This window comes from Phyllobates terribilis, unplaced genomic scaffold (genome assembly GCF_046119375.1).
Source record: "Phyllobates terribilis strain yellow unplaced genomic scaffold, ASM4611937v1 Scaffold_1096__1_contigs__length_421685, whole genome shotgun sequence".
Classification (NCBI taxonomy): domain Eukaryota; kingdom Metazoa; phylum Chordata; class Amphibia; order Anura; family Dendrobatidae; genus Phyllobates; species Phyllobates terribilis.
This window is the reverse complement of record NW_027363856.1, coordinates 216997-289085: the sequence shown is the minus strand read 5'-3', so window position 1 is coordinate 289085 and position 72089 is coordinate 216997. Positions and strand designations below refer to the sequence as shown.

Below are 72089 nucleotides of genomic sequence, written 5' to 3'. Positions count from 1 at the left end.
CTCAGTGTGTGTCACTGCCTCATACATTGTCCTTTTTTGCCAATTCATAATTTTTCCTCATTTCTCCTATTAGTGTGGTGGTTCCATCCGTATTCAGCTAAATTGGTTCCAAACACACTTTATAGGAGTAGTTAGAGGAGCCTCTCTGCAGCATTGGGCCCTGCAGCCCCAGCCAGATTAGTATTAGCCTATTTTTTGCAGCCTCATCTATTGCATTGTAGGTTACCTTCCTACATTGTAATAGCTACAAAAAGTTTGTGATACTATCGTTATTACATCTTTAGGCACATACAGTGTCTTTTTGTGACAAAAAAACCTAAATAAAGTTCACCAAACACTCCACTTTACAGTTGTGTAGGCCACATTAGCTCATATTAAAGTCTAGTCCACACTTTATAAAATTAGTGTTTCTTATACCTGTTAGCAGCTGTTCAGGAATAAGCACACTAAGCCCTTAGTACTTTTCTGCCTATCTTTATCAGTCTACCAAGATGAAGAAGGCAGGGAGTAAGGCATGTGGTCGTGGGCGTGGGCGTGGGCGTGGAGTTTCTGCAGGGAGAGGACGTGAGGATTCTGTGCCTGCAGGGAGAGGACGTGGGGATTCTGTGCCTGCTGCCGGCACCAGTGACTCAGCATCCCCCAGTTTTACCAGGGAACAGTCCTTTATGTGCAGCTTTGTGGGAGCTAGCCGTACCCCACTGCTGCGCGAGGACCAAATTGAAGCCGTTGTCGGATTAGTTCCAGATCCTCTCAGGTCCTGAGCACTGAAGAGCACCCATCTGTCTCTTCACCACCTGCCAAATTGCCCAGGCAGTCAGAGAGCCCTGGACAGGAGCCATCTCTACTTCTGTTCTCTGAATCTCTTGGCTTGGAAAGAGGGGGCCAGCCAAGCAGAATTCGAGAATTTGAAGAAGAGGTAGTATGCAGTGATGCGCAACCGTTTTGTCTCTCTGAATCTGAAGAGGCGGGTGGGCCAGTGCCTATGGTCAGCAGCACACCTCAGTACGCATCTGATGATGAGACTCAGGTGCCACTTTCTGGTGTGTACTGTGCTGTCGAGACTACTCAGGAGAAGCAGTTGTTTGAAGAGGGTGGTGTAGATGATGAGGTCCTTGACCCATCATGGCGTGAGGGACAGGAAGGTGGTGGGAGCAGCTCTGAGGAAGAGATTCCCCGAACAGCCCAAAAAGGAGGGAGAGGGAGGGGGCAGACTTGGTTGCCTGTAGCCTCCACTTCGGCACCCATTAGGAGCATGGCTCTTCCAAAATCCAAAGCGGGCGCTCCCAAGACTTGCAGTGCCTGGTCCTTTTTTGACACAGTTGCAGATGACATTTGCTTTGTCAAATGCAAGCTGTGTAATCTGAAGGTGAAAAGAGGGAAAAGTGTCAGCAACCTCAATACCACAAATATGTGGAAACATGTGCGGACCAAGCACATGGTGGAGTTACAAAAACACACTGAAGACCTAGGCCAACCTACAGCGCCACCTACCACCTCTTCAACTCGTGTTGTAGCCTCTTCCTCCAGCTCACACACAGCTGGTTCGGCTTCCTCACAGGATCGCCATGGAAGAATCTCTGGCACTGTTGTACAGAGACACAGTGTAATTCCACCCACAGCACCACTTTCCCAGTCATCCTCACACTCCCAGGCCAGTCTGCAGCCATCGTTAGCACAGGCATGGGAGAAAAGGCGCCCATACTCGGCAAACCACCCCCGAGCACAGGCTCTGAATGCTGGCATTGCTAAACTACTGGCCCTTGAAATGCTATCATTCAGGCTGGTGGAGACCGACACATTCCGTAACTTTATGGCATTGGCAGTCCCACAATACAACGTGCCCAGCCGATTTTATTTCAGCAGGCAAGCAGTCCCTGCCTTGCAACATCATGTGGAGGGAAAAATTAAACATGCGCTACAAAACGCCGTCAGTAGCAAGGTCCACCTGACCACCGATGCGTGGACCAGTAAGCATGGACAGAGACGATACCTTTCCCTCACTGCCCATTGGGTAAATGTTGTGGAGCCAGGTACAGATCTTGAGTGTGGCGCTGTACGTGTTCTGCCAACTCCAAGGATTACAGGAATCCAGTCTGTACACATTGACTCCTCCTCATACTCCAGTTCCTCTGAATCAGCGCTGCAGGAGCCGTCACGGTCTACCTCCACATCGACCCGTGAACGGTTATCTGTTATGGTGACCAATATGAGCACAGCCGTGGCCAAACGTCAACAGGCCGTATTAAAATTAATTTCTTTGGGGAATCGAAGCCACACAGCGCAGGAGCTCTGGAATGCCATCAAGCAGCAGAGCGACGTGTGGTTTGTGCCAGCGAATCTCCAGCCAGGCATGGTAGTGTGTGACAATGGCCGAAATCTGGTGGCAGCTCTGGGCCTAGGCAACCTCACTCACATCCCATGTCTGGCACATATGCTCAACTTGGTCGTGCAGAGTTTTTTGAGGGACTATCCGGATCTTGATGCACTGCTTCACAAGGTCCGCATAGAGTGCGCTCACTTGCGGCGTTCCAGCAATGCAAGATCACGCATTGCAGCTCTGCAGCGCCGATTACGTCTTCCGGAACATCGCATCATATGTGACCTACCCACCAGGTGGAATTCAACGTTACATATGTTGGAGAGGTTGTGTGAGCAGCAGGCAGCAGTAATGGAGTACCAGCTGCAGCAGGCGCAAACAAGTCGCAGTGCGCGCCGTTCACACTTCACCACCACTGAGTGGGCCTCTATGAAGGACATTTGCCACGTTTTGCATGCCTTCGATTATTCCACGCGGATGGTGAGTGCAGATGATGCACTAGTCAGCATGACTATCCCCCATATCTGCCTGCTTGAAAAAACACTGCAAGCACTAAGGGACGAGGTTTTGGAAGAGGTGGAGGATGAGGAGTCACAAATGCCATCTGCTTCTCTACAGTTTGCGCAACGTGGTTCCTCACAAAGGCCTAGGCAGGGGACACTCTGTGAGGAGGATGAGGAGGAGTCAATGGATGAGGAAGACATCTGTCCAGAGGAGGGAGGTACACAATGCTCTAGTAGTCAGTATCTAGAGCGAGGGTGGGGTGATGCAGAGCAGGCAGAGATCACGCCTCAAGCAGGGGACAGCGTTTCTTGGCCAGTTGGCAGTCTGCAGCACTGTCACGCTGTCTCTGTATACTGGAGGTAGGGGGCCTAAGCTGACCCTAAGCTGGGGCCCTGACTAATCCCTCAACCTGGAGGTACTGTTAAAGGTACAGAGGTCCAGGCCGCCAACGTAACCCCTACCTCCTGAGGATCCCTGCACCTAAGTAATCTAGTCCTGAGAAGGACCCCGATCACAACAAAAGGGGACAAGTAATAATATGCCCACACACAGTACTTAGACGAACGAGACAGTACAAGGGAAAAACCAAAACCACCTTGCATACAAAAACTACACAACTACAACAGAGGGAACACCAACGGGAAAGGAGATAAATGATAAAGCGAGGAAGGGAAAAAACACTCCAAATACACTTATCTCTGAAACTCCAAAAACCACGATCCGCTCTGTTAGTCTGCATGAAATGCTTTCACCGACACTTCCCTAACAGACCAGCAGGCATTTGAAGGAGTCTCACTACAGCAGCATTGATTGCAGCTGGGCGAGGCTGGACCTCGTCTAGCACAGAGAGAGAGAGAATTAACTCCCTCACTGCCGAAAAACACAAAGCACCAAAAAGTCAGCTGCGAGAAGTCAGGCTGTGTAATCGTGACGATCTTCGTGACGACACACCCGTGACAGTACCCCCCCTTCTACGAGGGGCCTCCGGACCCTCAGGGCCAGGTTTATCCGGGTGAGTCGTGTGGAAGGCCCGAACTAATCGGTCTGCGTTAATATCCGATGCAGGAACCCACATCCTCTCCTCAGGACCATACCCTTTCCAATGAACCAGGTACTGAAGGGACCGGCGATTAAAGCGTGAATCGATGACCCTCGATACCTGGAACTCCAAGTTACCCTTGACCACCACTGGAGGGGGAGGTAAAGGTGACGGTACCACCGGCGCCACATACCTCTTAAGCAACGATCTGTGGAACACGTTGTGAATTTTAAACGTAGGGGGGAGGTCAAGACGGAATGCCACCGGATTAATAATAGAACTGATTCTGTACAGCCCGATGGACCTGGGACCCAGTTTCCAGGAGGGAACCTTAAGTTTTATATTCCTGGTAGACAACCATACCCGATCGTTCACACTTAGGTCCGGACCAGACACTCTCCTCCTATCAGCCATACGTTTGTATCGGTTCCCCATAGTATTCAGATTCTTCAGCACCCCTCTCCATACTGAAGCGAGTGATGAGGAAAATCGTTCCTCCTCAGGAACCCCCGAAGAGCCCCCCCTACTGAAAGAACAAAACTGGGGGTGAAAACCATATGCCCCAAAAAACGGGGACTTACCAGTGGACTCGCTCCGCCTATTATTAAGAGCAAACTCTGCCAGAGGTAAGAAAGAAGCCCAGTCCTCCTGGTTCTCTGACACAAAACACCGGAGATATGTCTCCAAGCTCTGGTTCATACGTTCCGTCTGACCATTGGTCTGAGGATGAAAAGCCGCTGAGAACGACAAATGCATCCCCCGCCGTGCACAAAACGCCTTCCAGAACTTGGACACAAACTGAGACCCCCGATCAGACACCACATCAGAGGGTACCCCGTGAAGCCTCACAATCTCCCCAATGAACACCTGCGCAAGAGTTTTAGCATTAGGGAGAGCCGGAAGAGCGATAAAATGTGCCATCTTGCTGAACCTGTCCACTACAACGAGTATGACCGTTTTACCCGAAGATGGAGGGAGGTCCGTAATAAAGTCCATAGACAGATGAGTCCAAGGACGCTCCGGGATCTTCAAAGGTAAGAGGGCCCCAGACGGACGGGTATGTGAGGTCTTAGAGCGCGCACAAACCCCACAGGACGCGACAAAAGTTACCACCTCCTTATGTAAGTTAGGCCACCAAAACCGACGCGAGAGGAGATCCACAGTTGCTCTACTCCCCGAGTGTCCTGCAAAAACTGAGTTATGGTGTGCCTCGATCACCTTTTGTCGCAACTGATCTGGAACAAACAGTCTCCCCGGAGGTCCAACAGGGGCGTCCCCCTGAGCCTCCAATACCTCCTCCTCCAGCTCAGAGCATACTGCCGAAACCACCACCCCCTCCTGAAGGATAGGAACCGGGTCGTCCGTATTCCCGGCCCCAGGGAAACTACGAGATAAGGCATCCGCCTTTACATTTTTTGACCCAGGACGATATGTAACGACAAAATTAAACCTGGTAAAAAACAATGACCACCTAGCTTGTCTGGGATTCAGACGTTTCGCGGACTCCAGATATAGCAGGTTCTTGTGATCGGTGATGACGGTGACCGGATGGACTGCCCCCTCCAAAAAATGGCGCCACTCCTCAAAAGCTAACTTAATGGCCAAGAGTTCCCTATTGCCGACATCGTAATTCCTCTCAGCGGACGACAATTTTTTAGAGAAAAAGGCGCATGGATGCCACTTACCAGGGGACGAACCTTGTGACAATACTGCTCCCACCCCTACCTCGGAAGCGTCTACCTCTACAATGAATGGCTGTGACGCATCAGGTTGAATGAGTATGGGTGCCGAGGCAAAACATTTTTTCAAGGAGGAGAATGCTTGACAAGTCTTGTCAGACCACCTAGAAAAATCCGTCCCCTTTTTAGTCATGTCTGTGAGAGGCTTAACTATGGACGAGAAATTACGAATGAACTTCCGGTAATAATTAGCAAACCCCAAGAAACGTTGTAGTGCCTTAAGATTCTCTGGCCGATCCCACTCAAGAACTGCCCGCACTTTCCCAGGGTCCATACGAAAACCGGACGCTGAAACCAGGAAGCCTAAAAACTGGAGTTCCTGTACGGCGAACACACACTTTTCCCATTTGGCATACAATTTATTATCCCGCAAGATCTGTAACACCTGCCTAACGTGCTCCTGATGAGACACCAGATCCGGCGAGTAAATTAAGATATCATCCAGATATATGACAACAAACTGTCCCACCAGGCGGCGAAAAATGTCATTAACAAAGTGTTGGAACACCGCCGGGGCATTAGTCAGACCGAATGGCATGACAAGGTTCTCATAATGCCCCTCCGGAGTGTTAAACGCCGTCTTCCACTCATCCCCCTCCTTCATCCTAATCAGATTGTACGCCCCCCTGAGATCCAACTTAGAGAACCATTTGGCGCCCACGATCTGATTAAAGAGATCGGGAATAAGTGGGAGCGGATACGGATCTCGGACCGCAATCCGATTAAGTTCACGGAAATCCAGGCAAGGGCGTAGGCCTCCATCTTTCTTCTTAACAAAGAAGAACCCCGCAGCCACCGGTGAAGATGAAGGTCTAATATGCCCCTTAGCCAGACTTTCTGAAATATAATCCTTCATGGCCTGCCTCTCAGGACCAGAAAGGTTATACAACCTAGCTTTAGGTAACTTGGCCTCAGGGAGCAGTTTTACAGAACAGTCATACTCGCGATGAGGAGGTAGTTCCTGACACCCTTTCTCAGAGAATACATCCTCAAAGTCCGCCAGAAATGGAGGTAAGACCCAAGGAGTAACCGCACCGATGACCGTGTTCATGCAGTTTTTATTACAGAATTTACTCCATTGGCTTATCTCTCTGGTTTGCCAATTAATAACCGGGTTATGCTTAGTTAACCAAGGAAGGCCCAACACTATAGGAGTGGGAAGACCCTCCAACACGTAGCAAGACAACAGTTCTTTATGTATCGCCCCCACTTGAAGTTTTATGTCATGCACAGCTTGCAAAAAACTTCCCTGACCGAGAGGCTTGGCATCGATCGAGAATATGGGGATGGGTTTAGCCAACTCACTCAATCGCATACCTTGAACCCGGGCAAACCGAGCATCAACCAGATTAGCCCCGGCCCCACTATCCAGAAGAACAGATATCCTCTCAGTTCTCGTACCCACCACCACCTCCGCCGGTACGAGAAACTGAGACGAACCTAGGGACGAAATACCTACTCCCAGATTGCCGTCCACCACACAACCTGGGATCAACAGTTTTCCGACGACTCTTCACTCTGCAAGGGACGGGATGGACACCCACCAATAAAATGTCCCTTTCTCCCGCAGAAGAAACACCTTCCTGTCTTATGGCGCACCACCGGTCCCCTCCCCCGAAATGATGTCCCTCCTAATTGCATAGGCTCCTCTGGACTGACCAGGGGAACCACCATATGAGGGGACCTTGTAGGAGGTGGAGTCATCACAGGGGGTAGAGTTATCCCGCACCTCTCCCGAAGCCGTCTGTCAACGCGAATAGCAAGGGCCATAACGGCTTCCAGTGACGCGGGAGAGTCATACTGTGCCAACACATCCTGTAATTTGTCAGATAAACCTTGACAAAACTGGCTCCTAAGAGCCGGGTCATTCCACTGGGTGTCCGTGGCCCACCTACGGAACTCCGAACAGAATTCCTCCGCCGGACGATCTCCCTGCTGGATCCTACGTAACTTAGACTCAGCAAGGGAGATCCGATCTGGGTCATCATATACGAGTCCCAGAGCAGCGAAAAACCTATCCACTGACTGGAGAGTCGGGGAGCCCGGGGGAAGAGAGAACGCCCAAGATTGTGGGTCCCCTTGTAGGAGCGAGATGACAATTCCCACCCTTTGTTCTTCACTCCCCAATGACCGAGGCCGCAGCCGAAAGTACAACTTGCATGCCTCCCGGAAAACATAAAACTTGTCCCGCCCCCCAGTGAACCTGTCAGGGAGAGCTACTTTAGGTTCTGGTCCGGCTTGCTCCTGAGGATACAAAACCTTGGACCTAACGTCCGCCAGCTCCATGGACAAACTCTGCAACTGCCGAGCTAGACCGGCTACTGGATCCATGGTAGCTGGAGAAAAACTAAGGGGTCGGTGAAAATGTCACGCTGTCTCTGTATACTGGAGGTAGGGGGCCTAAGCTGACCCTAAGCTGGGGCCCTGACTAATCCCTCAACCTGGAGGTACTGTTAAAGGTACAGAGGTCCAGGCCGCCAACGTAACCCCTACCTCCTGAGGATCCCTGCACCTAAGTAATCTAGTCCTGAGAAGGACCCCGATCACAACAAAAGGGGACAAGTAATAATATGCCCACACACAGTACTTAGACGAACGAGACAGTACAAGGGAAAAACCAAAACCACCTTGCATACAAAAACTACACAACTACAACAGAGGGAACACCAACGGGAAAGGAGATAAATGATAAAGCGAGGAAGGGAAAAAACACTCCAAATACACTTATCTCTGAAACTCCAAAAACCACGATCCGCTCAGTTAGTCTGCATGAAATGCTTTCACCGACACTTCCCTAACAGACCAGCAGGCATTTGAAGGAGTCTCACTACAGCAGCATTGATTGCAGCTGGGCGAGGCTGGACCTCGTCTAGCACAGAGAGAGAGAGAATTAACTCCCTCACTGCCGAAAAACACAAAGCACCAAAAAGTCAGCTGCGAGAAGTCAGGCTGTGTAATCGTGACGATCTTCGTGGCGACACACCCGTGACAAGCACATGGTTGATTTCATGCTGCAGTGCCTGAGAAACGACCGCCGCATCGCCCACATTCTCAACACGGCTGATTATTGGGTGTCCACCCTCCTAGATCCTCGCTACCGGGACAACTTACAAAGCCTCATAACACCGTTGAACCAGGAGCGTAAAATGCGGGAGTACCAAGTCGCACTGGTGCATTCCATCATGTTCTCCATTCCAACCGAGAGCAGTGCTGCTAGTGCTTTACAAAGCAGCTCAGTGCGTCGAGGCAGTGGAGGAAGCTCTGCACAAAGAGGGAGCAGAAGCAGCGCCTCAGCACAAGGCAAGACCAGTAAGGCCGAAATGTGGCAAAGTTTTGTGTCCCCGCCGCCACAAATGTCTACACCATCACAGACGGCTCCAGTCAGCAGGAGGCAACGTTTCCGTCAGATGGTGACAGACTACATGTCTTGCCCTCTTTGTGTACTCCCAGACGGCTCTTCTCCCTTCAAGTTTTGGGTCTGTAAGCTGGATACATGGCCAGAGCTTAGTCAGTATGCATTGGAGGTACTAGCTTGCCCTGCTGCTAGTGTATTATCGGAACGCGTCTTTAGTGCCGCAGGTGGTGTACTAACAGACCGTCGCATGCGACTATCCTCCGATAACGTTGACCGGCTTACTTTTCTCAAAATGAACAAGGCCTGGATCTCTCATGAATTTGCCAGTCCTCTTCCAGAATAAATAATTAGTTGGCAACAGTATCCAGGTCTCCTGTTCTGTTCATGTTTCTACCACCTGAACTGTAATCCCTGAGCTCCAACACCGCCAGTTGGCGCTTGGAAGTGCCGTCTGCACAGTCAACACTTGCTGCCGTGTTATTGGGGTTCAGTAACGTCAGCTGTTCCCCTGCTGTGCGGACGGCAATTTCTCCTGCTCTGTCCACATCCACTGTACTACTGATTTAAAACCTCCTCCAAATACACCTCTGGCTCCTCTGTTTTCAGTATTATCCCTGAGCTCCAACACCGCCAGTTGGCGCTCGGAAGTGCCGTCTGAACAGTCAACACTTGCTGCCATGTTATAGGGGTTCAGTAACGTCAGCTGTTCCCCTGCTGTGCGGACGGCAATTTCTCCTGCTCTGTCCACATTCTCACTACTACAAATTTTAAAGTTGCTCCAATTACACCTCTGGCTCCTCTGTTTTCAGTATTATCCCTGAGCTCCAACACCGCCAGTTGGCGCTTGGAAGTGCCGTCTGCACAGTCAACACTTGCTGCCATGTTATAGGGGTTCAGTAACGTCAGCTGTTCCCCTGCTGTGCGGACGGCAATTTCTCCTGCTCTGTCCACATTCTCACTACTACAGATTTTAAAGTTGCTCCAATTACACCTCTGGCTCCTCTGTTTTCAGTATTATCCCTGAGCTCCAACACCGCCAGTTGGCGCTCGGAAGTGCCGTCTGCACAGTCAACACTTGCTGCCGTGTTATTGGGGTTCAGTAACGTCAGCTGTTCCCCTGCTGTGCGGACGGCAATTTCTCCTGCTCTGTCCACATTCTCACTACTACAGATTTTAAAGTTGCTCCAATTACACCTCTGGCTCCTCTGTTTTCAGTATTATCCCTGAGCTCCAACACCGCCAGTTGGCGCTCGGAAGTGCCGTCTGCACAGTCAACACTTGCTGCCGTGTCATTGGGGTTCAGTAACGTCAGCTGTTCCCCTGCTGTGCGGACGGCAATTTCTCCTGCTCTGTCCACATTCTCACTACTACAGATTTTAAAGTTGCTCCAATTACACCTCTGGCTCCTCTGTTTTCAGTATTATCCCTGAGCTCCAACACCGCCAGTTGGCGCTCGGAAGTGCCGTCTGCACAGTCAACACTTGCTGCCGTGTTATTGAGGTTCAGTAACGTCAGCTGTTCCCCTGCTGTGCGGACGGCAATTTCTCCTGCTCTGTCCACATTCTCACTACTACAGATTTTAAAGTTGCTCCAATTACACCTCTGGCTCCTCTGTTTTTAGTATTTACCCTGGGCTCCAATACCGCTAGTTGCTGCTCAGAAGTGCCGTCTGCACAGTCAACGCTTGCTCCAGTGTTATTGGGGTTCAGTAACGTCAGCTGTTCCCCTGCTGTGTGTCCGGCAAATTCTCCTGCTTTGTCCACATCCACTTTACTACTGATTTAAAACTTGCTCCAATTACACCTCTGGCTCCACTCTGTTTTTAGTATTTACCCTGGGTTCCAGCACCGCCAGCTGGTTCTCGGCAGTGCCTTTGGATTAGGTGCCTCCTTCTCGGTATCCAAGTTCCACCAACGTCTGCTGGTCCTTGGTAGTGCTTTCTGGCACAGGTACCTCCTGCTTAGTAACCGAGTTCCAGTACCGTCAGCTGGTCTTCGGCAGTTCCATTGGCTCTTGTACCTTCTGCTACCCATCCGGGTTCCAGTACCGTCAGCTGGTCCTCGGTAGTTCCATTTGCTCTTGTACCTTCTACTACCCATCCGGGTTCCAGTACCGTCAGCTGGTTCTCGGCAGTGCCTTTGGATTAGGTGCCTCCTTCTCGGTATCCAAGTTCCACCAACGTCTGCTGGTCCTTGGTAGTGCTTTCTGGCACAGGTACCTCCTGCTTAGTAACCGAGTTCCAGTACCGTCAGCTGGTCTTCGGCAGTTCCATTGGCTCTTGTACCTTCTGCTACCCATCCGGGTTCCAGTACCGTCAGCTGGTCCTCGGTAGTTCCATTTGCTCTTGTACCTTCTACTACCCATCCGGGTTCCAGTACCGTCAGCTGGTTCTCGGCAGTGCCTTTGGATTAGGTGCCTCCTTCTCGGTATCCAAGTTCCACCAACGTCTGCTGGTCCTTGGTAGTGCTTTCTGGCACAGGTACCTCCTGCTTAGTAACCGAGTTCCAGTACCGTCAGCTGGTCTTCGGCAGTTCCATTGGCTCTTGTACCTTCTGCTACCCATCCGGGTTCCAGTACCGTCAGCTGGTCCTCGGTAGTTCCATTTGCTCTTGTACCTTCTACTACCCATCCGGGTTCCAGTACCGTCAGCTGGTTCTCGGCAGTGACTTTGGCATGGGTACTCCCTCCTGCCCAGCCTGGTTCCAGCACGCCAGCTGTTTCCGGGTAGTGTCAACGTCACTTTGCCTCCAATGCGTTGTCCTGTCGTATTGCGGTCGGGTTAGCCGACTCTATGGTGCCTGCAGTTTAGGTGACTCCTATGTGGGCTGCGGGATCTGGCAATGAAGGCTGGTTCCATAGTGCCAATAGGACAAGCACCCCCTGTAGGACTGTGGGTTTTGGTAACTGCGGCCGGCTCGCGGCCTTGAACTTTTTTTTACATGGGTACCTTCTGCTACCCATCCGGGTTCCAGTACCGTCAGCTGGTTCTCGGCAGTGCCTTTGGATTAGGTGCCTCCTTCTCGGTATCCAAGTTCCATCAACGTCTGCTGGTCCTTGGTAGTGCTTTCTGGCACAGGTACCTCCTGCTTAGTAACCGAGTTCCAGTACCGTCAGCTGGTCTTCGGCAGTTCCATTGGCTCTTGTACCTTCTGCTACCCATCCGGGTTCCAGTACCGTCAGCTGGTTATCGGCAGTGACTTTGGCATGGGTACTCCCTCCTGCCCAGCCTGGTTCCAGCACGCCAGCTGTTTCCGGGTAGTGTCAACGTCACTTTGCCTCCAATGCGTTGTCCTGTCGTGTTGCGGTCGGGTTAGCCGACTCTATGGTGCCTGCAGTTTAGGTGACTCCTATGTGGGCTGCGGGATCTGGCAATGAAGGCTGGTTCCATAGTGCCAATAGGACAAGCACCCCCTGTAGGACTGTGGGTTGTGGTAACTGCGGCCGGTTCGCGGCTTTGAATTTTTTTTTACATGGGTACCTTCTGCTACCCATCAGGGTTCCAGTACCGTCAGCTGGTTCTCGGCAGTGCCTTTGGATTAGGTGCCTCCTTCTCGGTATCCAAGTTCCACCAATGTCTGCTGGTCCTTGGTAGTGCTTTCTGGCACAGGTACCTCCTGCTTAGTAACCGAGTTCCAGTACCGTCAGCTGGTCTTCGGCAGTTCCATTGGCTCTTGTACCTTCTGCTACCCATCCGGGTTCCAGTACCGTCAGCTGGTCCTCGGTAGTTCCATTTGCTCTTGTACCTTCTACTACCCATCCGGGTTCCAGTACCGTCAACTGGTTCTCGACAGTGCCTTTGGATTAGGTGCCTCCTTCTCTGTATCCAAGTTCCACCAACGTCTGCTGGTCCTTGGTAGTGCTTTCTGGCACAGGTACCTCCTGCTTAGTAACCGAGTTCCAGTACCGTCAGCTGGTCTTCGGCAGTTCCATTGGCTCTTGTACCTTCTGCTACCCATCCGGGTTCCAGTACCGTCAGCTGGTCCTCGGTAGTTCCATTTGCTCTTGTACCTTCTACTACCCATCCGGGTTCCAGTACCGTCAGCTGGTTCTCGGCAGTGACTTTGGCATGGGTACTCCCTCCTGCCCAGCCTGGTTCCAGCACGCCAGCTGTTTCCGGGTAGTGTCAACGTCACTTTGCCTCCAATGCGTTGTCCTGTCGTATTGCGGTCGGGTTAGCCGACTCTATGGTGCCTGCAGTTTAGGTGACTCCTATGTGGGCTGCGGGATCTGGCAATGAAGGCTGGTTCCATAGTGCCAATAGGACAAGCACCCCCTGTAGGACTGTGGGTTTTGGTAACTGCGGCCGGCTCGCGGCCTTGAACTTTTTTTTACATGGGTACCTTCTGCTACCCATCCGGGTTCCAGTACCGTCAGCTGGTTCTCGGCAGTGCCTTTGGATTAGGTGCCTCCTTCTCGGTATCCAAGTTCCATCAACGTCTGCTGGTCCTTGGTAGTGCTTTCTGGCACAGGTACCTCCTGCTTAGTAACCGAGTTCCAGTACCGTCAGCTGGTCTTCGGCAGTTCCATTGGCTCTTGTACCTTCTGCTACCCATCCGGGTTCCAGTACCGTCAGCTGGTTATCGGCAGTGACTTTGGCATGGGTACTCCCTCCTGCCCAGCCTGGTTCCAGCACGCCAGCTGTTTCCGGGTAGTGTCAACGTCACTTTGCCTCCAATGCGTTGTCCTGTCGTGTTGCGGTCGGGTTAGCCGACTCTATGGTGCCTGCAGTTTAGGTGACTCCTATGTGGGCTGCGGGATCTGGCAATGAAGGCTGGTTCCATAGTGCCAATAGGACAAGCACCCCCTGTAGGACTGTGGGTTGTGGTAACTGCGGCCGGTTCGCGGCCTTGAATTTTTTTTTACATGGGTACCTTCTGCTACCCATCCGGGTTCCAGTACCGTCAGCTGGTTCTCGGCAGTGCCTTTGGATTAGGTGCCTCCTTCTCGGTATCCAAGTTCCACCAATGTCTGCTGGTCCTTGGTAGTGCTTTCTGGCACAGGTACCTCCTGCTTAGTAACCGAGTTCCAGTACCGTCAGCTGGTCTTCGGCAGTTCCATTGGCTCTTGTACCTTCTGCTACCCATCCGGGTTCCAGTACCGTCAGCTGGTCCTCGGTAGTTCCATTTGCTCTTGTACCTTCTACTACCCATCCGGGTTCCAGTACCGTCAACTGGTTCTCGACAGTGCCTTTGGATTAGGTGCCTCCTTCTCGGTATCCAAGTTCCACCAACGTCTGCTGGTCCTTGGTAGTGCTTTCTGGCACAGGTACCTCCTGCTTAGTAACCGAGTTCCAGTACCGTCAGCTGGTCTTCGGCAGTTTCATTGGCTCTTGTACCTTCTGCTACCCATCCGGGTTCCAGTACCGTCAGCTGGTCCTCGGTAGTTCCTCAGCTTTCTTGTACCTTCTGCTACATTTCCAAGTTCAAGCTTTTTGAAATGGTTCTTGGTAATCACTCTAGATCTCCCTGACGAGGACCCTGAAGACGAGGACCCTGAAGACCAACCCTAAGAAGACGAGGACCCCGAAGACGACGACCCTGAAGACGAGGACCCTGAAGACCACCCCGAAGAAGACGAGGGCCCTGAAGACCACCCCGAAGAAGACGAGGTCCCTGAAGACCACCCCGAAGAAGACGAGGACCCCGAAGATGAGGACCCAGAAGACCAACCCGAAGAAGACGAGGACCCCGAAGACGAGGACCCCCGAAGACGACGACCCTGAAGACCACCCCGAAGAAGACCAAGAAGATGACCCTGAAGAAGTTGACCAAGAGGACAAAGAAGAGAAGACAAGCACCAAGATACAGAAGAACAAGAGACAGAAAACCAAGAAGCAGAAATACAAGAAGCTGCAGAACAAAAAGCGGAAGAACATTAAGCATAAGACTAAAAATCAGAGCAAAAGATAATATCTAAATTATAAGCAGAAGATGACTAAGCAGTGTATGGGGGTGAGTCCGTTCCTCCTCGTGATGCCCCTGGAAAAGACCTGCTGCTGCAGGCCAAACTGAACGCGGACAAATCCTGTTGTAAATCTTTTGTGACGGGCAGAACGAAAGGTGTAATGTCCAACCTTTTATAGATAACAACTAGAGGAATGCCTGCCACAAATAAGAATATGATGAAGAAGGAGAAGATGAAGAAGATGAAAAAGTAGAATATGATGAATGTAAAAAAAAAGAATAATACGAAGAAGGTGAAGAAGAAGAAGATGAAGAAGGTGAAGAAGAAGTGGATGAAAAAGATGCTGAGGATGATGAAGGAGAAAGTGTGGGAGAAGTAAAAAAGAAGGTGAAGAGCATGGAAGTAGTGAAACATAAATATCTGACAAAATATAAAAATACTTAACATAGTCAATATTTCCGTAACTCAGAACGTCTTAAAAAAAAAAATTAATTCCTGCTATTCCATTTGATAGGGCTAAACCTCTATGCCTTTATTGTCTCCCCCACCTCCCCCAATACATTCTACATTATTCTTAGTTGTTTTCCTTCATGTAGAATTAACCTACAAGGAAAGAAAGGGTTTATTTTCATTCCGATATTTCTGTCCCATTGACTTGCATTGGTTTCCGGTATCGGAATCGGCGATATCCGATACTTTTTCGGTATCGGTCCGATCCAATCCGATCCGATATTTCCCGATATCGGAAGGTATCGCTCAACACTAGCCAAGAATAAAGCTGCTCAAAGAAAAAGGAAGGATATAAATAACCTACGCGTTACGCCAAGTGATTATGGCTTCATCAGGGGTATGAACATCAACTCAGACATGAACTTGCTTTCTTGTAATTTCCTTCTGTGTTCTTTTCCCAATAGGCTTAAGCAGGTGGCGCCCAAACTACAAGTGAAGAACATAGGAAAAGTTAGAACCAGATATACATTCATATATACACTGGGAAAATCGTGAAGGATCAGTCAACGATTCAATTAGTTAAAACACTTCTACCCAATAAGGGTATGTGCCCACGATGCAGAAATGAAGCAGAAAATTTCTGCAGCGTTTCTGCATCTCCCTTGCCAGAAAAAATGCATGCAGATCGTGCATTTGACTCGCCCCCTGGGCCGAGGGACACCCGGAACCGGGCTTCTGGGGGTTGTAGTCTCCGTGGCGGTGACCCGGGCCCGTGGCTCAGTGTGGTCAGGCCAATGGCGGTCTTTTGTGGGGGCTTTTATGGGATAATGTCCGACTACGCCACCCGTGGATTGCGGTCAGTGCGAACCGCCGCTGCAAGGCAGACCGCTGGGGCTGATGGTGTATGCAGCTGAGGTAGTGTGACTCCCGACGGGAAGAGTGAAGCCCCAGGGCAGTGTAGTAGACGGTGGGGGTTATGGTGCACGGGCGTCCCAGTACCAGTAGTGCTGCATACGGTGAGAAAGCACAGAGACAAGGCGTTGCAGTTCAAGCTTTTTACTCACAGTTCTCATCCAGTTCACTTGTGCACAGGTAGGACCGCCCGAGCCGTGCTGCTTCCACCAGGCAGGGGGCTCGGTCAACCCCCAGGTAATTCCAGAGTGTGGCACAGGACTCCCTTCTATCCTTTCGTCAGCCGTGCCCCACCAATGACACTACTTTTGTCCAGCTGCCTCTGATCTTCTCCTGGGAGGGCTGGGTACCCACTTCCCTGACCCTATGTGGTGTGCCTTTCTAGTAGGTGTAGTAAGGGGTCGCACCACTAAATGATTGCGACCACCGGTTCTTGGTTAAGGATTAGTCGCCTCCACCAACTTGGGATCCGGTACCCTGTTCTGCCAACCCGTCACCTGTAATCTCCTGGGTCCTTAGGTTTCCTTCTGCCTTCGTGTCTCTGGGCCTCTCTTGGTGTTCTGTTCCTTCTTACTTTCCTTTCTGTTCCTTTCTGTTTCTGTCCTTTCTTCTGGCTCTGGCCTTCACTCTAGGCCTGCCTCGTGGAGCTGGGCCCAGACTGAGCCACAGCTCCCTGTCAGCCCTCCTGGTTGAACTCCTTTTCTCTTCTCCTCCTGACTGAACTGACTCTACTCGACTAAGATGAAGACACCTTATATACCTCCCTCTCTGTGTATGAGCCCAGGTGACTTCCAACCAATGGGCTCCTACCTATGCCCAGAAACCATCCCCCCCTGCTCCTACATCACTGGGTGTGCTTCCCCCTCCCCACTCCAGCCAGGGACATGATTTGTCGTGCCTGCATTACTGTACTAATGGGAGCACCGTTGAGCTGTCCCTCGGAAATGGGGTGTGTGTGATGCATGCAGCTAACCGAGCCCCGATAGCATCACTTGGAAAGTGCTTGACAACTAGGTCACACTATATAAATCCATGCAAACAGCATGGATTTATATAGTGTGACTGTAAAAAATAAAGCTATACTTACCGATCCCCTGCCGCATGTGCTGCCGCGTGTGTTGTCGCGGTCCTTCCGGGTTGCCGGCATATCGCGAGACAGCCTGCGGTCACATGATCGCGACGTCATCTCAGGTCCTGGAAGATAAGCGCTGCCGGCCGGCCCGCGAGAAGGTAAATATAAACTTTATTTATTATTTTATTCTTTTTTTCACAGGTACAATGGTACCCAGGTCTGGATGAGAGTCTTCTCTCCTCCAGAACTGGGTACCATCCGCACATAGAAACGCATATAATCCACATGTACAAACGTATAGACACGGATTATATGCGTCTCAATGCAAGTCAATGGCGGCAATTCCGCTGCGCTTCCGCAAAATTAATGAACATGCTGCGGATTTTTGAGCGCCGCAGAAACGCTGCGGAATAATCCGCAGCATGTGCATTGACATTGCGGAATGCCATTGAGGACCATGTGGTGCAGATTACCAAGCGTTTTTAATGAGTTTCCACTGCGGAAATTCCGCAGTGGAAACGCATGAAAAACGCATCGTGGGCACGCAGCCGAAAGGTCTAGATTTTAGAGTATGTGGGTTGCCTTAAAAGGGTTATATAGCATCTATAAGAACTATGTTTTTTTTACTATGTAGTATCAACAGTGTAAAAAATTGGTTTCGATGACGAATGCTTCAGCAAAGGCACATGCTTGACAGCTGCTCCATTCATTCCCTAGGTAGCTGCTCGGCTTTTTCCGGTAGACTCCCAGCGGTCATGCATCTGACCTGCGGCACATATTTTGTAACAGGGATAAAAGTTCTCCATTGGGGATAAAAATTCCCCGTTCTGCCAATTGGTGCATGTTGCATCTTTGTGGACTTAAAGATATATTTTGTGCATTTTGGTTTCATTAAATATATTGCACCATTTGGCTTTTACAGACTATTTGTTTCCCTGCACATTCAACTTTGATGTGGTCAGTGGTCTTAAACCAGCTGAGATGATGTCAGAAAAAGACATAAAAAAAGGTACTCTCCTTCTCTTGTTATAACAGTTCTCTCCTATTGAACTGTTATAATAAGCTCACTGATGGATTCTTAGACAGTGCAAGATAGAGACTACAAAAGGCAAACGGTGCAAAATTTTTAATCAAATCCAATTCCAAAAAATTATTTTTAGCTAAAAATGCATGCATTTAAGTATTTAAAAAAATTGTCTTTATTGATGGACAACCCCTATAGAGCAATTAGGGTCTATATCTGTAGCTAGTGCCGCCAACATTAGGAACCATATTTCAAATAAATGGGGTTGTCCGTGCTTTTATACTTTCTTATCACTGGTCAGTAATAGACCATGTTATACAGTCAAGGACCATGTTATACAGTTGACTTAGTCTTATGGCCACGTCACACGATAGATAATTGCTGCCAAGTATATAATGTTAAAAGGGGTTATCTAGGACTATTACATTTTTTTAACTATTGACCTAAGAACTAACAGGTAGGTAGTTGCTAACTACCAGTCTGTTGTGCCCTGCACAGATCTCTGCTGACACAGAGCGGTCACAGCAATTCAGCGGCTTCTGCTAATATCATGTCTACAGAGCAGCGGCTTCTCTTCTGCTCTGGTCTCTTGATGGATCGTGACTGCTGACGTCATGCTGATTGGCAGCCGACTCACAAGTTGCCTAACGTCGGTAGCCACGCCCCATCAACAGAGCAGCCTGGAAGAAGAAGAGCTGCTCTGTTGACTTGGAGCAGCTGAATCGCCGGCGACAGTGGTCGGTGACCTCTCCGAGCCGGCACCGGATACAACAGGCAGGTAGTTGCCACTGTTAGTAACAACCTGCCTGTTAGTTTTTAGGCTTATAGTAAAAAGATAAAATAGTCCTGGATAAACCGTTTAAAGATCCAGCAACAAACCTTCCATTCACGATCTTTCATAAGCCTGATTTTTGGTTGGTCAGTCATGTAAGATTTACAAACAGTACCATTGGGGCTTCAGGACTGGAGAACGGAGACTCCTCATGAGATCTATTTTCTTTATTGACAGCGTCATCACCATTTCTGTGCGCAAACTTCTGCTTCAAGGCTTTGGCTATAATGGCTGCAGGGTCTGTGGGATCATTAAGTGAACATCTCTTCTTGTCTTTCCTGGTTGAGGGTTTCCCACCAGGGGATCTAAAGTGAAAAAGCAGTGAAAATAAACATCACTGCCATTCTGTAACAGACGGGCTGACAGGCTATAACTTAGCTCTTCATACAAACCACTTTTCGTTCATTGCTGCTATGTCTAATAAGATTTTTTTTTACAGACTTTTTCTAAAAAAATGAATCAATCACCTGCTATCCATTTTCTGAAAAGACTTGTCTAAGATCCTATTAGTGGGGCTAATACAGCATATTTATGATTAGGGACAGACTACTCTGAAATGTTAAACCTAATATAATTATTGAAATCATGTTTGCATAAGTTAATTTTAACTTTGCAAGTTATCACCTATCTGTGAAGCCCAGCTGTGCTTGGTATCACAGACCCAGGAGGGTGTATTGAAGGATTCCTCCACAAGAGGCCCCCATAACCATTCACACATCTCCACCTTCCACCTCAGACCACCAGAGGGAGCTCCTTAGGGAGATATATAAGGGAAGGTGGAGCCAGGCAGCAGTTAGTCTAGACTGGAGACGACAGAAAGCAAACCTGTTGTGAGAGTTCCTGCAGTGCAAAAGCCTGAGAGAGGTCAGTCTGCAGTGGAGCACGTTCTAGACTCACGTGTAGCTCAGTGAGGTGAGCTTTAGGTGTGCCGGCGCCATAAGATCGGTGAAACGCGGCACGCTGCCGTTAGTGTGAGTAGCCTATTGAGGGTCCGAGTAGGCCGAAGGCGAAGAGTAGAGAGTTAGTTCATAGGGGGCAGAGGAGCTTAACTAGCTCACCCCGAAGAAGAAGTAGTTACCGGACACCGGGTCCGAAGCTTGCCAGGATCTCCACGACCCAGTAAGATAAACTGGAATCCCTGGAGAACTACAGGTCCCAGGAGCGCTAAAGTGCTGATATGTACCAGAGCCAGGAGACACATAGGCCCCGTAGGTTGGGAGCGTGCACTCCAAGAGAAGGCCCTACCACAAGGTCAGCCAGCGCAGGACAGAGACAAAGTTAGGCCTAGCTCCAGGCAGGTCAGAAACTTACTACGCAGAAGCCAGAACCAGGAGGCCCAAAACCTGCTCATTGGGGAGGATCCGGACATACACCCTTCACCCTACAGTGCTCCGGGGAGTGCCTGAAATTCCACCAGTAAAAGGTACTGAAGTGACTATTGTGTCCGTCCCTGTTCTTGATCTGGCCCGGCGGAGTCTCTTTGTCCTGCATCCCCGTTCCTATACTGCCCTGAGGCCCAGCTCTACCTGTGGGGAGCTATACCATCAAGCTGCCTTATCACCAGCCTCAGTGGACTGCGCAGCGCTGGTGATCCTCACCAGAAGCCACAGGTGGCGTCACGAACTCTTTCTTTTACAAGACCAACCCTTTTAAAAGAGAGGCTCAGAGTACGGGCCCGGGAGCCGACCACCGCGACATCCCTAAAGGCCCGGGTACCGAGTCATCCCCATTCCCCTGGGCTAGTCATCTCTTTCCTGGCGTCGCAAACAGGATCACGTGCCCACTGCAACGACACCGTGTTTTGCCCGTTGCCACCGGGTACTGTGCGCCTTTATTTTGAACTGTGTACGAAAAGTTGTGGTGAAGATAGCCGCCATTGTTGGGCCGTTGAGCGAGAAGAAGGGCGTAACCGCGGGAAAATAAGGGGCGTACCTGCAAAAGAGCATGAAGTCCCGGACACACCCCACGCCTTGATGTCAAATCAGGAAGCGCCAGGTCCTGTACGGAGCGTCGCTGAACGCTCTGACGTAGGATGCAAGCGACGCAAGGTCCTGAAGACAACCGTCACCTGCGGAGCTGCGGCCTACCGGAAGAAAAACCAGAAGGTAGGCCACGGTTAACTAGGGGGGCGCTAAGATGTCCGTCGAACAGCAGAACGCCGACCTACCGGTCAACGTCCCCGATAATGGGCAGGCCGAAGCCGCCGCTCCACCAGCAGCGCCTGTAACACCTGTTATTCCTATGACTTTACCGTACATTCCTGGAGAAAAGTGGCTCCGCCAGTACAACGGCAAACCAGATACCCTGTCTGGATTTAAGCGGAAGATATGTGGTATTTTGGACATGTACTCTATGACCGGCAAACAAAGAGCTGCCGTTGTATTAGGACAGCTGACCGGTGCTGCGGAGCGGGAAGTGGAAACATGGTCGGCCGCAGACCGGGGATAGTGTCCGCAATATTCCAAAAACTACATACTGTCTTTGAGGACCTTACTGAGGCGGACCTCCGGATGAGGTTCTACAGCTGCTCCCAACAACCAGAGGACTATGTTCGTGACTACGCCTGGCATCTTCAAGGGGCCCTGCGGGCTCTGAACCAGGTTAGTCCGACCAGCTTTGAGAATGAGAACAAAATGCTGAAGGAACAGTTTGTCCGGGGACTGAAGTCTCCAGAGGAGAGCAGGACTGTGCGTTGGTGGTCCCTGGATCATCCAGATGCCACCTTTGACAATCTAAAGGACATGGCTATAAAAGGACTACAGCCCCTGGAGACAAATGCCATCCAATGTTACCAGGGTGGGGCAACCCCAGAGCCTGCAACGCCCACCTTTTCTCCAGTGACTGCTGAAGCTAAGGTTCCAACAACGTCCCCTAAAGACCTGGACAGTCTGCGCTCAGAGGTGCGTCAGTTGAGTAAAACCCTGACCACCGTGCTGAGTGCCCTGCAGCTGCGGACGGAGCCTGAGGGAGGAGGGAAGATCCTGCTAGCTGATAGCCCTGAGGATGTCCCCTGGATGCGGAGGAGGAGGAGGCCAACACCACCCTCGCCGAGGACCAGTGACCAACGCCGTCCACCAAGGGAACCGATCTGTTACCGATGCCATAAGACAGGACACATCGCCCTGAATTGTCCCTTAAACGAGAAAACCCTGGGTCCGAAGGCCGCCACCCAGGAGTAGACTCACCAGGTCCATCAGACTGGTACAACAGGTTCGTCGGAGGAAGACCTTTCCTGTCCATTGTATTGGACGGGATCCCGATGCATGCCCTGCTGGACACAGGATCTCAGGTAACCATCATACCTGAAGTCCTCTACAAGAGGTACTGGTCCATGGACGATCTGCGTCCGCCAGCTCCAAATTTGTCTGTATATGCATCAAATGGACTCCCCCTTAACCTACTCGGGGTTAAGAATGTGACTGTAAGGTGGGGAGAGTGGAGCTGAAGGACCAGGGACTTATTGTAGTGGAGACTAACCCTGATGACAGCAACCCATATATGGTACTAGGCACTAATGTTGTTGGTAACTGTTTGGGAGAGGTTGTGTTCTTGCTCCAAGAGATCGCTGACACTGCCAGACCGAGACAGAGGAGGGCGCTGCAGAGAGAAATCCGCGTCTTGATGTATCAACAGCAAGTACAATTAACAGATGGTGAAATCGGTAACGTGAGGGTAACAGACCCTATACCCATTGTTGTTCCCCCAATGAGTGAAATGCTCATCTGGTGTAGAGCTGCCATAGGTCTTAGAGGACAGAGCTACCAGGCGGTAGTAGAACCCCTTTGCTCTGAGCACAGACCCACGCTCTTAACCGCCAGGGGGGTGGTAGATGTACGTAATGGGAGGGTGCCTGTCCGTCTTCTTAACCTAGGGGAAGATGAGGTCAAACTGCCACGTTATGCCACTGTTGCTAAACTACATGCTGTCAACAACAACTGTATCCATGTGGCGGAGTCCTTAACTTCACCAGAAGAAGTGGAAGATAATGACCCTGCAACCCAGGTGGAGGATTGGTGTCAACAGCTCCATGTTGGGACAGACACCACTCCTGCCCATCAAAAACAGGGTGTACACCGGGTGGTTCAAGAATACTCGCAGGTGTTCAGTAAACATCCACTTGACTTTGGGAGGGTTAAGGGGGTTCAACATCATATCTCCACAGGCAACCATTCCCCAATTAAAGAACGTTATAGGCCTATACCCCCAGCTCACTACCAGAAGGCAAAAGAAATGCTGCATGACATGAGGAAGGCGGGAGTAATTAGGGATAGTTGTAGTCCCTGGGCGGCTCCCCTAGTGCTGGTTAGGAAAAAGGATGGGAGCATGAGAATGTGTGTAGATTACCGTCAAGTAAATCGCATTACACATAAAGATGCATACCCTTTACCACGCATAGAAGAGTCCCTAGCTGCCTTAAAGTCTGCAAATTACTTTTCTACCCTTGACCTCACTAGTGGTTACTGGCAGGTCGCTGTGGCTGAGGAGAATCGGGAGAAGACGGCCTTCACCACCCCGATGGGACTCTGCGAGTTCAACAGCATGCCGTTTTGACTCTAAAATGCCCCCGGAACGTTCCAGAGACTGATGGAGTGCTGCCTGGGACACCGCATCTTCGAGACTGTGTTACTTTACCTGGATGACGTAATTGTGTACTCCAGAACGTACGAGGACCACCTGAAACACCTGGCAGAGGTATTTGAGTCACTGTCCCGGTACGGGATGAAGTTGAAGCCCTCAAAGTGCCACCTGCTCAAGAGAAAGGTACAGTACCTGGGGCACATTGTCAGTCCGGAAGGGGTAGCACCAGACCCGGAGAAAGTTACTGCCATCCAGAAGTGGCCGGAGCCGAAGAACCTCAAGGAGGTGCGTCAGTTCTTGGGACTAGTCGGATACTACCGGAGGTTTGTAAAGGACTACACTAAGAAGGCAGCTCCTCTGCAAGACCTCCTGGTAGGGCAGTCCCCCAAAAGCAAAAACCCTCCATTCCACTGGGGTAAAGAACAGGCTGAATCATTTCAAGAGATGAAGGAGATCCTGACAGGTGATGAGATCCTAGCCTACGCTGACTACAGCCAAACATTCCTGCTGTATACAGATGCCAGCAATGAAGGCCTGGGCACTGTCTTAAGTCAGAAGCAGAATGGCCAGGAGAAAGTCATCGCGTATGCAAGCAGGAAGCTCCGCCCGACCGAGAGGAACCCAGAGAACTATAGCAGCTTCAAGTTGGAGTTCCTGGCCTTGGTCTGGGCCATCACAGAAAAGTTCAAGCACTACCTAGCCTCCAGCAAGTTTACTGCCTACACTGACAATACCCCCTTAACTCATCTTCAAACAGCCAAGCTGGGAGCCATGGAATAGCGATGGATGGCTCGGCTGTCAAACTACCAATTCACCATAAAGTACCGGGCGGGCCGCAAGAACGCCAACGCCGATGCCCTGTCCAGGATGCCTCACCAGTCAGACACAGAAGAAGAAGTGGATGACCTGGAAGAGGTTGAACTACCTGCCTTCCACCGGAATGGGATGGCCCACGAGCTACGAGCCTCCAGGAAGCAACGCGGTAAGACGTTAAACCCTTTGCCTCACCACAGCTGGAAAGAGACCCAGGACAGCGACCCGGTTGTCAGCCGTATCAAGGAGCTGATAACCCAAGAAGGTTCCTCCCTGGAGAAGGATGCGGCTCTCCAAGCAAAGCAGCTGTGGAATGAGAGAAGCCGGCTGTTTATCTACCGTGAGAAGTTGTGCCGGAGGTACGTCAATCCCAAAACCCTCGAGATGGTGTGGCAGATAGTGGTCCCCAAGACGGACATCCAGATGGTGTTGGAGACCTACCACGATCAGGCGGGGCACTTTGGCTAGAAAAAGCTAGAGACCCTGTTGAAGTGTCGATTCTACTGGGTGGGGATGCGCAGCTTCATTGAGAGGTGGTGCAGAGACTGTGGACCCTGTAGCCTCAGAAGAAAAGACTACAGCAGCCAGAAGGCACCCCTGCAACCCATCAAGACGACTCGCCCTCTGGAGATCGTGGCCCTGGACCATGTCAAGTTGTCACCCAGTCGGTCAGGATACTCCTATGCCCTGACCATGGTGGATCACTACTCCAGGGTCCTGGTGGTCTCCCCTATCAAAGACCTGACAGCAGAGACAGCAGCTAAGACGTTCCAAGCGTACTTCTGCAGGTCCCATGGATAGCCTGGACAGGTACTGACTGACCAAGGCACGGCCTTTGAGGCTGAATTGTTCAAAGAGTTCTGCCATCTGTACGGGTATAAAAAGATCAGGACTACACCGTACCACCCCCAAACTAACGGTCTCTGTGAAAAGATGAATAACATCATCATCGATCTACTGAAGACCATACCACTAGAAGAGAGAAGCCAGTGGCCAGACCTACTACCTGACCTAGTGGATCTGTATAATCACATACCAGTAAGTTCCACCAATTGCACTCCGGCATATCTCATGCGTGCAAGACCAGGGAAGTTGCCCATGGACCTGAAGCTTGGTGTGGTAGAACCTGAAGCTGATGTGACCACTGAGGACTGGGACACGACCAGACAGGAGCAGTACAGGAGAGTCCAAGCCTGTGTCGAAGACAGTCTCACTCGGGTGAGGGATAAACAAGAGGCACAATACAACAGAAGTGCACCAGCAGAACCCTTCACACCAGGAGAAGTGGTATTGAAAAGGAAGCGGAGGAAACACAAGCTTGATGACCAGTGGGAGAGAGAACCCTACACTGTGTTGAATTCAAGGTTTGACAACAGGAAGACGTGTTTGATCAGCAAAGATGGAGGAAGAACAACTGCGACAATATCTAGGGACCACCTGAAGTTGTGTCTACATCTACTAAAGACTCAGGAAGAAGTGTCTTTCACAACCCAGGAAGAACCTAAAGAAACAGTGATACACACTGACCTTGGAGACTTCCCAGCGGATTGGCCTCAAATAGGAGGTGCAGTAATCATTCCAGTACTCCAATTCTATGAACAGCCAGAAAACCCTCCACAGCAAGTTGAACCTGTAAGTGCTGCAGAAGAGCCAGCTCAAGAAGTATCCCCGGATGAAGGATCCCCGGCAGGAGCGGAGCAAGAGGGCCCAGCCAATGGTAGACATGCCAGTCCAAGAGAGAGGTTAAGGCAATTTTACAACATGGTTACATGTAAAACTGGTAGGGTAACTGAGGATACAGATACTGACACTCCACTAACCACAGCACTATGCAGATCAGTACGCAGCACAAGAGGTAAACCTCCTGCTAGGTACACTGAGTAAAGTAGCAAAATTTCAGAGAATGTAGATAGTTACCCCTGGGGTATTGAGTATTAAATTGTAATGTATTGCGTAACTGTTTGTTTTCATGCATGCTTATCAATTTGTGCTTTTTCCTATTAATTCTTTATTTGCATAATGAACTGCATGGCTGAGGACTGTGTGCAGCCCAAAAACTCTTATTGTATATAATTGCGCTCCCTGGAGTGCCCCTTTCAGGTGACCTCAGAAGGAAAACCTATCTGGAGTGGCTCTTTTGGAGGTCCAACTCGGATCTTCATGCCCTGCAGCCACCCCAGGGCCTGCGTAGAGGGTTTAGGACAGGTCCCTCAAAACTACCAAAGTACTCTACCTTGTGAGATGGACATCCTGTATGGGAACCTCACCATAGGAGACTTGGATTCTGAGGACACTCTGTATTTGTATTGTTTCTGCAACGTTTAAGATCCGTGCCTCCCATAAAGGGAAGAGTGTTCTAGTATTGCTTATGTTTCCTATTGTTACTGTTGTTATAAAATGTACTTCAGCCCGGGAGTGCTGAGTTTAACTAGGGGGGAATGTGAAGCCCAGCTGTGCTTGGTATCACAGACCCAGGAGGGTGTACTGAAGGATTCCTCCACAAGAGGCCCCCATAACCATTCACACATCTCCAACTTCCACCTCAGACCACCAGAGGGAGCTCCTTAGGGAGATATATAAGGGAAGGTGGAGCCAGGCAGCAGTTAGTCTAGACTGGAGACGACAGAAAGCAAACCTGTTGTGAGAGTTCCTGCAGTGCAAAAGCCTGAGAGAGGTCAGTCTGCAGTGGAGCACATTCTAGACTCACGTGTAGCTCAGTGAGGTGAGCTGTAGGTGTGTCGGCGCCATAAGATCGGTGAAACGCGGCACGCTGCCGTTAGTGTGAGTAGCCTATTGAGGGTCCGAGTAGGCCGAAGGCGAAGAGTAGAGAGTTAGTTCATAGGGGGCAGAGGAGCTTAACTAGCTCACCCCGAAGAAGAAGTAGTTACCGAAGCTTGCCGGGATCTCCACGACCCAGTAAGATAAACTGGAATCCCTGGAGAACTACAGGTCCCAGGATCGCTAAAGTGCTGATACGTACCAGAGCCAGGAGACACATAGGCCCCGTAGGTCGTGAGCGTGCTCTCCAAGAGAAGGCCCTACCACAAGGTCAGCCAGCGCAGGACAGAGACAAAGTTAGGCCTAGCTCCAGGCAGGTCAGAAACTTACTACGCAGAAGCCAGAACCAGGAGGCCCAAAACCTGCTCATTGGGGAGGATCTGGACATACAACCTTCACCCTACAGTGCTCCTGGGAGTGCCTGAAATTCCACCAGTAAAAGGTACTGAAGTGACTATTGTGTCCATCCCTGTTCTTGATCTGGCCCGGCGGAGTCTCTTTGTCCTGCATCCCCGTTCCTATACTGCCCTGAGGCCCAGCTCTACCTGTGGGGAGCTATACCATCAAGCTGCCTTATCACCTGCCTCAGTGGACTGCGCAGCACTGGTGATCCTCACCAGAAGCCACAGGTGGCGTCACAAACTCTTTCTTTTACAACACCAACCCTTTTAAAAGAGAGGCCCAGAGTACGGGCCCGGGAGCCGACCACCGTGACATCCCTAAAGGCCAGGCTAAAGGCCCGGGTACCGAGTCATCCCCATTCCCCTGGGCTAGTCATATCCACAGGATAAGCCTGCTGATCGCAGGAGGTCCGCATGGAAGACCCCCACCATGAATGGGGCTTGGAAGAGACACATTATATTTGAGCCTTCTCAAGCATTCACGCCACTGCTACATTCATTATATGTGGGACTTCCAGAGAAGGGTACAGCATTGTTAACCCCATTCATGACCTTGCAATTTTCTGTTTTTGCCCTTTCATTTTTTTCTACTCTTATTCCCAGAGCCAAGTTTTTTATTTTTTGTCAATATACAGTACAGACCAAAAGATTGACACACCTTCTCATTTAAAGATTTTTCTGTTTTTTCATGACTATGAAAATTGTACATTCACACTGAAGGCATCAAAACTATGAATTAACACATGTGAAATTATATACCTAACAAAAAAGTGTGAACCAACTGAAAATATGTCTTATATTCTAGGTTCTTCAAAGTAGCCACCTTTTGCTTTGATGACTGCTCTGCAAACTCTTGGCATTCTCTTGATGAGCTTCAAGAGGTAGTCACCGTCAATGGTTTTCACTTCACAGGTGTGCCCTGTCAGGTTTAATCAGTGGGATTTCTTGCCTTATAAATGGGGTTGGGACCATCAGTTGTGTTGTGAAGAAGTCTGGTGGATACATAGCTGATAGTCCTACTGAATAGACTGTTAGAATTTTTATTATGGCAAGAAAAAAGCAGCTAAGTAAAGAAAAACGAGTGGCCATCATTACTTTAAGAAATGAAGGTCAGTCAGTCCGAAAAATTGGGCAAACTTTGAAAGTGTCCCCAAGTGCAGTTGCAAAAACCATCAATCGCTACAAAGAAACTGGCTCGCAAAAAAGAAGCAAGACAAAAATATATCTCATACCCTACCATAATTATATATAAATGTAAAGCAAAATTGCATAATAAATATAGGGTACTTAGTGAACTATTTTTGATCAAAAAAAGTATACAAGCCGTCCCACCAGCGGCAAGGTGACCCTAAATTGGGACGGTACCTATACTGCCTATATTAAAAACCTTACTGTATATCAAAGTTGAAGTAATGCATATAAAAGGGTAGACAAATAGGACCGGGTCCCAACTCCAGACCACCTAGGCCCGTGGTAAGCTACATATATACCAATCAGCTCAACAAAGGGCATGCCACACCCTTAAATTGCACAGAATGCAAACAAGTCAAAAAACCAGACAATGTGAACTGAGGTCTAAGATGGCAGACATACAAGAAACAGAGGCATGTTCACACTAGCAAAAAAGAAGCAAGACAAAAATATATCTCATACCCTACCATAATTATATATAAATGTAAAGCAAAATTGCATAATAAATATAGGGTACTTAGTGAACTATTTTTGATCAAAAAAAGTATACAAGCCGTCCCACCAGCGGCAAGGTGACCCTAAATTGGGACGGTACCTATACTGCCTATATTAAAAACCTTACTGTATATCAAAGTTGAAGTAATGCATATAAAAGGGTAGACAAATAGGACCGGGTCCCAACTCCAGACCACCTAGGCCCGTGGTAAGCTACATATATACCAATCAGCTCAACAAAGGGCATGCCACACCCTTAAATTGCACAGAATGCAAACAAGTCAAAAAACCAGACAATGTGAACTGAGGTCTAAGATGGCAGACATACAAGAAACAGAGGCATGTTCACACTAGCAAAAAAGAAGCAAGACAAAAATATATCTCATACCCTACCATAATTATATATAAATGTAAAGCAAAATTGCATAATAAATATAGGGTACTTAGTGAACTATTTTTGATCAAAAAAAGTATACAAGCCGTCCCACCAGCGGCAAGGTGACCCTAAATTGGGACGGTACCTATACTGCCTATATTAAAAACCTTACTGTATATCAAAGTTGAAGTAATGCATCTAAAAGGGTAGACAAATAGGACCGGGTCCCAACTCCAGACCACCTAGGCCCGCGGTAAGCTACATATATACCAATCAGCTCAACAAAGGGCATGCCACACCCTTAAATTGCACAGAATGCAAACAAGTCAAAAAACCAGACAATGTGAACTGAGGTCTAAGATGGCAGACATACAAGAAACAGAGGCATGTTCACACTAGCAAAAAAGAAGCAAGACAAAAATATATCTCATACCCTACCATAATTATATATAAATGTAAAGCAAAATTGCATAATAAATATAGGGTACTTAGTGAACTATTTTTGATCAAAAAAAGTATACAAGCCGTCCCACCAGCGGCAAGGTGACCCTAAATTGGGACGGTACCTATACTGCCTATATTAAAAACCTTACTGTATATCAAAGTTGAAGTAATGCATATAAAAGGGTAGACAAATAGGACCGGGTCCCAACTCCAGACCACCTAGGCCCGTGGTAAGCTACATATATACCAATCAGCTCAACAAAGGGCATGCCACACCCTTAAATTGCACAGAATGCAAACAAGTCAAAAAACCAGACAATGTGAACTGAGGTCTAAGATGGCAGACATACAAGAAACAGAGGCATGTTCACACTAGCAAAAAAGAAGCAAGACAAAAATATATCTCATACCCTACCATAATTATATATAAATGTAAAGCAAAATTGCATAATAAATATAGGGTACTTAGTGAACTATTTTTGATCAAAAAAAGTATACAAGCCGTCCCACCAGCGGCAAGGTGACCCTAAATTGGGACGGTACCTATACTGCCTATATTAAAAACCTTACTGTATATCAAAGTTGAAGTAATGCATATAAAAGGGTAGACAAATAGGACCGGGTCCCAACTCCAGACCACCTAGGCCCGTGGTAAGCTACATATATACCAATCAGCTCAACAAAGGGCATGCCACACCCTTAAATTGCACAGAATGCAAACAAGTCAAAAAACCAGACAATGTGAACTGAGGTCTAAGATGGCAGACATACAAGAAACAGAGGCATGTTCACACTAGCAAAAAAGAAGCAAGACAAAAATATATCTCATACCCTACCATAATTATATATAAATGTAAAGCAAAATTGCATAATAAATATAGGGTACTTAGTGAACTATTTTTGATCAAAAAAAGTATACAAGCCGTCCCACCAGCGGCAAGGTGACCCTAAATTGGGACGGTACCTATACTGCCTATATTAAAAACTTTACTGTATATCAAAGTTGAAGTAATGCATATAAAAGGGTAGACAAATAGGACCGGGTCCCAACTCCAGACCACCTAGGCCCGTGGTAAGCTACATATATACCAATCAGCTCAACAAAGGGCATGCCACACCCTTAAATTGCACAGAATGCAAACAAGTCAAAAAACCAGACAATGTGAACTGAGGTCTAAGATGGCAGACATACAAGAAACAGAGGCATGTTCACACTAGCAAAAAAGAAGCAAGACAAAAATATATCTCATACCCTACCATAATTATATATAAATGTAAAGCAAAATTGCATAATAAATATAGGGTACTTAGTGAACTATTTTTGATCAAAAAAAGTATACAAGCCGTCCCACCAGCGGCAAGGTGACCCTAAATTGGGACGGTACCTATACTGCCTATATTAAAAACCTTGCCGCAAGGTTCTTTTTTGCTAATGTGAACATGCCTCTGTTTCTTGTATGTCTGCCATCTTAGACCTCAGTTCACATTGTCTGGTTTTTTGACTTGTTTGCATTCTGTGCAATTTAAGGGTGTGGCATGCCCTTTGTTGAGCTGATTGGTATATATGTAGCTTACCACGGGCCTAGGTGGTCTGGAGTTGGGACCCGGTCCTATTTGTCTACCCTTTTATATGCATTACTTCAACTTTGATATACAGTAAGGTTTTTAATATAGGCAGTATAGGTACCGTCCCAATTTAGGGTCACCTTGCCGCTGGTGGGACGGCTTGTATACTTTTTTTGATCAAAAATAGTTCACTAAGTACCCTATATTTATTATGCAATTTTGCTTTACATTTATATATAATTATGGTAGGGTATGAGATATATTTTTGTCTTGCTTCTTTTTTGCTAGTGTGAACATGCCTCTGTTTCTTGTATGTCTGCCATCTTAGACCTCAGTTCACATTGTCTGGTTTTTTGACTTGTTTGCATTCTGTGCAATTTAAGGGTGTGGCATGCCCTTTGTTGAGCTGATTGGTATATATGTAGCTTACCACGGGCCTAGGTGGTCTGGAGTTGGGACCCGGTCCTATTTGTCTACCCTTTTATATGCATTACTTCAACTTTGATATACAGTAAGGTTTTTAATATAGGCAGTATAGGTACCGTCCCAATTTAGGGTCACCTTGCCGCTGGTGGGACGGCTTGTATACTTTTTTTGATCAAAAATAGTTCACTAAGTACCCTATATTTATTATGCAATTTTGCTTTACATTTATATATAATTATGGTAGGGTATGAGATATATTTTTGTCTTGCTTCTTTTTTGCTAGTGTGAACATGCCTCTGTTTCTTGTATGTCTGCCATCTTAGACCTCAGTTCACATTGTCTGGTTTTTTGACTTGTTTGCATTCTGTGCAATTTAAGGGTGTGGCATGCCCTTTGTTGAGCTGATTGGTATATATGTAGCTTACCACGGGCCTAGGTGGTCTGGAGTTGGGACCCGGTCCTATTTGTCTACCCTTTTATATGCATTACTTCAACTTTGATATACAGTAAGGTTTTTAATATAGGCAGTATAGGTACCGTCCCAATTTAGGGTCACCTTGCCGCTGGTGGGACGGCTTGTATACTTTTTTTGATCAAAAATAGTTCACTAAGTACCCTATATTTATTATGCAATTTTGCTTTACATTTATATATAATTATGGTAGGGTATGAGATATATTTTTGTCTTGCTTCTTTTTTGCTAGTGTGAACATGCCTCTGTTTCTTGTATGTCTGCCATCTTAGACCTCAGTTCACATTGTCTGGTTTTTTGACTTGTTTGCATTCTGTGCAATTTAAGGGTGTGGCATGCCCTTTGTTGAGCTGATTGGTATATATGTAGCTTACCACGGGCCTAGGTGGTCTGGAGTTGGGACCCGGTCCTATTTGTCTACCCTTTTATATGCATTACTTCAACTTTGATATACAGTAAGGTTTTTAATATAGGCAGTATAGGTACCGTCCCAATTTAGGGTCACCTTGCCGCTGGTGGGACGGCTTGTATACTTTTTTTGATCAAAAATAGTTCACTAAGTACCCTATATTTATTATGCAATTTTGCTTTACATTTATATATAATTATGGTAGGGTATGAGATATATTTTTGTCTTGCTTCTTTTTTGCTAGTGTGAACATGCCTCTGTTTCTTGTATGTCTGCCATCTTAGACCTCAGTTCACATTGTCTGGTTTTTTGACTTGTTTGCATTCTGTGCAATTTAAGGGTGTGGCATGCCCTTTGTTGAGCTGATTGGTATATATGTAGCTTACCACGGGCCTAGGTGGTCTGGAGTTGGGACCCGGTCCTATTTGTCTACCCTTTTATATGCATTACTTCAACTTTGATATACAGTAAGGTTTTTAATATAGGCAGTATAGGTACCGTCCCAATTTAGGGTCACCTTGCCGCTGGTGGGACGGCTTGTATACTTTTTTTGATCAAAAATAGTTCACTAAGTACCCTATATTTATTATGCAATTTTGCTTTACATTTATATATAATTATGGTAGGGTATGAGATATATTTTTGTCTTGCTTCTTTTTTGCTAGTGTGAACATGCCTCTGTTTCTTGTATGTCTGCCATCTTAGACCTCAGTTCACATTGTCTGGTTTAAAGAAACTGGCTCGCATGAGGACTTCCCCAGGAAAGGAAGACCAAGAGTCACCTCTGCTTCTGAGGATAAGTTTATCCGAGTCACCAGCCTCAGAAATCACAGGTTAACAGCAGCTCAGATTAGAGACCCGGTCAATGCCACACAGAGTTCTAGCAGCAGACACTTCTCTTCAACAACTGTTAAGAGGAGACTTTGGGCAGCAGGCCTTCATGGTAAAATAGCTGCTAGGAAATCACTGCTAAGGACAGGCAACAAGCAGAAGAGACTTGTTTGGGCTAAAGAACACAAGGAATGGACATTAGACCAGTGGAAATCTGAGCTTTGGTCTGATGAGTCCAAATTTGAGATCTTTGGTTCCAACCACCGTGTTTTTGTGCGACGCAGAAAAGGTGAAAGAATGGACTCTACATGCCTGGTTCCCACCGTGAAGCATGGATGAGGAGGTGTGATGGTGTGGGGGTGCTTTGCTGGTGACACTGTTGGGGATTTATTCAAAATTGAAGGCATACTGAACAAGCATGGCTATCACAGCATCTTACAGCGGCATGCTATTCCATCTGGTTTGCGTTTAGTTGGACCATCATTTATTTTTCAACATGACGATGAACCCAAACACACCTCCAGGCTGTGTAAGGGCTATTTGACCAAGAAGGAGAGTGATGGGGTGCTACACCAGATGACCTGGCCTCCACAGTCACCAGACTTGAACCCAATCAAGATGGTTTGGGGTGAGCTGGACCGCAGAGTGAAGGCAAAAGGGCCAACAAGTGCTAATCATCTCTGGGAATTCCTTCAAGATTGTTGGAAGACCATTTCCGGTGACTACCTCTTGAAGCTCATCAAGAGAATGCCAAGAGTGTGCAAAGCAGTTATCAAAGCAAAAGGTGGCTACTTTGAAAAACCTAGAATATAAGACATATTTTCAGTTGTTTCACACTTTTTTGTTAAGTATATAATTCCACATGTGTTAATTCATAGTTTTGATGTCTTCAGTGTGAATGTACAATTTTCATAGTCATGAAAATACAGAAAAATCTTTAAATGAGAAGGTGTGTCCAAACTTTTGGTCTGTACGGTACCTTTTTTTTTTGCGGGACAAGTTGTTCTTTTGATTGACATCATTTATTTTACCATATCGTGTACTGGAAAACGGGAAAAAAATTCCAAGTGCGGTGAAATTGCAAAAAAGTGCATTTCCACAATTGTAATTTTTTTTTTTTATTTACCATGTTCACTAAATGCTAAAGCTGACCAGCCATTATGATTCCCAGGTCAGTACGAGTTCATAGATACCAAACATGTATTGGTTCTTTTATATGTGAGTGGTGAAAAAAAAAATCAGAAGTTTGTAAAAAAAAAATTAAAAAAAATCGCTTATGTCGCCATTTTCCGAGACCCGTAGCATCTCCATTTTTCGGGTCTAGGGCCAGGTTAGGGCTTATTTTTTGCGCCCTCAGCGGACGTTTTTATTTATATAATTTTGAGGTAGATACAATGTTTTGATCGCCTGTTATGTTTGCGGAGGCAAAAAAAGAAAAACATAATTCTGGAGTTTAGATTTTTTTTGTCGTTACGCCGTTTACCGATCTGATTAATTTACTTTATATTTTGATAGATCGGAGATTTCTGAATACAGCGATACCAAATATGCGTATATTTTTTTAATGGTTTTATTTTCAATAGGGCAAAAGGGCGTGATTTAAACCTTTATGTTTTTTAAAACTTTTTTTACTTTTTACTGGCAGCAATAGTCCTCTTAGGAGACTTGAAGCTGCAATCATCTGATTACCTGTGCTACACATAGCAGGGCTTCAGCACTGCTATGTATAGCAGAAATCACAATCTCCTATGAATGCCGGCCACAGGGGATCTACAATGACAGCCAGGGGTCTTCTGCAGACCCCCGGCTGTCATGACAACACATTGGCACCCCGCAATCACATGACAGGGACGCCTATGGGTGTGTCTTGTGACGAGCTTCTGGCAGGTGTGTATTAAATGCCACTGCTAGTGATTGACAGCGGTATTTAACTGGTTAACAGCTGCGGGTGGATCTCGGATCCGACTGCGGCTGTTAAAGGCACATGACAGCTCATGAGATCAGCAGTCATGTGCAGGGAAAGATGCAGGCTCAGTGACAGATTTTTTTTTTTTTTACAGTTTTCTCCTTCATTCTATTTCACGCATGTCTGTAATAAAAAATATATATTTAAAGAAAATCTATAAAATGACCTTTCGACCGCCCGAAGCTTGATGGAATTCATGCCTTTTAACACATCCATCATACTGGGGAGCTGATCCACACTGCCTTTCTCTGAAGCCTCACTTTCCGTCGGGCTGCATTTGTGAGAAGCTTTACGTTCTCTTATAATATCAAGTGCAGATTTTAGTTGGGAAGATGGGACTGGGGGTGGTGGAGGAGGAGGAGGAGGAGGAGGAGGGGGCAGCGGAGCTACTGGGGTTGTAAATTGCAAAAACTGTGCGGAAAGTGGTGGAGAAGCTGAAGATGGGGGTGAGAGGGCATTACCTGGGCAGCTAAATGAGCACATTGATTCTGTATCTGAGAAACAAAAACGAGATCAAATCATACCAAATACATAGCAAAAGCTTGACCTGTTTAACCCATTAAGTGATTTATAAGGATTACAAAAACAATGGCTTACGAGACTGTGCGGCTTGTGACGGTTGTAGGGCAACAATGGCAGCAATCTGTACTCTCTGCTGCAGCAGCTCATCTTCCAAAGCTGAAAGGCATGATCGTCTGCAGGAAGGAGACTCTTTTCACACACTCTCCTGGCCAACATCATAGTCAGAAATCCTGAGTCTGAATTATTCGGGTCCATTGACTTGTTGGATGGAAGATCGTGTCTGATGTTACTAAAGGGAATCTGTCACCAGGTTTATGCTACCTCATCTGAGAGCAGCATGATGTGGGGGCCGAGACCCCGAATCCAGTGATGTTACTGGGCTCCTTGCTGTAGTTTTGATAAATCATTGTGACGCGCCCCCTGGGCCATGTTGTGCTGCGTTGCGCATGCGGGGGATACCCGGAGCCGGATCTGACAGGGGTAGTAGTCCTCGTGGCGGTGACCCGGTCCGTGCCCAGGGTGGTCAAACTAAGAGGCAGTGCTCGGCATTAAGATGTTATAGAGTTCGACTACGCCACCCGTTGATTGCAGCTATGAAGCCGCCGCTGCAGGGCAGACCGCTGAGGCCGGTGGTGTGGTTGTGCAGCGTGGATGGTATAACCCCCAACGGGAGAGGTATAGCCTCAGGGCAGCTGGTGAAGCAGGGAATGATGATAGTGGTAGTGGTGTGACAAGGAAGCTCAGAGACGTGCATTGCAGTTTTCACAGCTTTACTCACAGTTGGTATTCAGATCACTTCGGCCAAGAGTGACCACCCGAGCCGTGCTGCGTCCACCAGGTGCGGGACTCGGCCAACTCCCAGGCAGTTCCAGAGCGTGGTCCTGAGCTCCCCTCTCTTCCTTCCTACTGGCCGTCCCCACCAGGGATCCACCTTTGTCCAGCTCCCTCGAGCCTTCTGGTGGTGAAACCTTTCCCGGCTTCCCTGACCCTATACGTGGTATGCCTTCCTGGTGGATATGGCGAGGGGTCGCGCCAAAACTTGTCCACGACCTCCGGTTCCTGGCTGAGGATAATTGGCCTCCACCAGTTTGGGATCCGGTACCCTGTTCTGCCAACCCTTCACCCGTTAACTCGTGGGATCTCAGGGTTCCCTCTTCTCTTGCATCTCTGGGCCTCTCCTGGTGTTTCTGTTCCTCCTTCTTCTCCTTTCTCTCTCTCTCTGCTTCAGGCCTCCTCTCCAGGCCTGGCTCTGGAGCTGGGCCCAGACTGAGCCACAGCTCCCTGTCAGCCCTCTCTGGCTGAGCTCCTCTCTGCACAGAGCAGACCAAAAAGACCTTGTCCTAAGATGGTGCCCACCTTATATACTCCCTCTGACACCTGAGCCCAGGTGACAAGCACCCAATGGGCTCCTACCTATGCCCAGAGTCCCTCCCCTATCTGCTCCTACACCACTAGGATGTTCCTCCCCCCTCCCCACTCCAGCCGGGGACAGAAGCTGTCGTACCTGCACATCTATCTGGTGGGAGTACCGTTGGTCTGTCCCCCGGAAATGGGGTGAGTGTGGTGCATGCAGCTAACTGAGCCCAGTTCCACACTCCATCCTTACCCGGGAGTGGAATACCACACCTCTGGATCGAGGTGCAATACCCCTGTAGCAGCCGAGTCCTCGGGGTGCTACAATTGTGTTATCTGCTGCAGCTCTGCTAGTCCTCTCAATGATCAGCTCCTGCTATGCAGTCCTTAATATTCATGAGCTCAGGCTAACCATGTCCCTCTCCACTGTCAGCGTTGTCTATGTGACGCGCCCCCTGGGACATATTCCTTGTGAGGGGAATACCCGGCACCGGATCAGATGGGGGTTGTAGTCTCCGAGCGGCTGTGACCCGGCCCGTGCCCAGGGTGTCAAACTCAGGGTTATGTGACAGTCCTACAGATGTTGTAATGTTCTTCATGTCGACTACGCCACCCGTTGTGTTGCGGTCACTGTGGCCGCCGCTGCAGCAGGGTCCGCTGAGGCTGATTGTGTGGTGCAGCTTGGTAGGATAACCCCCAACGGGAGGGGTATAGCCTCAGGGGGACAGGTGTAGAGGATGGGGGTTGTGGTGGTGCAGTGCAGACGGCAATTGAAGACAGAGTCGGGTTATGCAGTTTAGGGTATTTTACTCACTGCTGCTGTTCCTGGTCACTCCAGCTTCAAGTGACCACCCGAGCCGTGCTGCGTCCACCAGGTCCTGGATCCAGCCAACCCCCAAGCAAGTCCGGAGCGTGGCCCTGAGCTCTCCCTCTGTCCTTTCTTCCGCCGTCCCCACTAGTGATCCACCTAGGTCCAACTCCCTCGGGCCTTCTGTTGGGCAACCCTTGGCCTTAGGTTCCCTGACCCTCCATGTGGTATGCCTTCAGGGTGGATGTAGTGGGTGGCCGTGGCAGATGCTGCCCACAGCCTCCGGTCTCTGGCTAGGGATGTGTTTTCTGCCCCCACCAGTTTGGGTTCCGGTACCCTTGTGCTGACTCCTCACCCGGTGCTCTAATTTGGGTTCTTGGGTCCCTTCTGTTTTCCCCCTCTGGGTCCTTCTTCACTGCTCCTCTCTCTCTTTCTTTCTTCAGGGCTGCTCTTCCTTCAGCTGTTCCTCTCTGCCGACTTGTTCTCTGTCACTCACTGACAGGCTCCTCTACAACTGACCCTGATTCTAGTTGGTGCCCTCCTTATATAGCCCTCTATGTGTGAGCTCAGGTGACCAGCACCCAATGAGCTCCTAGCTCTACCCAGACTGCTCCCCCTATCTGCCCCTACACTACAGGGATATACCAACCCCCTCCCACTCCAGCCAGGGACAGACACGGTCGTACCTGCACATTTCTAAGTGGGAGTACCGTCGGCCTGCCCCCCGGAAATGGGATGTATGTAGTGCATGCAGTCTAACTGAGCTCAGTCCCACACTCCATCCTTACCCGGGAGTGGAATATCACACCTCTGGCTGAGGTGCAATACTCCTGTAGCAGCCGGATCCTCAGGGTGCTACATTCCCCCCTGGTAAATCACAGCACGTCCTCGGGCTGTAAGACACAAAACACCAAAACATACATTTTTTTTTTTTTCAATATAACCATATAAAATACTATATAAATATATATATATAAATTTTTTCATATAAACAACGTTATAACATTCTCGTCGTCTCTTTCCTTCTTCTTCCTCTGGCCACCGTGCAACTCATGACCAGGTAAAGTGCGACAGTTCTTTGTTTAAGATGGTTTCTCATAAAACCAGTAGGGGGCGCCTTAGGAAGCGCAACTATTTACAGGGAATTTGGCCGTTCTCAGTCCCCGGCCAGGTAAAGGGAAAGGGGTGGCTGCTCACAGTCCTCAGCCTGGTTTGGATAGGGGGCACACGGGTTAAACTGTTCACTGGTCCCAACGGGGACTAAACTACACAGCAGCCACGGTTACTTGGGTACCCCGACGGGTAACTATTTACAGTCTTTCGTACTACCGCTCTCAATCGTAGTACCTCCTAGCCTTGAACCCATCCGGGTCTTCTGGCTCTTCCTCCCTACACCGCAACTCCTCCTCCGTCAGGCGGTGTACGTGGAGGGCGTACGGTCCCTTGGCACACTTGTGCCGGGTGAACGTGACCTCGTCACCGACGTAAAGGTCACGGCCTTTGTGACCCTCCGGCAAGTGGGACTCGACGTCCCGTCGGGTAACGAAGACGTCCCCCATGGTGTTGCGGTCCTTTATGAAGCCCCACCCATGCTGCGCGTTGAACTTTATGACCGTCCCGATGGTACGGGGACGATCCGCTGCACGGGGGTCCCTCCTGGTCCGGCTCTTTTGCTCCGCGCTTCGGGTCTGGGCCCATTGCTCTCTGACCCGCCTCTCCTCCCGCTCCTTGGCGAATTGAGCGAGCTGCTGACGGCAGATTTCGTTGCGCTCTTCTGCGGCCGCCCGGCTCTTTTCGGTGAACCCCATTAAATCATCTCCCTTGGGGTCCCACGCAAATTGAGCCTCTTCCAGGGGAGGCGAGACCCGAGTCACGGGCTGTGGAGCCGGAATCAGGGGCTCACACAAGGGACCTAGTTTCTTTTGCCTCTCCAGCTCCAAGAATTCTTCGGGCCAGATGAAAGGCCGCCCGTCCGGCCATGTGTGCTGGCTGAAGGGGTCCTCTCCCAGATGTGGCACCCTTGGTTTCACGGGTGCAGGCGCGATGGTGGGAGCGCCCAGGTTACCCAGGCCTTGCGGCCAGGCCGGGGGCATCTGGAAGGTTATGGGCACCGTTAGCACGGCGGCGCCCTGGGCTACCTGGCCTTGCGACCAGGCCGGAGGCTCCGCGGATGTAGATGGCGCTGTTTGTGACGCGGCGCCCTGAAACGCTAGGCCTTGCGACCAGGCCGGGGACTCCGCGGAGGTAGATGGCGCTGTTGGTGACGCGGCGCCCTGAAACGCTAGGCCTTGCGACCAGGCCGGGGGCTCTTCCTGCTTCGTCACGCTCCGGGTCACGACGCGTGACGTCACAGGGGTCGCGACGGCGGCTTCCGGTCGGGGCCTAGTCGGTGGCGGTGTCATGGCGGTCTCGGGCACGGCAGGGGGACCTTCGGGCTCTGCGACGGGGAGCTGGGGCAGGTAAGCGGTCTTCCGGTATGGGGTATAGGCGTCCCCCTTACCTGCTGCCATGCGTCTTGCTCCCTCCTCTGCGCCGTCTCCGGCCTTGGGTCCTCCCGCGCCATCCTTGGAGGCGGTCGGCTTCTTCTTCCAGGGCAGCGTGCTCTGCGGACGGGTCTTAGTTGGCTGGGCCATCTCCCGGCTCCACTCCGCCAGGATTTCACGCTGCACCCGGGCCATCCTCCTTGCGAGACTCTCCAGGGCATTTTGTGCGCACTCCCGGTCTCGGGGGAGCTGCGCCAGGATCTCCGCTAAGCCTAGCGGGGTGGTGGACTCTAACAGGCTCCTGACCATCGGGTCGGTGCTGCACTGTTCTTCTCCTGGCAGGCTCCTGGCCAGCGGGCCGGTGCTGCTCTGCTCTCCTCCTTCTTCCTTTTGCAGGCTCCTGGCCATCGGGCCGGTGCTGCTCTGCCGCCGCTCCATTCCTGGGTCAACTCTTCCTCTACTCGACTCCGGGTGCTCTCTCTCCATACTCCTTAACTCCGGGTGTGCTTGCTCCAGACTGCTCCAGGCGACACCCATCGTTGCTCTTTTGTTTGGTCTCCTCCTACTTCGAGGGCGGTCCCGGGGCAACTCGGTGACTGTCAGCTCCAGGGGCAGTTCTTTCACGCTGACAGACACCTCTAGCATCACAGTCTCTGTTGGTGGGGGCGGTTTCCACCTTTGGCGCCATTTTCGGTCCCGGCCCACGATGGGAAGTGTCCTCCTGCCCTCCTTTGGCACGCCCATAATGGCGTCCGCTGCTCTTCCAAGGCGGGAAAAAGCTGGAATTGGCGGGAACTGTCTCCCAGTGGCGGGAAACTCGGCAGATGGCGGGAACAAGTTGGAAATGGCGGACAACCGGCGGGAAACGACTGGTGATGGAGTCCGATGGCGTGGACCCTCCGGAACCGGCAGGAAACTTCTCTTTGAGGTAACGGTGTTCTTTCCCTCAGGCACGCAGTACCCGGTTGTTGCGGGCACGTAATCCTGCCGACTACGCCAAAGTTGACGCGCCCCCTGGGACATATTCCTTGTGAGGGGAATACCCGGCACCGGATCAGATGGGGGTTGTAGTCTCCGAGCGGCTGTGACCCGGCCCGTGCCCAGGGTGTCAAACTCAGGGTTATGTGACAGTCCTACAGATGTTGTAATGTTCTTCATGTCGACTACGCCACCCGTTGTGTTGCGGTCACTGTGGCCGCCGCTGCAGCAGGGTCCGCTGAGGCTGATTGTGTGGTGCAGCTTGGTAGGATAACCCCCAACGGGAGGGGTATAGCCTCAGGGGGACAGGTGTAGAGGATGGGGGTTGTGGTGGTGCAGTGCAGACGGCAATTGAAGACAGAGTCGGGTTATGCAGTTTAGGGTATTTTACTCACTGCTGCTGTTCCTGGTCACTCCAGCTTCAAGTGACCACCCGAGCCGTGCTGCGTCCACCAGGTCCTGGATCCAGCCAACCCCCAAGCAAGTCCGGAGCGTGGCCCTGAGCTCTCCCTCTGTCCTTTCTTCCGCCGTCCCCACTAGTGATCCACCTAGGTCCAGCTCCCTCGGGCCTTCTGTTGGGCAACCCTTGGCCTTAGGTTCCCTGACCCTCCATGTGGTATGCCTTCAGGGTGGATGTAGTGGGTGGCCGTGGCAGATGCTGCCCACAGCCTCCGGTCTCTGGCTAGGGATGTGTTTTCTGCCCCCACCAGTTTGGGTTCCGGTACCCTTGTGCTGACTCCTCACCCGGTGCTCTAATTTGGGTTCTTGGGTCCCTTCTGTTTTCCCCCTCTGGGTCCTTCTTCACTGCTCCTCTCTCTCTTTCTTTCTTCAGGGCTGCTCTTCCTTCAGCTGTTCCTCTCTGCCGACTTGTTCTCTGTCACTCACTGACAGGCTCCTCTACAACTGACCCTGATTCTAGTTGGTGCCCTCCTTATATAGCCCTCTATGTGTGAGCTCAGGTGACCAGCACCCAATGAGCTCCTAGCTCTACCCAGACTGCTCCCCCTATCTGCCCCTACACTACAGGGATATACCAACCCCCTCCCACTCCAGCCAGGGACAGACACGGTCGTACCTGCACATTTCTAAGTGGGAGTACCGTCGGCCTGCCCCCCGGAAATGGGATGTATGTAGTGCATGCAGTCTAACTGAGCTCAGTCCCACACTCCATCCTTACCCGGGAGTGGAATATCACACCTCTGGCTGAGGTGCAATACTCCTGTAGCAGCCGGATCCTCAGGGTGCTACATATGCACAGTGTAGACAGAAAGCTGTAAATCAGTGGTGCAGGCAGGGCTGTGGAGTCGGTAAGCCAAACCTCCAACTCCTCAATTTCCATGACACCGACTCCAACTCTGACTCCAACACCCTCATACATGGCTCATGTTTAAGAGATAAATTTACTGTAGCACAGATTCATCTCAGCTAAAAGTCTAGACCCTTAGATCAAGAATAGGACAGACATTTATAGGACATTTCATAACTTTCCCAAATCCTTATGAAATAATATTCTCCACAAACTGCATTGAACTACTACACCCAATTTGTTATATATTTTAGGAGTCGGAGTCGGTCCATTTTATCACGACTCCGACTCCACAGCTCTGGGTGCAGGTGGGGTTAGACTGAGCTCATACAATATGGGAGAAGACAATCAGAGCTCACCAGAAGTAAGAAGTATCTTGGTATATTTATTTGTCTTATTAGTCACACCAAACGAAGCAGCACAATAACAGGAAATGGTCGGCACCTGCATGCACCCACGCTCTCCTGTAACAGGTCAGCTGCTATTTTTTAGCCAACAAAAATACCAAGACCCTTATGGTGAGTGTCATCTTTCTTCTCCCATATTGTATTACTGGGCCATTTACTATTGTCACTGAGCATCATCTATGTAATTACCTGACAGAGGCCATAATGATAATTGATCAGTGTCATATATACTCAAGCCGTTACAGTAGTAGCCTAACCAGTGTCTACACATACTTACATATATATATTGTAAGGCAGTGCTAGTCATCACGCTGGGGGACCCTCGCTTCACCGGGTCAATTAAAGCACACATGCAACGTTTTCCAGTAACATGAAATCCAGCAGTTTATTACACTTCATAACTGCTTATCACACAGTCCATCTCAGTGGCTCACTGGCATGTTTACACACATAACATCCAAGAGCCTTTCAAGTGGCAGACAGGCCCACTTGGCTCCAGTTACAGCCTTCAGCCAAGTAACTATATCAATGTCCATATAACGCACCACTTTTACCTTTTGCCGGGTCTAGCGGTTTCCATCAGATTTGTTCTGCCACAGCTGTGGCTTTACGGCTTCCCAGATGGGGGTCTCCAGCCCTCTTACCTTCCAAGGCTACTGGCATCTCTTTGCACACACAAGGAAACCAGCCTCTGCCTTTCAGGACTCTTGTCTTCCAAGCCTCTTGCCCTCCAAGGCTACTGGCATCTCTTATACACAAGGATCCTGCCTTTGCCTTTCAGGCTTCACCCGGCTTCACTAGGCCTCACACTCTAATGGTGTCCCACACACGGGGAACAGGCCTCATGCCTTTCACACCCTGTTTCAAAAGCACCAAGATTTATATATCCTCCAGTGCACACAGGTCCTGTGCTGATGTCACAATCATGTGATCAGTCCTTCTGTGTGCACAGGACCTGTGATGATGTCACAGTCATGTGATCAGTCACCTGAGGGAGAGGTACATGGTCAGCCAGAACACACCCTGGACCATTACAGTAATGCCGCAAGCCGCTGCATTACATATCCCCCCTCTGTTCAAACTTGTGGGGTTGAACACATAATATACACAATCACATTATAACCCACAGTTCACACAGAGACCAAGTACTTGACAATTGCGCTGCTCAGCCCCTGGAACACTAATCATCAACATTAGCCCATTCCTTAGGGACCTACCTTCTGTCATTGTCACTGCCTTCGTCAAGTCAAATTTCTGGGTCGTAACCTTGTCAGACCTCCCCCGCTCCCAATGGTCAGTCGTAACCTTGTCAGACCTCCCCCCGCTCCCAGCGGTCAGTCGTAACCTTGTCAGACCTTCCCCACTCCCAGCGGTCGGTCGTAACCTTGTCAGACCTCCCCCGCTCCCAGCGGTCAATACAGCAGTGTGACTCACATACCCTGGTATCTAAGGTCCGGTTCGACTCCCTACTGTCCCGTACTCTATTGGGTCGTTTGTATGGGCCACTCAGACCTGAGTTACTGGAAGTCTCACTACCTCTAAACCCACGCCCACTATCCTCAGGACATCTTGGAAAGTCTCTAACTTCTACTGTAGCCGTTCTATTATTTGAAGGGTCCTTTCTCTGTCTGGTCTCACAATTTCTAGACGGCTGCCATCTTCTGCTGCTCAGGCGATTCTGTCTTTCCACTCGCAGTCTAGCGAGATTCAACTGTTCTACCTCTCGCAGGTAGGTCACTCGGTACTCCAACAGTATGCGAATATATAAAAGACTTTCTTCTGTTCCTACAGCGGAGAATGACACCATGCCGTCTTCATCTGGTACCGAGTCCTGTCGATCACGTGGACTGCTTACTTTCATCACACCGGACTTCTTTACCATCATCTGCATGGCTCGGCCATTTCCCACAATGAGCTTTCTTACCAGAGCATGAGGCACCCGGATGACCTCTTCATGCAGACTTTGAGCTTTACTCATAAGCTCCAGTTGTCTAATGGCTTGTTTCGTCTTCAACCGGACAAACCGCTTTGTGCGAATACATCGCCAGTGCATGTTACTTAGGATAGCCACCCTCTTCATTGTGACTTCGGTTGTGGACAGGACCAACAGCTGTTTAGCTTCTGAGGTCGAGTATACCTTACAGGCTCCCATGGCCTTCTTAAACTCTTCATGCACGGACTCACTGGTGCATTCTTCTCTCAAATCCTCGGGTACATCTATGAGGCACTTGTACCGAGACATTTCTGTTTCACCAGTGGTTTTCAGTCGATCAACCGGCTCAGGTTTCAGGGGGAACTGACTTTCAGCTTCTTCACCCTGTATGCTTCCCCTGAGCTGACTCACAGCTACAAATTCAAGAATTTTCGTCTTGACCTCTTCTTCCTCTAGCTCAGCCACTCGCCTCTCTGCAACCAATCTCTGAAGCTCTTCCGGCTTCAACTGCTCCTTTATCAGCAGAATTTTCTCAGAGCTCTCTGTCTCCAATGCGCCCACTCGGCTCTCGACAGCCAGTCTCTCAAGCTTCTCTTGCTTCCAATGGGCTTGTAGCAACTCCTTGAGTTCCTTGATCTTGGCTCTCACATCCACCGAATCACCCAAGCTCGCATTATCTGAAGAGGCATTTGCTTCATACCTCCCTTCTTCGATGGACTCCTCCATCTTTTTCCGCTCAGCTTCCATCTTGCTGATTCTTTCCTTAAGGCACGTCTCTGCCCTCTGGAGATTATCAGAGAACGTCTGCAGCTCCTTCACCTGAGCTACCAGACCTAGGGTCTTTCTGCGGAGATCATCATTTTCATCACGGGTGTCCTGTAGAGTGGTCTCAACCACTTGGCGCATGTGCTCTGCATCAGCCTTATCCTCCTCTAGTTTTTTCTTAACCTTGAGGAGATCCTCATAGTCTCTCTTAATTTGTTGCAGTTCCTTACTGAGTTCACTACACTCCTTCTTGGATTCACACAGCTTCTGGTTGAACTGTTCGCGCAGTCGTTCTAGGTTTTGATCACGTCCAGAAACTTCATCCTGCAGCGCCTCTTTTAGGGCAGACAGCTCCCTATCCTTCTGGTGTAGACCCTAATCCAGCTTTTGCTTCACTTGCCTCAGCTCTAACCATACCAGGGAGAAGCGATCTTTCACCTCTCACAACTCATCTTCACACTCCGCTTTGTCAAGCTCCAATTGAGAAACCTCCTCTTTATTTCTCTGAAACCTTTCTTTCCATTTGTTGATTTCCTCGCGGCTTTCTTCCAGTTCTCGCTGCAAGTTCCTTACAACCTTGTTTATTTTCTGCTGTTCAGACTCCAGGCTCAGCTGGTCTGAGGACACGTTCTCCAGGTTTTCCCTTCGTTGCAGCATGTCACGCTGACACTGCTGCCTGATAGGCTCCAGCTCTTGGTCATGACTGGCCGCCTCCTCTTTCAGGGCTGTCGGATCCTGATCCTTCTGTCTCAGTACTGTATCGGAGGTTGCTACTGGCAACGTCACCTCCTCTTCTTCTAAAAGAGGATCCAAACTCGGAATAAAGGCACACAGCCTTGCATTTTCTTTATTTGCCCTTTCAGCAAAATCTACAGGAGCAACTTTTTTGTGGCCTTTGTGCCATCGACGACGAGAGTGGGACTCTCTCCCCTCATCTAGCCCCTCCTGACTGAACTCTCTTTCTACTTTCATAGTGTCACCGTCAGTTGTGGGGTCTGTGTCACTCCCCATGGAGTTGTGGGCCAACAAGTCACCTCCCACCTTGACGTCAACCCCTTCTACTGAAGCTACCCCGTTATCAATGGTTAAATTGTCATTTTTAGGCGGTACCAACCCACAACCAGTAACAAATTTTAGTTTTCTATACTCCATGCTCTTTTGAAAATCCGCCCCTTTTTGAAACTCCCCCCCTTTTTGGACACCCACACCTGTAGGGGGATTTTTACAAAAAAAATCAGCAATAGTCTTAGGACCCAATTCACAACATCTCTTACCACCTCCCCGGGCACTCTGGGACAATAATGGCGCCCCAGAAGAACTCACATAATGGTCCGTTGTCGCCTTTCTGTAAAGGGCCAACAGCTCCTGCCCTTCCTGCACCATGACCTGCTGTCGTTTCTCAAATGCCTGCGGCTGCGATTTTAACAGGCACTTTAATTGCTCAATAGCTTCAGTCTCATTTGCTGCTCCCTTCACAGCCATCTTTATCTGTTCCTGCATTGCTTCAGGACACTCCATTTCGCTCCAAACCATTTGCAGACGGTCATCTAACCCCTTCTCCATTCCGTCTAGAGGTACTGAACCATTCATGGTCATCACGGTACACTGTTCACACTAGACACTTCACACTGCTCTCCCCGGAAAATTTTCATGGTCCTGCTGAGCCACAGCAAACCAGGTTTGAGTGCGAGGACAATTTTTGTAACCCTGCCGAGTTACAGCCAGATGCTTTAATCTTCGTGACCCCGCCCAGCCACAGCAAACCAGGTTTGAGTGCGAGGACAATTTTTGTAACCCCGCTGAATTACAACAAGATGCTTTAATCTTCGTGACCCAGCCGAGCCACAACAAGATGCTTGTATCCACACTCGTCGTCCTGTGCCGTTACCCCTAGCAACCGGGCTGCAGTTGCCCCTAGCAACCGGGCTGCAGTTGCCGCATTCTCCAACCACATGTAAGGCAGCGCTAGTCATCACGCTGGGGGACACTCGCTTCAGCGGGTCAATTAAAGCACATATGCAACGTTTTCCAGTAACATGAAATCCAGCAGTTTATTACACTTCATAACTGCTTATCACACAGTCCATCTCAGTGGCTCACCGGCATGTTTACACACATAACAACCAAGAGCCTTTCAAGTGGCAGCCAGGTCCACTTGGCTCCAGTTACAGCCTTCAGCAAAGTAACTATATTAATGTCCATATAACGCACCGCTTTTACCTTTTGCCGGGTCTAGCAGATTCCATCAGATTTGTTCTGCCACAGCTGTGGCTTTAAGGCTTCCCAAGCCCTGATCTCAATACTATGGAAAATTTATGGGCAAAGCTGAAAAGGCAGGTGCAGGCAAAGCGACCTACAAACCTTGATCAGTTACACCAGTTTTGTCAGGAGCAGTGATGAGTGAGCATGCTCGCTACTGCTCGGTGCTCGCCCGAGCATCTCGGCAGTTTTGTCTGCTGTTGCTGTTAGATATTTCTAGAAATAGGCCCAGGTCTCAGGGGCCAGGAATAATTTTTTGGGGCATCTTAATCCTCATTATTTGCTTAAAAAGCAATCCAGAGAACACCGTTGTTCTGCGCCATTTGCGTGTTGGCACTGCAGAATACAGCCAGTTCCTTTCCATATTACAGCGCTAAAAATCCAGCTATTTAAAACTGTGGTTTGTCCGTCACACGGATCACATATAATTGTGCTGACAATACTGCCATTTCTGGCCTCCATTAAAATTTTGTTTCAGTGTGTCAGGGAAGAAATTGACAACAGTTTGCTGTTCAAAATAGTTAACTACATGCCAGGTATTTAAAACTGTGTTTTCTCCGTCACACGGATCACATATACGCTTTCAGACAATACTGCCATTTCTGGCCTCCATTAAAAATTTGTTTCAGTCTGTCAGTGAAGCAATTTACAACAGTTTGCTGTTAAAAATAGTTACCTACAGGCCAGGTATTTAAAACTGTGGTTTCTCCGTCACACGGATTACATAAAACTTCGCTCCAAATTCAGCCATTTGTAGTGAGTGTGGAAGTGTGGCGCCCCTGAGGGTTCAGTCGCCACAGCGGTACTGCACTTCACCCAGAGGTATGGCATCTCCTTCTCTCAGGTAAGGATGGAGTGCTGCCCGGGACCCTAACACCTGCACCCAACACTACACTACTCCAGACCATCTGGAAGGGCAATATGCACTGCTTTCTGCTGCCCCTGGCTGGAGTGGGGGGGACCAAACTGATGGGGAACCATGTAGTGGGTGTGGGTGGAGGACGCAGATCAGGGGAGCACTTGAAGAAGAGGCATATATATATAGGGAAGCCATATTTTTAGAGAGTTGAACGAAGAGAGAGGGAGTGTGAGGACGTCGGGAGCGGAGGCTTTTCAGGAGCTCCACTCGGGAGGCAGGTCTGGCCTGTCATGGCCAAGACTGAGAGAGGAGTGGGAGCAAGAGAGAAAGGCTCCAGGAGCAAAAGGGGTCCCACTGGGTACGGTGAGTGCCGGACCGTCACCCGTATGCCCGAATCTGCCAGGCGGTAGAGGGATCAGGCCACAAGAAGGAAACCGGTCCCTGGGCTAGCCAAGTTACTTTAAGTCTCAGCTAGAAAACCGGAGGCTTCTGCACTTTCAAGGTGCAGTTGCCACATCCGCACCTAAGCCACCGAAAAGGGCATCAAGTAAGGTCCGGGAACTTCAAGTTGCCAGAGGGATCCCAAGGTACCTGATCGGTACTTTGTGTGGCGGGGAACAGGGCAGGAGGGAGAGACCCAGCACGGGAAGTCGGCTAAGAAAGGAACATACAGAAAGGGGTCCCATTAAGTGCCCTTGAGATACTTGAGGGAGTGCTGGACCCCTGCCTGGTGAACGCAGCGCGACGTGGGAGGCTGTCACCTGTACAGGCAACCTGAGGAACTTGATAACTGTGAGTAAACTCGGACGACTGCACCCCACTGTCTCAATCAGTTATTGCTGCTATGTTATCACTCCTGCACTACAACGCCCAGCATTACCATCTGCACCTACACTGCCGTGGAGCTGAGCTCTGCCTGTGGAGAGCCGCACCAACCCAGCTGCCCTAACATCTGCTCCAGAGGTCTGCAGCAGCGCTGGTACTCATTACCAGGAACCACAAGTGACGTCACGAGACCAAACTATTATTCATCCCTTCAAGCAACAACCCCCTTTTTAAAGAGTGACTCCAGTGTACGGGCCTGTGTGTCGACTGCCGTGACATCCCAAGAAGGTAAAGGCCCGGGTACCGAGTCCCCCATATCCCCCTGGGTGAGTCAGAAGATATTGTCCTCCATTTAAAATGGACAAGGCACTTGGCAAGGGACAGGGAACTGGACATGATGGTGATGATGCATGCAGACGCTGAAGCCGAGGCCGTGGGCAAACTGAAATTGTGCCACAACAAACACCCACATCTTCTCGCCTGACCTTCTCGTCCCAATTCTTAGGGGACCGCAGCACACCACTATTGAACCAAGAGCAGTGTCAAAAGGTTGTTTGTTGGATAGCGGATAATGCTTCCAGTCACTTTGCCACCACCACCACCACCCTGTCTTCCACACGGCCAACTCTCAGTAGCCGTGAGTCTGGACTGCATATTCCTCACCCTAATCCTCCTTCCTCCCACCATGCCGAGTGCCCAGAGACAACTGATCCCACACTTGGAGACTCCGAAGAGCTGTTCACTTTTCCATTTAAAGATTCGGGCCTCTCGCCCGGTCCACTTGAAGCAGGGCAAGAGGAGATCGGATGTAGCGATGCCCAAATGTTTGAGCAGCCATGGGGATGGTGGGAAAGTGTCGCAAGAGGTGGATGATGATGAGACACAACTGACAGAAAGTTAAGAAGAAGACCAGGGTGCAGAAGTGGAACACGAGGTGGTGGATGATATAGTAACTGACCCTAGCTGGTAGGAGGACATGCAGAGCGAGGACAGCAGCACACAGGGGGAGGGAGGCAGAGCACCCCAACAGGCAGGAAGAAGCAGTGTGGTGGCCACAGACAGAGGCAGGCAACCGTGCCCCGTAACACCAACACGAAGGAAGTTGCCAGTACAACTGTTAGGTCTTCCTGAGTCTGGTTGTTTTTTAAACACTCTGCCGATAACTCCAAAAAGGCCATTTGCACCACCTGCCAGGCCAGCATCAGCAGGGGTAGCAAAACTAGTAAGCCTATCTGCCTAACATATAATACATGGTCAGCAAATCCCTATAGTAGAAGTAAAACCAAAAAGATCTATTTTGGAGAGAGAAATTCGAATGTGAAAGAGAAAAGATTTTTTTCCCCCCTATACAGGTAATGATTTTAGTCTACTTATAAGTACTCTCCAAACAGACACACATGAGGGATTTAAATGATAAATATATACTGTACTTTATTGAAAAAATATTAATATCATAAAAATTACAATAGTGAAGGACAAAATGAGGGCAACAAGGGAAGGTGGGAGAAGACAGCTAGAGAGTAGTGGAGTAAGGTGGATAATGTAGCAAAGAGACTAACACCCCAAAATGTAAATATGCTGCCAATGGATGAAAATCCTAACACTGACCATATCTGGTGATAATGGTTACAAATCCTATGAGGGAAGCTGAGAAAATATCTAGCATAAGACTGATAGCCCTGTATATAAAATACATACAGGTAGATACCAGAGCGGTTACATGCAATCAAATGAGCAATAAATCATAATAGTTACGCTATGAAATGTACGTGTCAGTAAATCATGAATACAGGCATTAAGCTTCCATTACCTTGAGTCATGTCAATGGGATCTAAGGCAGCGTGGGAGAGAATGCTGGGGGTGTAAAGCAGCCTCGACGCGCGTTTTTCCCGGAAGTGGCTTCGTCAGGAGGCGTGGTTATCATGAGGAGAGGGGACACCTTATGTACCAGAATGTACCAATCGGAATTCGGTACGTTGTAATGTCCCGCCCCTGGCGATGACGCGGACGCCCGCGCGTCACACGCGGCCAGGAAGGGGCTGGAGTACCTCCCACATTACACAGCAACGCGGCCCGTCGGAGACGCCGCCGGGACGGAGGCATATGCACACAGAGACAGGTGTGTTAAGGTTCAGAGGGCGCATCAGAAAGCCTGAATGAGCAGGCAACAGGCTGTGGGAGGCTCAGCACCACGCAAACACACAGAGTGGCCACCTCACTGCGTCGCAAAGTGCTGGGCGTCCATCAGCGCTAAAGCAACAGTCATGAGCAGCCCTGAATGGTAGGGGGGGGCATATTAATATCTCTGTATAGGGGGGAAAAAAATCTTTTCTCCTTAACATTCAAATTTCTCTCTCCAAAATAGATCTTTTTGGTTTTGTAGCATAACTAGAAGCCTGACCATCACCAGCATGTTCAGGCACATGGCAGCAAAGCACCCCACTAAGTGAGCTGAACACCAGGGTCTAGAAACAGTGTCTGCAGGTGACACCACTGCTTCTTCCGCTGTTGTGCATGCACCCCAATCCCCTCTCCATGGCGCATGCCAAGATGCCTCCTGCCCTGCACCTGTCGTTGCACACTCTCAAGTAGCAGCATCAGGAAGCACGTCGACGTCCTTGTTCAAGCACAGCATTCAGTAGTCCATACCCCAGTGCTTGGAACGTAAGCGCAAATATGCAGCCAATGCCCCACAGGCCACACTAGTAAATTCCAACATTTCACGACTGCTTGCGCTTGAAATGTTGCCTTTTAGGCTCGTGGAGATGGAAGCATTCCGCAACCTGATGGCGGCAGCCATTCCTCGGTACTCGGTGCCCAATCGCCACTATTTCTCCCGGTGTGCTGTCCCCGCATTACACAAGCACGTGTCCCAAAACATTAGCCGTGCCTTCAACAACGCAGTTACTGGGAAAGTCCACCTAACCACAGACACGTGGACAAGTGCTTGTGGGCAGGGACGGTATATCTCGCTGATGGCACACTGGGTAAACATAGTGGAAGCCGGGACGCAGTCGGATCTTGGAATTTAACACGTCCTCCCGACGTCAAGGATCGCGGGCCCTAGATCAATCAGGGTTGCCCCAACAGTCTACAGCTCCTGCACCTCCTCCTCTTCAGCCTCCATCTCTGAAATGACTACATCAGTCACAAGCTGGAAGCACTGCAGCACTGCCTCGGCCAAGCGGCAACAGGCTGTGCCAAAGCTAATATGCGTAGGTGACAAACCCCACAATGCTGAAGAGTTGTGGACAGCTCTGAAAGAGCAGGCAGATCTGTGGCTCACACCACTGAACCTACAGCCAAGCATGGTCTTGTGACAATGGCCGGAACCTGATGGCGCTCTGAGGCGAGGCGAGCTCACACACGTACCATGCCTGGCCCATGTGCTTAATCTCGTGGTTCAGCGATTTCTCAAATCCTACCCGGAGCTGCCGGATCTGCTTGTCAAAATACGCCACCTGTGTGCCCATTTTAGAAAGTCAGCTACAGCTTCCGCTGTACTTGACGTGCTTCAGCAGCGTTTGCAGCTTCCGGCTCACAGACTGCTGTGTGATGTCCCCACGCATTGGAACTCAACACTGCAGATGTTGGGAAGGATTTGTGAGCAGAAGAGGGCAGATATTGAGTACCAGCATCAACAAGGCCATCGGTATTCAGTTCAGACTCCACACATAAGACCTCAGGAGTGGACATGGATGTCAGACATATGTACCATCCTCCAAAACTTTGAGAACTTCACCAAGATGGTGAGCGGCGATGACGCCATAATTAGTGTAACATACCTGGTGGTGGGCTTGCATGCTGCACCATCTCTCACTGTGCAAGATCGCAAACTCAATCTTCAGTCCAGTCTGCTAGCCTGGCTTCTATTCATGCTGTCTGTTTGTCTCTGTTCTGACTGCTTAGGGCGGCGGCCCGGTTACTTCCTGTTTCTTGTAGCTGCTGTGGGCACACCCCTAATGCGTCCTCAGCCTATTGCTGTCTGTCACTGGATATTTAAACCAGCTTCACCTGGAAGCTGGTGCCTGAGCAACTCTATCATTCAGTGTGCTCCTTGACTCTGAATGTGCCAGGTCCTGTTCTGTTTCTCTTGCCTGTCTGTCTGCCTTCCTGGAGGCTGTATTTCCAGGCCTGTCTGAACACGCTCCTAGCCTGTTCGTCCCGCCTTCTAGGGGCCGCATACCTAGATCTGTTATCTGTGTTTTCTTGCCTGTCTGTCCGCCTTCCTGGAGGCTGTATTTCCAGGCCAGTCTGAACTCGCTCCTATCCTGTTCGTTCCGCCTTTTCTGGGGGCCGCATACCCAGACTCGCTCCTGTATCTCGCTGCAGTGTCAGTTCCTGTCTGAACACTCAGTTCCTGTCTAAACACTCTCCTAGCCTGTTACCTGTCTTTATGTTCATACCTTCCCTTTTTCTGCAGAGTCTGAACCTGCACCTAACTCTTACTCATTGTCGCTGTACTTCCGTTTGTGAGTTTAGAGTACACTCGCTACTTCATTGCAAGTATCTTGTGTGTATCTGGTTCTGCCTTTCTCTTCCAGTCTGTTCCGTGTGAACAGTGCCCTGTCTGCTCTGCTCTGCCTTTGCTCACCGCTCCAGCGGTTTATCTCTGCTGTGCCTTGTTCACCGCTCCGGTGGTTCCTGCCCGCTCTGCCTTGCTCACCGCTCCGGCGGTTTCTGCCCACTCTGCCTTGCTCACCGCTCCGGCGGTTCCTGCCTGCTCTGCCTTGCTCACCGCTCCGGTGATTCCTGCCTGCTCCGTCTTGTTTACCGCTCCGGCGGTTCCTGCCTGCTCTGCCTTGCTCACTGCTCCAGCGGTTCCTGCCTGCTCTGCCTTGCTCACCGCTCCGGCGGTTCCTGCCTGCTCTGCCTTGCTCACCGCTCTGGCGGTTTCTGCCCGCTCTGTCTTGCTCCCCGCTCCAGCGGTTTCTGCCCGCTCTGTCTTGCTCCCCGCTCCAGCGGTTTCTGCCCGCTCTGTCTTGCTCACCGCTCCGGCGGTTTCTGCCCACTCTGCCTTGCTCACCGCTCCGGCGGTTCCTGCCTGCTCTGCCTTGCTCACCGCTCCGGCGGTTCCTGCCTGCTCCGTCTTGTTTACCGCTCCGGCGGTTCCTGCCTGCTCTGCCTTGCTCACTGCTCCAGCGGTTCCTGCCTGCTCTGCCTTGCTCACCGCTCCGGCGGTTCCTGCCTGCTCTGCCTTGCTCACCGCTCTGGCGGTTTCTGCCCGCTCTGTCTTGCTCCCCGCTCCAGCGGTTTCTGCCCGCTCTGTCTTGCTCACCGCTCCGGCGGTTTCTCCCTGCTCTGTCTTGCTCACCACTCTGGCAGTTTCTCCTTGCTCTGTCTTGCTCACCGCTCCGGCGGTTCCTGCCTGCTCTGCCTTGCTCACCACTCAGGCGGCTCCTGTCTGCTCCGCCTTGCTCACTGCTTCGGCGGTACCTCTCTGCTCCGCCTTGCCCACCTCTCCGGCGGTTCCTCTCTGCTCTGCTTGTCTACCGCATCTTCAGTTCTGTTCCTGAATCCCAGTCTGTACTGGACCCTATCCAGCCTGTGCTCCAACCTGCTAGTACCTCCCCGTCTGTACGCCAGCTGTACTTGTCAGTACCCTCCTGTCTGCATACCAGCCGTGCCTGCCAGTATCCTCCTGTCTGCACTCCAGCAGTGCCTGCCAATACCCACCTGTCTGTATGCCAGCCTAACCTGCCTGTTCCTGTATTCCCCGGTGTGGGCGTAAACAGCCGTGTCAGGGGTCTGACCTGGAGTCACGCCTGGTCCCTCTTCTCGGTTCCTCTCTGGCGCATGGCATCGTAGCCGTCGTGCGACCTTGGTCGGATCGGGTTGATACTTAGTTACGCCCCTCCAGGCACTCTCCGGTTCATGGCACAGTGGAATCACTAAATCACGCACACGCCAGTCAGCCCGGGCGTGTGCATAACAATTAGCATCACCATCCCGCTTCTCTGTCTTCTGAAACGCTCTTTTCTCACAATCAAAGAGGATGCATTGCAGGTGGAGCACGATGAGATGAAGCAAGGAACCATACAGGGTGATTACACACAGCCAAGCCTCAACTCATCCCAATGTGGATTGGGTGACAATGAGGAAGAGGAGGAGGAACAACAGGAGCTAGTTTCATGAGCTATAGACGGTACTACCTGCATAACTGTCATCCCATCTGTTCAGTGTGGATGGCCAGAGGACAGAGAGGAGGAGGAAGAGGAGAGCATGGTCAGTCATCCTCTTGCCTGTTAGCAGTCTGGCACGTATGGCTAAGTTTATGTTACGCTGCCTTTCCCATGACCCTCGCGTTTTCAAAATTTTGGGCGACAGTCATTACTTGTTGGTGACACTTCTAGACCCACGCTACAAGGAGAACTTTATATCTCTTATTTCTGAGGCTGACTGGTCTACAAAAATGGGGCAGTACCAGAAGGCCCTTGCTGCGGAACTATTAAAAAAATTCCCATCTGAAAACGCTGGTGGCAGAGGTCACAGTTCGTTGGACAACCAAGGAGTACAGGCAAGAGAAACACAACTTCAATCCAGCAGAGGCAGGGGAACACTGTCAAAGTTCTGGGAGAATTTTCTCAGCCCCTCCCATCGCACAGGCCCTGAGGCGCGGGGTACTCTCACAAGGAGTGCAAAGTTTGGGAAGATGCTGAGGGAGTACCTTGCCGACCGTACCAACTTCCTCCGTGATTCCTCTGTGCCTTATAATTATTGGGTATCCAAGCTGGATACGTGGAATGAACTGGCTCTCTATGCCTTGGAGGTCCTGGCCTGCCCTGCTGCCAGCGTTTTATCAGAGCGGGTTTTTAGTGCCGCTGGTGGAATTATAACTGATAAGTGCATCCGCCTGTCAACTGAAAATGCTGACAGGCTGACTCTTATAAAAATGAACAAGGGTTGGATTGGGCAAGACTTCTCAATGATAGCAGCGTAACATAAACTCAAATCCAGTGTCTTTTTTTGGGAGGTGTATTCCCATGCACCTCTTCACACCCACACATGGGTATACGCTTCCTGATTTTGTCTATTTGCTCTTGTCCTCCTCCTTCTCCTCATCCTCATCCTCCACCACCATATCACCAGGTAATTTTTTTAAAGGGTGTTTATGATGCATGTAGTTTTTATACAGTATGTTCATGTATACCCCCTAGGGGTAAATGTTTGTCAGCCCATACACTTAGGGCATGGGCATTACAAGTATAGGAGGCCCGCTCCTTTCTAATGAGGACATTTTTTATGAGGCCCTCCTCCATGTGTCTTCCAAGGGGTATTGGAGTGCCTCCTAGTTTTTAGCAGCCCTTGCATTCACTGCATAGGCAAACACAATGGGAGGCCCACTTTCTAATAATAGGAACATTTTTTTTCAAGAGGCCCACCTCTACGTCTCTTCCAAGGGGCATTGGAGTGCCTCCAAATTTTTGGTAACCCTTGCATTCACTACATAGGCAAACATAATGGGAGACCTACTTCCTAATAATGGGAACATTGTTTTCAGGAGGCCCTCTGACCTCCACGTCTCTTCCAAGGGGCATTGGAGTGCCTCCAAATTTTTGGCAACCCTTGCTTTCACTGCATAGGCAAACACAATGGGAGACCTACTTCCTAATAATGGGAACATTGTTTTCAGGAGGTCCTCCTCTAAGTCTCTTCAAGGGGGTATTGGGGTGCGTCCAAATTTTGGGCAGCCCTGCCACTCACTGCATACGCAATAACAGTATAAGAGACCCACTCTTTAGTAATGGGAACAATAAAACATAGCCGGCTGATGGCTCTCTAAGAATAATGAGGGCCGACTGCTGGCCCTTTAAGAATAGTAAAGGCCGCCTGATGGCCCTATAAAATAGGCTTTGTGACTTTCAGAGTCCCTCCTTCATAAATGAAACACGATGTGTCTGATCATGTCTCACACACCACATGGCCAGATAAGGTTGTAAAATGTTAAAATGACATTTCCTGGTGAATGCATTTGCCACGGTTGAAAGCAATGCAAAAGTGCAAAAACGCATCAAAAACGCTAAGTGTGAACATAGCCCAAGGTGTGGAGGAGTATTTTTGTTTTTGGCTATTCATTTTTCTTTATATACAATACAAGTCATTACAATGGAAAGCATGTTCCTTAACATATTTCCCAGGAAAATCCATTTTGGTTTCGTTTTTGTATGTTTTATTGTGAGTCTGTAAAAGTGGTGTAATACCTCTGATAACGTTGGTGACAGCAGTGACCTGGGAGTCAGAAATGCTTCCAGGGGTCTTCCGCATGCTGTTCCCATGTCATTTGAGCACTGTTCCCATCGATTTGGGCAATTTTTAGGCCCTCTGCAGACTGCCGGGGGGAGGCGCCTGAAAAATGCTCGAGTTTCCCATAGACTTACATTGGGCTCGTTGCTGTGGTCGAGCACCCGAGTATTCCAATGTGCTCGACCCGAGCAACGAGCACCCGAGCATTTTAGTGCTCGCCCATCACTAGTCAGGAGGAATGGGCCCAAATTCCGACCAACTATTGTGAGGAGCTTGTGGAAAGATATCCCAAATGTTTGACCCAAGTCATTCAGTTTAAGGGTAATGGTACCAAATTTTAATGAAATGTATGTAAACTTTTGATTTTGCAGCAAGTAGTAAAAATGCCTTAAAACATTCTCTCTCTCTCATTATTCTGTCATTTGGCAAATATTAAAAATTATGGTAATCCTAATGGACCTAAAATGGGAAAGGTTTATTCTGATTTCATGTCAGATATTGAGAAAAACATGCATATGTGTCTTTTTATATAGTGTATGTGTAAGGGGGAAGACTGGGGTGTAAGTACTTTCAGAGCAAGGGATCCGGAACTGCCGGGGCCGTACCTCGTGTTGCAGGGGGAAGACAGACTGCAAGCAGAGGAGTCATGTGACAGGGAAGCTGGGGGTGTGTCGAGAAAGAGAGCTGGGAGGTCTGGTGACAGAGGGACTCCTGGTGTGACGAGAGAGAGGGAGAGACGAGGACGTTTGCGTGGGAAAGCAGAGCTGAGTCCTGCGGAGCAGAGCAGTGTGAGAGGGTCCAGGCTCCTGACTACAGGACTTGGAGCAAGGGATCCGAGTGCAGTGGACCGGAGGAGTCAATCTAACTGTAGGGAGAAGAGACGCAGGGTCCGTGGAGCTGAGCACGTGAGGTGCCGTGTTATGGACTATGGGCTCAGCGGGTAAAACCGGAGACCGCCCGCTGCCGCTAGAAGACGGAGCATTGTTTGGGCGGGGACGCCTGAAGACAGCGTCACCAGCACCAGCTGGCAACTGCCTTGTAGAGGATACAAGTCAGCTAAATGAAAAAACTGTCGTTTGTTACTGGTTTGACTCTGCTACATCTAGTTAAACTGTAAACTGTCAGTTACAGACTAATATCTGCTATTTCCCCATATTTTCCCCTGTTACTCCTTTTTATTCTTGATGCTTATGAGTGGCTTGCACCGTGCAGTGAACCCTCTGTATTTACTTTCACGCAGTCTTCTCTTTATGGTAGATTTGGATATTGATACGCCTACCTCCTGGAGAGTGTTGTTCACTTGGTTGGCTATTGTGAAGGGGTTTCTCTTCACCATGGAGATTATTCTGCGATCATCCACCACTGTTGTCTTCCGTGGGCGCCCAGGTCTTTTTGCATTGATGAGTTCACCAGTGCTTTCTTTCTTTCTCAGGATGTACCAAACTGTAGATTTTGCCACTCCTAATATTGTAGCAATTTCTCGGATGGGTTTTTTCTGTTTTTGCAGCTTAAGGATGGCTTGTTTCACCTGCATGGAGAGCTCCTTTGACCACATGTTTACGTCACAGCAAAACCTTCCAAATGCAAGCACCACACCTCAAATCAACTCCAGGCCTTTTATCTGCTTAATTGAGAATGACATAACGAAGGGATTGCCCACACCTGTCCATGAAATAGCCTTGGAGTCAATTGTCCAATTACTTTTGGTCCCTTTAAAAACAGGGTGGCACATGTTAAGGAGCTGAAACGCCTAAACTTTTCATCCAATTTTAATGTGGATACCCTCAAATGAAAGCTGAAAGTCTGAACTTCAACTGTATCTGAATTGCTTTGATTAAAATTCATTGTGGTAATGTCTAGAACCAAAATTAGAAAAATGTTGTCTCTGTCCAAATATATATGGACCTAACTGTATATTCAGGTATTTAAGTGCTTTATACAGCTTCAATTTTCCAAAGACTTCAAGCGGTTAACAGAAGTGGGCTCACCATTCTTCAGGCATTTTCAGTTATTGAATGAAGTTAAAAAGAAATAGCCAGAAAATCTCAGTAAAAAAAATGTTAGTGGCCAAAAACATCTCATAAGCAATCAGGAAGTGACCAAAAGACTCTAAATACAGTTCAGGGAAAAAAAGTCAGCGTGCCCTTGAGCATCTTCCTTCTGACAAACTTGATAATGTCGCCCGCCTCGAAAAGACATCATATGCACATATCCTAATGGTGGTTTTGATCCTCTATTTTGTATGTTACTAGATATACAGTGGGGGAAATGAGTATTTGATACACTGTCAATTTTGCAAGTTTTCCCACCTACAAAAAATGGAGAGGCCTGTAATTTTTATCGCAGGTACACTTCACCTGTGAGACAAAGAATCTAAAAAAAATCCAGAAAATCACATTGTATGATTTTTACATAAATAAATTGGATTTTATTGCATGAAATAAGTATTTGATTACCTACCAACCAACAAGAATTCTGGCTCTCACAGACCGGTTAGTTTTTATTTAAGAAGCCCTCCTACTCTGCACTCATTACCTGTATTAATTGCATGTGTTTGAACTCATTACCTGTATAAAAGACACCTATCCACACACTCAATCAATTACACTCCAATCTCTCCACCATGGCAAAGACCAAAGAGCTGTCTAAGGACACCAGGGACAAAATTGTAGACCTACAAAAGGCTGGGATGGGCTACAGGACAATAAGCAAGCAGCTTGTTGAGAAGGCAACAATTGTTGGCTCAATTATTAGAAAATGTCAGAAACATAAGATGGCTGTCAATCTTCCTCAGTCTGGGGCTCCATGCAAGATCTCACCTCATGGGTAAGGATGATACTGAAAAAGGTTAGGAATCAGCCCAGAACTACACGGGAGGACCTGGTCAATGAACTGAAGAGAGCTTGGACCAAAGTCTCCAACATTACCGTTAGTAACACACTACGCCATCATAGATTAAAATCCTGCAGGGCATGAAAGGTCCCCCTGCTCACACAGGCACATGTCCAAGCCCGTTTGAAGTTCGCTAATGACCTTGTGGATGATCCAGAGGAGGCATTGGAGAAGGTCATGTGGTCAGATGAGACCAAAATAGAACTTTTTAGTATCAACTCCATTCGCCGTGTTTGGGGAAGAAGAAGGATGAGTAGAATCCCAGGAACACCGGCCCAACCGTGAAGCATGGTGGGGGAAACATCCTACTTTGAGGGTGCTTTTCTGCAAAGAGGACAGGATAACTGCACTGTATTGAAGGGAGGATGGATGGGGTCATTATTGCGAGATTTTGGCCAACAACGTCCTTCCCTCAGTAAGAGCATTGAAGATGTAATTGCTGTGTCGGGGTAAAAGAGAATATATATTTTTGTAACTTTTATACTTTTGTAACTTTTATACGCTTTTTTGCTAATGTACTAACCACCATTTTGTGTCTTATAACAATAAGCTTTCCTTGCTACGTATTACTTAAATCGAAACTTAAACTAAGACAGTTCCAGTGTTGCCAAGACTTATTTCAGAGAAACGAAACAAGATTATAAGCTGACGGCTGCAATATCTGCCCAGAGAATGAGATAAGGAGATGTGGACCAATCAGGAGTGGCCAGACACTGGACTTTCATGGCTTACCCCGCCCCGGACAACCCCTTTTCCCTCCCCATTATGTAGTGTATTTAGGTTTGTGTATGTAGGAATAAACACAGAACATTGCTGAGAGCGTTGTCTGTAGTAGTCTTTTGAGCGTGCTCTGAGTTTGAACCAGCTTGTTGTCTGACTCATTCTTTGAATGGTTGACCCATGCTCATAGCCTTAATTTGGAGTGACTGGAGGACGAGTGGAATGTCATCATGACCCCCACAAATGGCGCTCAACGTGCGGCGTGGCTAGCGGTACGCCGCCCTCCCGGACCCATATTGCTGACTTCCCTGGTGGTGACCGCGGTGGCTGAATTTGAGGCCTGATCAACCTCCATCGAACATGGTAAGTTGAGATATATATAATATATGTGTTTCACTTGCCTGTGTGTCAGCCGCAGCGGTTTCTGTGGGGCTGTCAGGTTGGATCTGGGTGGGTGACCGGTCGAGTGGTGAGACCTCAGGCGTCCCGCACCACGTCCTGAACCAGCAAGTGTTAAAACGAGTGACGTCGCATGCCTGCGCGTGCTCGTGTGAACACCACCTCCTCCTCCCCCGGTCACTGTACTTTTCTTAGATAGCTGCCTCCCGTGACTGATAATCGAGGTTTCAAAGCATTCCTGAATTGTAGTGTAAGGGAGAAAGAATCTGTGACGAATTGAGGTGTACTCTTCGTCTTATACAGAGAAACCTCATAAGGAGGTGTCCTGCTGTCAGAATCTGTGACGAATTGAGGTGTACTCTTCGTCTTATACAGAGAAACCTCATAAGGAGGTGTTCTGCTGTCAGGGTCCATGACGGATTGAGGTGTACTCTTCGTCTTATACAGAGAAACCTCATAAGGAGGTGTTCTGCTGTCAGGATCTGTGACGAATTGAGGTGTACTCTTCGTCTTATACAGAGAAACCTCATAAGGAGGTGTTCTGCTGTCAGGATCTGTGACGAATTGAGGTGTACTCTTCGTCTTATACAGAGAAACCTCATAAGGAGGGGTTCTGCTGTCAGGATCTGTGACGAATTGAGGTGTACTCTTCGTCTTATACAGAGAAACCTCATAAGGAGGGGTTCTGCTGTCAGTCAGGGTGCCGTGGTGAGTCGTACTGTAAAGTCGCCATTCAAGGTTAGGAAAAAGGGATAGATGAGGGGTCTCTCTGTCTTATCAGTGTATTGAGGAGTACTCTACACTGACGGGTGGCGACCTGTCGGCTGCACCAGTGATCTGAGTCGCGACAGATCATTGCATTCTATAAGAAAATGTTGCGTATATTCAAATTTGAAAGATCTCGTAAGTTGCGGAATGCTGCTGTGGGAGTTAAGCCAATTAGTGGAGTTACGGGAAGGCAAGAAGGCAAGAAGAATGTTAGGAATTTGTATAACATGATAAGCTTATCCAGTACAGGCAGGCTTTAGTTTTCAGTGTAGAAAGAATGTGTTACACAGAAATTGGGAAAGCTGGGTGAGGACTTCTGCACCAGGCTCAGACACATCTTAGAGTAGATGGTGCAGGGGGGAACAGAGAATGCCGAGCCTTTGTTCGGATACATGAAAGCTGCAGAATGTGATTTGTTATGTGACCCTAAATTGGCCGTAACCCCGTTGATGCCTGTCACTACACCTTTCCCTGCCCCCAAGAACAATCCCATCCCCACTCCCCCCTCCTTCCTCCAACGGCCATCTTACTACACCTTTCCCTGCCCCCAAGAACAATCCCACTTCCACTCTAACTCCTCCCTCCCACGGCCATCTTGCTACACCTCTTACTTGTTGTGGGAGGCCCGGAAAGCCCCAATCCGGCCTATATCCACTACTAGATCCGTCCGGTGCATATTACCAGCCACCAGCACAGGTGGAAAAGCCCGCAGTCCCAGAGCACCCATCTGAAGTTAATGTGACACCCTCTGCTCCAGTCCACGATGCTGAGACGCTTCCCCTGTTTCCTATGGGAGTCACCCACAACCCTGGGGATATCCTCCTCAACTCCCCAGAATTTCAGGCCAGACTGCTCTCCCTCCGCCAACATACTGTTACTCAAGACGATACGGAGCCAAATGAGGCATGGGCTCAAGATACTCCAGCCCCCCCTCCTTTACCCCATACGTCTCCTATGGCATCCTCCACCCCACATTCATTGCCCATACTCCGACCCTTGCTCCAAGCAACTGCTGAAAGAGCACCACCCCCCCAGCCCCTCAGAAGTCTGGGACCCCTGCCGCTCCCGAAACCTAGTAGACCCATCAGGACGCCCCGTCACTCTGTCAATAGGCTATGGTGACATCCTTACACATCGGGTGGGGGCCATAATCAACCCTGCAAACACCCGTATGAGCCATGTTGGAGGATTGGCTCGTAAAATTGCCCTTGCTGCTGGTTCTACTCTGGCTGCAGAATGCCAGGCTCACTTAGCCGAAAACGGAGAGCTTTCAAAAGGCCATGGATTCCACAAAAGCAGGATCTCTTAGTACGTATGAATCCGGCCTAGAATACATGAAACAGTTAAAAACCTGGGCTCAGGATCGCTTGTCAGATCAAGCTGGGTCTGTACAAGATGTTCAACAAGACCCTGATGAATCTGTGGAAAGATATGCTGCAAGACTCAGCATGCATTTTGAGGATCTCGGATACAGTCCTCACGTCAAGACGCAGGCCGCCCTGTTGGTTCAGGCCCTAGTAGATGGCCTACAAGACGCTCTCAGAGATGAAGTCCTGAGAGTACGGCCCGAGATTCGTTCTTCTTCTTTCAACGACTCGGTGGACATCGTTAAAGCTTTCCAAAAATCAATGCTAAAAATGGAAAAGGATACTAAGCCAAAGAAGAAAACCGCTCCTGCCATGGTATATCAAGCTCAAGAAAGCTACCCACCTCCTGGCAACCAACATGGAATCAAGTGTGTAATGGTTAAAGGCACAGGTGATGATACTCCTCCCACATATAGAAAACAAGACAGAAGAGATGACAAGGGACCATCTAGAAACAGAAGACAATCTCGTGATTCTGGAGGACGAATGTTGTGTTGGGAGTGTGGTAGCCTTGACCACATCCTCAGAGACTGTCCAACCCGCAGACAGTACCATGACCGGTCGTTCCGTGACGGTCCACACAACCAGGGACCTTCCCGTGAACCATCTCATCCACGCCAATGACAGCTCGGTCAACCAGTGTCCACTTTCCCGGCTACGCATCTCACGGCCGCCTGTGGGACTGTCACTTTACAGGTGGACCATCAACCACTGGAGTTCCTGGTGGACACTGGGGCGGCCACATCTGTCATTTCCTCTGCACAGCTCCCTCCTTCTGTATCCCTATCGCCGGATACCCTCACCTGTGTTGGGGTGGAAGGCCAACATATTTCCTCTCCACTCACAGTCCCTGTGTCTGCAGGACCGTTCACCGGAGTACTCACAAGATTCTTGGTCTCTGAAACTTGCCCTGTCAACCTGTTGGGAGCCAATCTCTTAGAGCGGATGAAGGCAACAATTACCTTCGGAAACCATGGTATGGAGCTTCTTTTGCGGGACCCTCATTCCGAACAAGGGACTGAAGACCGCTGTGTTCTTAAAGCCTTCCCTCTCATGATGATGACCATACAACCTCACACTTTTCTTGATACCTCACAGTTCCCTCACTCTCTGTGGTCCAGTGGGCCGGAGGACGTCGGCCTCCTGCAGGTTCCCCCGGTCCGAGTACACCTCAAGCCTGGACACAGGTACCCACGGTTGCCACAATACCCCCTCAAGGCTGCACAAGAACAAAGCTTGGGTACCCAAATTGTTTCCCTCCTGGAATCAGGAGTCCTTGTCAGATGTGTATCTCCATGCAATACACCCCTCTTTCCTGTAAAAAAGAAAACCGCTCCGGGAAAGCCTCCAAGATACCGGTTGGTTCAGGATCTCAGAGCCGTCAATGCAGCTACCATTTTAGAAACTCCAGTGGTACCCAACCCAAACACCCTCTTGTCTCAGCTGCCTCCAACGGCCACCTTGTTTACGGAGTTAGATCTGGCCAACGCCTTCTTCAGTATACCCTTACATGAAGATTCGTGGTTTCTTTCTGCCTTCACCTTTCAAGGAGCACAGCTTACATGGACCAGGACTCCGCAGAGCCCAGAACTCTCCTAACCAATTCACTCATTCTATGAAGTCTATTCTGGAGCCATGGGTTCAAGAGAACCCTCAGGTCACCCTTCTACAGTATGTGGATGATCTTTTACTCTGTGGCACTGAAGCAAATTTGCCAGAGATGTCAGACTGTCTCAAGGATGAAGGCTCAGTTTGGCTTCATGCTGAAGATCCACGTGTTTCTCTTCAACACAGACTATATTTTGACAGCCTTAAACAGGCTGTTTTCTCTGCCCCGGCCTTGGGCTTACCAGACTATACTCAGCCATTTCACCTTTTTGTCTCGGAATCGGAAGGTCATGCCTCTGGAGTTCTAGCACAACGCTATGATCATAAGTATTGGCCTTTGGGCTACTACTCAGCCCGCCTGGACCCTGTCGCCCGAACTGCCCCCACGTGCCTTAAGGCGGTCCACGCTGCTCACATCCTCCTTGACAAATCAGCTGATATCGTCCTTGGACATGATCTAGTTATACAGGCCGGTCATGATCTCTCAGCTGTTCTGCAACAAACATCTCCGAAACATCTAACCAACCAAAGACACCTGCGGCTGCAGTGTTCCCTATTGTTGCCCTCCAATATAACATTTACCAGATGTCTGACTATCAATCCTGCCACTTTGCTTCCACCTTCTAGGGGGGAAGGTGAAGAGGGTGAAGGTCCATTGGTGGAACCTCATGATTGTATAAAAATTTTGCAGGAAGAGACTTCTGCTCCAGAGAATATGGTGGCACATCCGCTCGCAGACCCTGCCTTGCACCTATGGACTGATGGATCCCGTTTCGCAGACCCTCAAGGGAAGTTCCACACGGGATATGCTGTCACAACAGACCTAACAGTCCTCAAGGCTGAAGCTCTACCACCATACATGTCTGCACAAGAAGCTGAACTTGTGGCTCTCACAGAGGTCTGCCACCTGGCAGCAGGAACAAAGGCGAATATATATATACCGATTCCAGGTATGGACATGGAATTTGCAATGATTCTGGACTCTTGTGGAAGTCTAGAGGATTCATCACAGCTGCAGGTACACCAGTGAAACATGTCTCATGGATTAAGGCCCTAATGAAGGCCCTGGAGCTACCCATTCAGGTTGCTGTTATCAAGGTCAAGGCCCATGGAAGACTAGATTCCAGGGAAGCCAGGGGCAACCACCTAGCTGACCAAGCAGCCAAGACTGCAGCAGTGGAGAATGTGTCATCAAAGTGGCAGGAAAAGGAAGAAGAGATGGGGGAGACCCTGCAAACCATAGCTGTGGCGCTCACTAGAGCAAGAGCCAAAGAACAGCCGGCGGAAGATCATACAAGTCCAGCGGAGACACGAGTGGAATCCAGGGGGGTCAGGATGCCTGAAGAAAAATTGTGTGAGGAACAAAGGAAGACCCCCACTGAAGAAGTCAAGCAATGGAAAGCGGCAGGAGCTGTGCTGGCAGGTCGCAAAGATTCAAAGGTCAACTCGACTCTTTACCAAGTGGATGGGAAGCCTTGCTTGCCTAGACGCATGTACTCAGCTGTGGCAGCATGGGCTCACGGGCCTACACACAGAGGAAAGAATCAAGCCTTGGCATGTATCAAGAAACTGTACTTTGCACCCGGAATCTCTTCCACTGTGACTGCATACTCAAAATCCTGCTCTGTCTGCGCTACCTGCAACCCAACGTGTACGGCACGGGTCCCTCTCCAACACCTGGCTAAACCAGACTACCCTTGGCAGAGAATACAAGTCGACCATATCCAAATGCCTAAAGCAGGAAAATAGGAGTACGTTTTGGTAGCCGTGGATATGTTCTCAGCCTGGCCCGAGGCCTACCCGGTTGTCAACATGACTGCTAAAGTCACAGCCAAGAAACTGATCACCGAAATTGCCTGCAGATTTGGAGTTCCCCAAGTCATAGAATCGGATCAAGGACCAGCTTTCACAGCAAATATCTACGAAGAACTCTGGAACATGTTGGGAACAGATTTGGGCCTCCACACTCCATACCATCCTGCCAGTTCAGGCAAAGTGGAAAGGATGAATTCCACACTCAAGATCCAGCTCTTGAAAATGACCTAAGATCATCCCCTCCCCTGGCCCGACCTACTCCCCATAGTATTGTATCATATCACACACACTCCTCAGGCCAAACATGGGCTGACTCCCTATAAAATTTTGTTTGGGACCCCACACAAGATAGGAGAGATTAGGCCCCAAGAGTTGTCTGAAACACATGATAGAGTGGTAAAATTTGTGATTGCCTTGTCTAGAGAATTGACTAACACCCGCTCTCCAGTATCTGCCTCTCTCCCAGAATCTATAGGTGATGCAGTACATGATTTCATCCCAGGCGATCTAGTGTATGTGAAGAAGTTTGTCCGGAAAGACTGCCTCCAGCCGCGGTTCGAGGGACCGTACACTGTGCTTCTCACCACCCCGACGGCTCTGAAGCTTGAGGGCAAGAGCACCTGGATTCACGCCTCCCACTGCAAGAGAGACAGAACGAGTCTATAAAAGATGACTACCTTCTTCTATATCCTTTCCATATGCTTACTGTCTGTCCCAGGGTGGACAGCTACCACACAGGGGTAGATACCTCCTTTTTCTCAGGTTGGTTGGGAGGGCTCAAGGGATTCCTCCAACAAGTTTGTCTAGTAATGGGAGGTCTACTAGTATTGGGCCTGGTGGTCCTGTGCTGCATAGTCCCCTTATACAGGAAAAATATAACCAATGCTGTCCCAACCTCCGGGACCTTTCTGAATCAAGAGAAGATATGGAGAAATACACTCCTTTGAACAAGCCTGACCAGCCCCCCCATGACAAAGTTCAATTGAGAGATTTAGTTTAGGGACAGTTGGGAGAACTCCATGTGTCATCCAGGATAGGGCTCGATTGTCTGGGGGCGTCCCATAAGGGGGCAGCTTCTAAGATGATTGGGTGAAGAAATCCACCTCCCCTCTCCCCACACATGGACAGTCTCAAAGGCCCCGAAGCAAGGGAAAGCTTAGTGTTTAGGGGGGAATGTCGGGGTAAAAGAGAATATATATTTTTGTAACTTTTATACTTTTGTAACTTTTATACGCTTTTTTGCTAATGTACTAACCACCATTTTGTGTCTTATAACAATAAGCTTTCCTTGCTACGTATTACTTAAATCGAAACTTAAACTAAAACAGTTCCAGTGTTGCCAAGACTTATTTCAGAGAAACGAAACAAGATTATAAGCTGACGGCTGCAATATCTGCCCAGAGACTGAGATAAGGAGATGTGGACCAATCAGGAGTGGCCAGACACTGGACTTTCATGGCTTACCCCGCCCCGGACAACCCCTTTTCCCTCCCCATTATGTAGTGTATTTAGGTTTGTGTATGTAGGAATAAACACAGAACATTGCTGAGAACATTGTCTGTAGTAGTCTTTTGAGCGTGCTCTGAGTTTGAACCAGCTTGTTGTCTGACTCATTCTTTGAATGGTTGACCCATGCTCATAGCCTTAATTTGGAGTGACTGGAGGACGAGTGGAATGTCATCACGACCCCCACAGCTGTACCTGTACCAAATATTAAGTTCTGCTTTTCTATTGTATCAAATACTTATTTCATGCAATAAAAAGCAAATTAATTATGTAAAAATCATACAATGTGATTTTCTGGATTTTTTTTAGATTCAATCTCTCACAGTTGAAGTGTACCTGCGATAAAAATTACAGACCTCTCCATTCTTTTTAGGTAGGAAAACTTGCAAAATCATCAGTGTATCAAATACTTATTTTCCCCACTGTATACAATGTTAATAATTTTCACAGTATAAAACTACATATTTTGTTACAAAAAATTTCCCAGTCCTGAGGAGGCTGTTATTCAATGAGGTAGTGCAGATCTGAGGTTTTTTTTCTGAGCTGTATTCAGAGTGAGCAAAAAATTGCAGCATGATGTGATTTCACTTCAAAATCGGATGGGTGCAAGAAAAAATATTGGATGCCATTCAGACCATTAGAGTGGCATCGGATTTTTACGGATACACTGCAATTCTGTAACATAGCAAGCTGTAAATGGTCCTGTAAAAGATTAAAATCTTCTGAGTAAAAAAATGGATTGTATACGGACTGCACATGGATGACAAGTGAGGAAAAAATTAAACCATTTTTCTGGATGAAAATCGGACTGATTTTTTTATATGCTTGTGTGACCCCAGCCTAACAGGCTGAGTCAGTGAGAAACTGAAAGGTCTCACTGCAGAGATCAAAGTATCAATTATACATGTCCCACAGTGAAAAAAATAAAAAAAGTTAAATAAAGCATGTTAAAAAGTTTTTAAAAAATAACAAAAGAAACGCTGACAAATCACAAAAAGCCAATTCACCACTAAAAATGCAGCCTTTGTAATAAAGCAAAAATAAACAAAAGATGTAAACATAAATCTATAAAACTGTCAAGTTTTTTATTCTGTGTGGCGAACGCCGTAAAAAAAAACAAAAAAACATGCCAAAATTGTTGCTTTTTCATCATACTGACACACAAAAGATTGAATTAAAAGCGATCAAAAACTCATATATAAAAAAAATATGGTATAAATGAAAATGTCAAATAGTCCCTAAAAAAGCAATCCCTAATATGGCTCATTTGGCAAAAAAATAAAAAAATGACAGCTCTCAGAATATGATGATGCAAAAATAAATTATTTTTTGTCAAATTTAGTTTTTAGTGTGTAAAACTAGCGAAGCGAAGCATAAAAAAAATGATATACATCTGGTATCACTGTAATCATACCGACCCGACAAACAAATCTGTCTTATCACTTTTACTGCACAGTGAACCATGCAAAAAAATATCTAAAGACAATAACTGAATTGTTGGTTTTTGTTCATTCTGTGTCTGAAAAGTCTGATTAAAAAGCGATCAAAAATTACTATGTGCCCCAAAATGGTACCAAAAAAATCTGCAATTCGTCATGCAAAAAATAAGTCTTCATAAAACTGTTTGCCAAAAAATAAAAAAGTTATAGCTCTCAGAATAAGGAGAAGAAAAAAAACATTTTTTAATAAAAAACATATTTACTGTGTGACAGCAGCAAAACATAAAAAACTATATATATCTGGTATCACTGTAATCGCACCGACCAAAAGAATTAAGCTGCCTTATCACTTATCGGATAGTGAACGGTGCAAAAATAAAAATATGAACTGTTCTTGTACTGCTGTCTATTTGTTCATTCTACCTCCCAAAAATCGAAATAAGACTCAGGTCACATTTATCTTGCGTTCTGCGCTGAGCACTTATGTCGGAGTTTCCATGTAAGTCCCAAAAAAAGGCAATTCAGATAAAACCCCTGAAGGAACTACTCACTTATGAGCAGGGTCGGACTGGAGTTCCTCGGGCCCAGAGGGGAGATTGATTCCACAGGGCCCACCCTACTGCTACTCTACATAGACATTTTACTGCTTCATACTTAGGCCTCATGCACATATACAACACACAATACAGTGTGTAAAACAGCGTGTGTGCCACCTAATGAATTCGGCACATATTTCAGCTTACAAGTGCCACCATCTGCCGCATGATGTTGTAATGAGTGATTCACTACTAAAATTTAAGAAGGGCATGGATGCCTTTCTTGATAAGTATAATATTACAGGTTATATATACTAGATTCCTTGATAGGGCGTTGATCCAGGGAACTAGTCTGATTGTCGTATGGGGTCAGGAAGGAATTTTTTCCCCCAATGTGGAGCTT

General features: G+C 48.9%; 1 pseudogene; it reads right to left on the bottom strand.

The window, feature by feature from the left end:
• Positions 1–15719: 15719 nt before the first annotated feature.
• On the bottom strand, positions 15720–36671 carry LOC141243031 (mitochondrial fission regulator 2-like; annotated as a pseudogene).
• Positions 36672–72089: the final 35418 nt, after the last annotated feature.